Here is a 60,948-nt window from a genome sequence, read left to right on the forward strand (position 1 = left end):
TATCGGTGATGTTGAGGTTAATGTTCATGTTTTGGTTCGTCTCGGATCAGACTTCTTCCGGCCTCTACTTTCTTTTTGCAAAACTTACCCAAAAACTTAAACCAAAACTTAAAACATATATAAGCCCACGAAGCCAATAAGGAGCTTGTGGTGGTCGCGATCTTGCAGCCTACAGAGGGTGCCACCAACGCAAATGGAAATGGCTGCCCAACCTCAAGCGGAGTGAACAATGGCTATTTAATTTATTTTTAAAAAGAAAAGTTGCACGGTAATAATAACTTTAATTTGGAAACATTTTTACCTATCTATAATTCATACATTTGGTTGTGAATTTTCAACGTAATAATGGCTTATATCCCCATGTATTAATATTTTTTTGTGAGCTTATTCATCTTGTCAATGGCATATTTTAATTGCATAAGTATCTTTTAATTCAAATGATTTTTATAATTTATTATTAAAGCCTGCGAGAGCCCGAAATTGCCCTGCATGCATTTACAAAGCTCATTTGATTAGATCATCCATGTTCTATACCCAGAGAAAGACACTTCTAGATTAGCAAGCGAAGTTTGGAAAGGATACACTTCTTAATATCTCATGAACTTATGTCCTGGCCAAGTACATAGCAGCATTTTACAGATTTAAAACGAATAGCGGCGTTCGAAGAATCATTGGTCATAGCATGAACCGGGACCCTTCGGCGGACTCCGTGCGTATTGGTTTGTGACAGGAGCAGCTTGAACCCCCCGCCCATTCAGGAGGCATCTGAAGTAATGTAGTCGTGGTAATGCCGTTGTATTTACATCTCCGGCGGATGTGGCATCTCTCCTGCTCCACAATCGCTCTGCAAAATAGACAAACGAATAAATACAGATCAATGCAAAAAGATTATGATTACACCAGCAATAACAATTTTCTAATCTGTCATCAAGAAGGAATGCACAGCTTTAAGTACACCTGGGCTCATTGCGTTTTTACAATTTTGTACTAGCCTCAAGTGGTGTGTCTATAACAAGCAGTACGAAGCACTCAAGCCCTCCTAACGATGGCAAGAAAAGAAAGCTTAGACAAGAAAAAACTACCGTTATGGGGCTACTATGATCTCTTAGGAGGGCTTGCACATACATGATCCATCAATGGAAAAGGAGGAAAATGGCATGAACTGGCAAATTGAGTTTTGTGGAGATCAAAGGCAATGAGGACTTCCATGCCCTAGAAGAGCCATTTCACATGGTGTTTTCATGTCCCATCTCTTTTTCTATCACTTCCCATAGTATTGGAAGAAGCCCGCAGCATGAAACAAAAAATCATGGCTCCGTTCATGTCATGGAAAACGAACTATTTAGAAATCATTTTCATAAAAATGATTCATTGTATTGCTTATAAAAATGAATGAATGGGAAACTATTTTCATCGGTCACGAAAATATTTAAACATGAATTGTTACTGTCAACAAAAACATTTTCCATTGACTGTATAGGGGATCTTTTTAGGCAAATGTCTTCAAAATCATTTATTTTCCGCGAAACAAACAAAGTCTGAAAAGGCTTCAATGTAAATGGTGATAAACCAACCACCCCCGAATTGCTCCCCTTTTTGTACAACAAAAAATTTCATTTAGTAGAAAAACCGCTTCACCGATTAGTAGACAATAATAATAAGTTTTATGAGCGAAGGGATGAAGATATAACTTCACATTCACTAAAGGGATTTCCCTGCTATTTAAATAAAAAAAAAAAACAAATGAAACTCTAAATGGACAAAGAAGGATGAGTGCCGAGAAGAAAAAGACTCAATGCTTCAGCATAGAATGATGCTTAGAGACTGGCTTACCTGCAGCAGCAGCAGCTCTAGGCCATATCGTTTGCTGGACATTAGAAGTGTCGGCTGTCTCTCCCCACATGCAAACTTCACCGCCAATCACAAGTTTTTGTTTGGAAGCATCGCTTATTCCTTCGAGGGGCTCTGCAGTGTAGACTTTTTCCCATGGCACATCCAAATAATGTAGATACCAAACACCTTGATTGCTGAAAATGCATTTAAAGCCCTTTGCGACAGCCTTTGGACATACACCAGCTCCCAGCCTACAGTGACAAAAGTTAATTAGCTTGAAATCAACATGAATTAAATACTGATAAAAAAAACTTACCAGTTATGTACTATCGTCTTCGGATTAAGACTTTGGGGAAATGCATTGAATGTTTCCTCCCTGAAGCAGTATCAAATTAATGTCATATTCTCCACATATAAATGTTACAAAATATAATGCAGAATAAAAAATTAGGATGACCAGCACATGCACTGTCATGAATACTGATTGTGACAAACATAATCTCTATTAGCACACCGTTTCATTTTCTACCCGCCTAGGAGTCCTTCATACGTGCTCTTTCTCATAATTATTTTCCAAAAACCTTCTCTCCTCTGAAACCAAGTGCCAGAAGCCTGATAATAACCACTTACTATCTTGAAAAATCGAGAAGGTAGATGTCAGTCAACCGGATCTCCAGGCCATAACCCGTCTATAACTGTAATCTAGTTCCCACATCATTTTAGCAGCGAATCCACCAAAATCTTTCAAAATGATAGGCCCAAATTTAAGCACATGTTATGAAAGTCCTATTTGATAAGCAAAGACAATGATATTAATGACATAACCTCTAGTTACAAAAGTCTGAAAAGACCACTCTTCCACGCAGCACTATAAAGAACACTACAGTACAAGTGCCCATATGCTGACATTACCCGAAGTTCCTGATCATAAAGTTCTTTCTTTTTAACTCTACAGCACGACAAAGTGAATATGCTAAACATCAGAAGTGATATTCCTTAACATTAAACAACATATCATCTCAACAAGAGGACAATTCCATTAAAATCTGTCTCTAAATGATGCAACAATGTTGAGATCCGCCTCTTCAACAAATGTTCTGTCATATTGGTGCAGAGACTCGATGTAAACTAGGAAAATTGGCCAAGAGAAGGAGAATAACAATGTGAGAACCAAACTGCTACCAGCGGGTGGTAGGACATGTACATACCAGTTGACAGGGGTCAAATTTTTTGAAATGGCAATTTCTTGAGCTCTGATTACAAAATACTTGTACGCGTCTTTACCAGTCATGTTGTGACTTTGGAGCCTGCATTTAAAATGACCCTCATGTTCAGCATCTGAAATGGGTTGTTGGAAGCAAGAATTGGTAGACTGCATTAAGAGGAGGGGAGAGAGGGGGCATCAGGTGGGAGGCATACAGGGAAAGGTATCGCCACAGAGAAACAAGCTAGTGCTAAATCCACACAATTTCAAGGAATGGTTTGATCCAATACCAAAAAAGATTAAACAGTGAAAATTGCTTCCAGACTTCAGCAGTTATCTGAAGAGATCTAATTGAAAATGTCACATAGTTGCTGCCCCACTATTCCTCTCTCTTCTTGAGGATCCTAATAATGGAAAGACTTGTTGACTCTATCCAAATCTTTTAAAATCTAATTTCTAAAGCACATTCGGAACTTTGACATGGTTTTCTAGGTAAGCTAGAAGATATTTTAGTCAAGGTACTAACCCAGTCTACATCAATGAAAACAAAGTACAACATTTCAACGGGAATGCGTTGCATGCTCATTCACACCGATGATAAACAGAAAGGCTTTCCTGTAATCATAACTTAATAAAATGAATAAATCTGCTGCAATAGCTTTGGCAAAAGATCTAAGACCATAGTAACGTTGACGAGTTGGTTGAAAAGACGGCATAGTTTATGATAACATTCAAAATAATTGCAAGTTCCCAGGACAAACTTCTGGAAAGTAGGATAAATATCAAGTAAAGTGGTTGATTCATTTACCACTGCTTCACATGTGTAGTGGATGTCCAACAATCTGCAAACGAAATACAGACAACAATAATGACTTAAATGGATTGTGATCATAAAACTTAAAACCAGAGAAACAGGAAAACCTACTGTCTCAAATTCCAGAATGCTGTCATTTCACAAGTAGATATACTCACCCACTAGATATCATTTGACATTACAACTGCTTATTGCTGCAACTGATCTCACTATAAAATTAGGTGGCATTTTGCGATAATGTTATTAGACTCTTCATATTTGGTAATACCATGGCCATCATATATATACAAGTCCGATAACGTCTATATGATCCTTTAACAGTATACAGAGGATGACCAGTTGGTATTATTACTATGTTTTACAAATGCTTGGTCCTTGCAGAAGTAGAAAGCTCAGTTCTCTGACATCTGGGCTCAATGTTCTTGTATGTGCAGCTAATCAGCAAAGGATCCACATAGTTCGAACATTGCGGGGATTAAAAAGGGTCTCTAAGCTCCTGATTCATGAATTTTCTGAAATTTATCGTTCCAAGAAATAGGAGAAGATTTTGATGGTTAAAAAAGGGATATTCTAGTCTGAAATTCAGATTTTCAGTTTTATGGGTCTAAGCAGATACTAAGTAGCTGACAGTATCCCTTACCAAAAAAAAAAAAGTAGCTGACAGTATCCTTTTTAAAGCCTGAAATTTTCATAATTTTTTTTCTCTAGTGCTAAAGCCTATGACATAGGATGGAAATGAGGCTACTTCCCTCATTTTACCCAGAATAAGAGCCCCTGTTACATTCCTTAGTCAACTTTTGCAAAGTACTTCTAAAGTCGTGAAATAGAAAAGGTCTACCGATCATTTAGGTTTTAAAGAACAAATGACTGCCAAAGGAAAAGAGAGATGCTAAAGTCACCTGCACTAACCTGTGTTAACCTCATCACCACCCAAGTGAAATAGCTCAAAGGGAAAGATTTTTCTCATATCTGCAACGATAGGATTTGTTAGATCTAAGAGGTGCCTAGGATACTATAATTATCAAGAGATTACCAAATCAATAGGAAAAATGCACTCTTACTTCATGCGTTCTAGCTCTCGGAGTAAAGCATGAACTTCCGTAATTTAACATTTGAAATATTAAGAAGAAGCCAATGGCTAATTAAGGGTGTGTAGGAAAGCTCCTAAAAAAATTTTTTTAAAAATTTTAGTATCAGGAACACTTTTGGGCAGAAACGAAACAAAAAATACTTGTTTCTTTGTTCGGAACACTTTTATCAAAGCTTTTGAAAATATTTTATAATAAAAGAGGACACTTTTTGAACCCTATGTTCTGACTACTCCTTCACACTCTCAAAGATGAATTTTTATAAATTTTTAAATTTTTAGTTACAACGCGTTTTGTTCCCAAAAGTGCGGGACAAAAATAGAAAAAGGGTTTTGTTCAAAATATGGAAACGTTACTAGCACCCTAAGTCATCAGGTATCAAAGACTCGTCAAACAAGCCCTCTTCCCACCCCAAATGAATGAGAGGAATCTAGTATGCCAGGCATTTCTTAAATGACAAAAAATCCTTTCCTACTCAAGTAGGCGCCTTGCCCATGCAGAGATTTTTTAAGGGAAAAGCTTTACACTGCAAAAGTTCCACATGTTATTACTCGAGTCAACATGGCTTTCTTCCTTCAGGAACTCATGAAACATAAACGTCGATGTTACAGTAGATGTATAGATAATTCATACATCAAAAGCAGCAACAAGAAGGCAAAATGGAAGATTTAGCACTGTAGATAAGGATACTAAATGCCTAACCTGATAAGAGGCCAGAAATTAAGTCAAAGGTAGAATTTTTTGAAACATCAAGTGGCTCTTTACAGGATGAAGAAGGCCATAATTCAGGATACCCTTTTCCCCTGCATTAAAGAAGATCAGAAATTTATGGTAGCTTACTTAAGATACACAACCTAAAAACGTCCACATAATCTCATCACAGGCTGCAAAATATCCAAAAAAGAAGTGTCTCACCATGATTCTGCATGACCAGGGACATCTACTTCAGCCATCACATGGATTCCTAAAATCAGTTAAGAAAGATGATCAGCAAACACCACAATTGTACTAGCAGTGATAGTAACTTAGTCATAATTATATAATACACTCATATAGTGCAGCAGTTCTAAGGTACCAGATTTATGCAAGTTCTTTGTAGCGACACAAGCAAACAAGTTCAAAAAACTTATATCAAATTTATGAAACCACAATTGCAATGAAATACGTGAGAATACATTCATCAAGCGCAGCAAAGAAACGAATGAGAGAACATACCTCTACTTTTGGCAAAGCTTCATATGGTGAAAGCCAGCATGACAACAAAAAGACAAAGTTAGTACATTGCCAGGTGCCAGATCCATGAAGTCAATATATGTGATGACATAAACCATCAACATAAATTTAGCGGCAGCATGGAGGGGAAAACATGTTATTTGTTGTATAAGTTAGGCAGTCTATAATTGCATATGCACTTCATGTCAGATTACCTCTAGCAATGAAGTTCCTCTACATAGGATCTGACTAGTAAAAAGCATTGCTATAGTTTCCCTATATACAAAGAATTCTCCATCCGTAAGAGTCTCTAAACCATTCTCTCAGTCAATCTCTGGCGTGCTATATCTTGGGAACAAAAAATGGGACTCGATCAGAAAGTTAACATACTGAAAGAGAAAGAAACAGTTATCAAAGAGAATCGACTTATTCAAGAGATGATTTCACGTATTCATGCTAATATCTCATATTGACCAATGTAAACCCAACTGATATATCCAAAACATTATCAAGAACCGCCTACAGTAGTATATAATCCAATCGCATGAAGGAGAAGAATTTGCCCATCATGGGACAAGCAATTGATATCTTACTTCACTATTTCATACGCATCCTCAACTGTATATCGCTCCCATTTTGTATATGCCCCTTGCCACAACTTAGGATAGGTAGGCACTTCTAGAGGAAATGACTGACTGTCCACCATGTGCCAATGCAGGACATTCTAATGATTGTAATTCCCATGGGAGGATCGCATTTGTGGGAATTAAACGATCAAAATATAGAATAGTGATCAGTAGAGTGTGTCAGGAAAAGTGCACTGAGAATAGCAGCAAGAAGGAATTGCAAGTTATCGTATCTTACAAGTTTAGCAAATGACATGGAATCCAGTATGTGCTTAATTACGTCGACAGGGTAGTAGTGCCTCGATGTATCTGTTAAAGAAGATGCATGGCACCAATAAAAATAACATAATGTCAATAGATGTTTGCCGTTCAACATTTTAATCAATAAAATCATTGCTCTTACCAAGTAGTAGTCCACGATATGCAAACCTCGGTTCATCATGGATATACCATGGAGCCTGGCGTACAAGCACTGATTTTGTGCTATAATCAAAAGTACATAATTGGCTGAATGTCTGAAACAATGTAAAAGATCGCTTGAGAAAGAGTCATATCTCCAACAAACTGCAGCGGGAGGATCAACTTAACACAGAGATCACACCTTGGAAATATAACCGACATACTACTGAATGATAAATAACAAATAAGATAATGTTCTTTAAACACCTCTAACTCAGAATTGGGTGATCATGGATGAGAACTGTGAGTTTGCAGCATAGGTTGTTATACCCAAGCTTACATTTGGCTTGATGAGTACATTCTGTTTTCAGTAAACCATCTACTTCTGCCAAACACGAGACTTCCATAATTTACAAATGAAGTAGCATGAGGAAGCTGCCCATCACAAAGTTAATGCTCCTAACTGTTTGACAATTATAAAATGACTGTTAATATAGTTTTCTCAGTAGTACAACCGCTATCCCAATGAACATATCTAGCTCGAGAAGGGAAAGGGGGGAAAGAAAAGGAAACGTTCCGGCAGCATCTTACCACCCTTAGCTTTCCAAAGTCAACGATAATAGCAACACGATACCACTTTTGAAATTTTTCAATACATGAAGAGAGTTTAAAGACATTTGTACATACCTCCAACCCTCGTAATGCACCATAAACAGTATTTGCCTGCAGCAAACAGAAACACGCTTATTTCGACATGATTGTTCATGCATTCGTGCAAATACATGTCTGTGTGCTCAAGGCCATGTCATCATGTTATGGTTGTTAAAGTTATACCATACTCTACTATTGGCACCTGATTTTTTTAATCAACCTCTTTCCGGTTTATTTTTGGAAAATCCATAGAAATTCATAAAAAATTGAAAAATTGAAAAATCAACTTTGGTAGCCTTGGCCAAGCTCAAGGAACCATTTTTGATCAAAAAATAATTTTTCATATTTTTCACATTTTTTGATATTTTTTCAAAAAATAGGAAAATTCCAAAAAAAAAAAAATACCAGTCGAGGTCACAAAAATACAGAAAAATAGTCAGTATTTTTATTTTAATTCCCTTTTCATTTTGACCTCTTAAAATTTGAAAATTTCAATTCAGATTTGTGTGTTCCTTCACAAATGCACCCTGCAAATTAGACATAAAAATACCATTTGGGGTCATTTTATTTTTCTTTCGTCACTATTGAGGGTTGTGACATGATTCTCTTGTATTCCATTTCACATTCTGATCCAATTGCACTTTAATTTGCTCAATTTCGGCACTAGGGACTTAATTGCATAAAAAATCCTTTCACTTTAGTCCCTAAAATGCCAAATTCGAAATTACATCTTTCTAAAAAATACCCACGGAACCCCAAGACTTCTATCCTATATTTTTTGACCTTCTGAATCTAATGACGGGCTCAATTGATGATAATTCTTTCATTAAGGACTCCAATTTTACAAAAATCACTTTCGGATCCTACCCAACATTTGGGATTTTCACTCAATTCCTAGAGTATTTTTCACAAAAAACCACATTTCCAGAAGGAATCCAGGATGGGAAAGTGATTTTTGACACCAATTTCGCGAAAAAATGATGTCTGCAAGGTCAATTATGATACTTTTCTGGCGAACCGGGTTTTCCGGGTCGGGCGGATCCGACCCGGTAACCCGGAACTGTTCATCATCTTCCCCAAAATCCCACGTGCGCAAGATAGAGAGAGCAGGTCAGTTTCTCAAACGGCTTTTCCTCAACAAAAAGGGAGGAAGCTTCCAGAAGAAAGAATCAGTTAGGGGAGGTGAACAAAAAGGAAAAAGTACTCGCAAAGTGGAGGGGAAAAAAACAGAAGGAGAGATTGGGGCGGAATAGAGAGAGAGAGAGAGGAGTAATCGCAAAGGGGAAGGATGGCCATTGTTGAACCTCGACGACGAACTTCAGAGCGGGATACTCCATTCCCCAAACGATTGCAAGCTGGGGAGATCATCGGGTGAAGTTTTCTGCGACCTCGAAAGATAGCCGAACCTCTCGAAGTTGAAACTTCATTCACGAAAAAAGGTAAAAGTCGCACTCGAGCTTCGTAGAACTTCATTAATGGCGGATTCGTAGCTTCGATGTATTTTCTTTGATTTCTTTAGTTTATAATCGTTCTCGACCATACACTGAACTCGCCTATGCGTTTGCTTTGCATTGATTTGGCTTAAAACTCCCGAGTCCATCCCTCAACTCTTCCGGACTGGATGCGACCTAAATCGCTCGTTTCAAACAAAATCAAAACCATTGGCTCTCCAGGTAAGTGAACCCGACCTCCATGGATGATGTTTGGTTATTTAGTTTGGGCCTCAATTGTGAATATCAGGAGATCGGGTCAGGTGAATGTCTGCTACTGCTCGTGTTCATATAAGTCAGTTGCAGACCATCTTTTTCTTCTGAATCTTTAATATGTTGGTTCTGAGGTTGAGTTGATTCAGTTTGCTGTCAAACCGAAGCATTTTTGTGTAGTTTAGAATCTGTCTCGGTGTTTTCGGCGACATTCCGGCGTTTTCGTCGGACGTCACTCGGTGGCCGATCCTGTACAGGGTCGACTTTAGGTTAGTTCAAGTGGATTCTTAGATTGAATCTGGTATATATAAACAAGAAATCGACAGGAAGTCGTTTGGTGCGAAGATATTGTATTTCCGAATCGGTTTTGACGCCGAAATGCGACTTCCGGCGAGGCGCCCGTGACGGCGCCGGTCATCTTCCACGGCGAAGCGTTGACCGGTCAACGCGAGTTGACCGAGTCAACGCTTACGTGTCGCCGACGTGGCGTACACGTGACGCACACGTCGGCAAATAGTTATAACAAATAACAAAAATAAAAAAAAATTTAATCCGACAGTCCAAGGTCTGCCACGTGTCGAGATCCTGGCTTTTTCGAAAATAAAATGATTTTCGAAATTATTCATTTTTTGAAAAATAAAAAAATCCGATTTTTGTGATCGCGCGGCCCAGGTTTGGCCGCGTGTCACTATTCCGATCGTTGGATCAATTTTTGAATTTCGGATAATAAATATTAATAAAAAAATCATTTTCCGAATAAAAAATAATACTTTTGATCTGACGGTCGTGGACTAGCCACGTGTCTTTATCCTGACCGTAGACTCATTCTTAGATTAGAGAGTTGTGATTTCGCCACGTGGCGAATCCTGAGCCATAAATTTTGACTTCCGATCGGAGGGTCCAGAGAGCGCCACGTGGCACAATCTGAGACGCACATTTCATTTTAGGTGGGAATTTTCAAAAATTCGAGCGCAAATGTTCGGGCGACGTCGTTTTGGAGAGAGGTCGGTCCGGGCGCGGATTCGGACCGGGTTGACTGGTCTGTGGACCGGGTTGACCGGTTCGTTGACTGCGTTGACCCGGTCCAAAAAAAATAAATAAAATAATAAAAAATAAAAAATTCGAAAAATCATAAAAAAAAAAATTCAAAAAAAATTAGGAAAAATTGTAGAAAATTCCTAAAAATTCCAAAAATTCCCAAAAATTGAGGAATGACCACAATCAACTGGCCAATCCTATTTTTGAGATTTCTTTTCCCAATCTTTCCAAAAATGACAATTTTACCTTTAAGGGGATAATTTGTCTCCAAAAATTCTCAAAAATTTCAAAAAATGTCGAAAATTAGGAAGTGGGTCAGTTTAAATAGCCAATCCTATTTTTCAACATTTCTCACCCTAAATCTTTTCCGAAATGACTATTTTGCCCTTTTTGGCAAATCGTCCCCAGATTTTCTTAAAATTACGATTTTGCCCCTCATGGGTGAATCATTTCCAAATCACTCCCGACCCTCTCTTATACTTTGAATACCCTTTCTCTAAGCCAATAGGGCTATATTATGAATGTCATGCCAATTTGATGTGATTTATTCGCATATTATGGATTCCTTGATTTGCGCATTTACTTTAATTAATTGTGATTGCTAAGATAGTCATTCTCATCCGCATGAATTCCTAGATTTAGGATTCGTACCCCACTCATCTGCATGAAATCCGAGGTTAGAAAATTCAGTCAACTTAGGTACCGAAAGGGCGTCAACTACGATAGTTGGCGTAACTAAGTCCATGATCCCACTTTTCTGGTTCTCGCAGAATCGAATAGAAGCTCCCAACTATTCGATAATGTTTCCAATCGTACCTTCCACGAAACGATTGGTGGCGACTCCAAGGCATGCACACGTAGCACATGCCACTAGACCACACCGAAGGTCGACTACGATATCATCCGTTGCGATTTGGGTAATGGGCCTTGGGAGAGGCCCGCGTCCGAAGGTCCACAGGCAACTGGGCCGGAAGGGCGACCCATTACCCCTCGATCTCCCGCCGACAAGATCGGGTCGCGACATCTACAAGCTAGAGTTGTTTGATCCGAGCTTTCATCCAATATGATTCTCTTGGGATGGAATTGGACTCGTGAAGATGTTTTGGCTGAAATATTTGTTTCTTATCAATTCATCAAACTCCACAATCCAATCGCAAAAGTCGGTCACTTTACCTCAATTGTCGCCTCTCCGTTGATCGACTTCCCATCACTCTCCGTCACAAGCAAAGTATAGCTCTCATCCACCCCAAGTTGAAGCTGCAAAAGAAAGACGCACGCTAACCAACAACTCAAAAATTTCACATGGCGCGCGCGCCAATTTCCGCCAACTCATTCAAGTAAGTGGAAAAATTGTAAATGTATCCACATCGCAAACCGCACGAACCTCTTCATTCCCCGAGCGAACCACGATCCTCAGCCTCCCGATGTCGTACCCCGACGCCCTCTTCCTGAGCGTGTTGAAGATGGAGAAGACGCCGCTGTGCTGGAAGATGATGCTCTTGTACCGGTCGAACGCGTCCTTCACGATCCTGGAGCCCCCGCCCTCGCCGCCGACGACGAGCGCGAGGGCGGGATCGACGGAGAGGGTGTCCCCGCCGGTGGTGAACTCCGCTGGGAGCGGCCAGAGGTACGTGAGCTCGCCGCCACCTCCCGACGCGAGGCTCAGCCGGAGGAGGAGGAGGAGGAGAGCGAGGACGACGAGGCAGAGGACCTGCCTGGGAGGCGAATCGGGCGGGGGCATGGCTACGGTTGGCGGATGGATCGAAGGAGGAGGAGGAGGAGGTTTGGAGAGTTGGAGATGGAGTTGGAGTTGGAGATCACATGTTGGGCGTTAAAAGGGAGTGTTGAAAATGAGGAGATAATGTTTGGAATCTCTCTGCCCGTCCACCAACGTCTCCCTCTTCCATTTTTTATTTTTTTTATTTTTATACCCTTTTATTTATTTTTTTTTTTTTTGTAGCTTAGTCTGTTGGTTTCTGGCGATTTTTCCATGTTACTTTAGGAGGAAAGAACGGAATCTCAACGTGGTGGTGATCACGGGAACGGCGAGTAATCAGTTGCCGATTCAGGAAAATGGACTCGCCTCCCACGAGTGCAATCCACTATTTTCCTCTCCACTCCGTTGACCATCCTTTGTGAGATAAAATCATGCGGTCCAGCTTGCACCGTTACGATTTGCTTGTTATGGTGCCGTTACGCTAGGCGAGTCCATTCTTTCTTTCTAAAATATCATGGAAAAATCGCCACAAACTTAGAGACAAAACTCAAAAAACCGAAAAAAAAAAATACATATTGAGTTTCCATTCCACATCGGGCAAGGGTGCCCAGATCTGAACGGCGCCGGCCCTCGTGTGGGGCCGGTGACCCTCACTAGGATCGGGAGAGGCTCGTCCAGATTGGGGTGCCCTCGCTCGAGCCTAGCGAGGGTCCCCGGCCCTTGCTTGGGGCCCGTGGTCGGCAAGTAGTAGAAACCTAGGCACTGCCTTTTTCTTTTTTTTTTTTTTCAGTTTTGTTTCTTTTTATAATTGCTAACTTTTTCTCTTTCGGTTTTTAAATATATCTTAGAAGAGTTCTGAATAAATAATAATAATTAATGTCGCATAGGAGAGAGAAATTAATTTAAAAATTACCACGTCAACATTTTCTATTAATCAAACCGATCATGTTAACGAAATGGCTTGATTTTACCAACTTAACAAGTTTTAGGACTCGATGAGGATGGAGTTGTGGGCGAGAGAGTTGGCAGGCGAGAGCCTGTGTTGAAGAGCTCGAGTTGTCAGAATGTGAGGTTGTCAAGGGACCATGTTGTAGAGGGGAGAGAGAGAGAGAGAGGGTTCTTTAGGGGGGGTGGTGCAGGGACGGCAGGGTTGGTGTTGGCGGGGATGAAGGTGGTGGAGACGGGGAGCATCGAGGGGTTGATGGCGGAAAGGATGGAGACCTGTTAAGAATCGCGCACCAATACCAGAAAATAATCCAAGCAAACAATCCACATGTGTTGGCGGAGACGGGGAGCATCGAGGGTTGATGGCGAAGAAAATGGAGACCTGTTAGGAATCGCGCACCAATACCAGAAAATAACCCAAGCGGAACAATCCACAAGACAGATTCTAATAATAAAAAACACATCAAAAAATTTGTTATCGAAGTTCACCTAAATTTGGGCTACATCTCCCCGCAGAGACACCCTGCGAATCCATTGGTCTTCGAGAAAGCAGGGATACAATTGATGAACTTATCACAAGATCGAGGCATAAATAAATTGAGAACATTCCGAATGCCGATTCTCCTCTTCTTCTTTTTTCTCTCTAAATCTGTTGTGACCCTACGCTAAATATTACTGCATATATGCGCTAAATATTATGCTGCTACTCTACGTTAAATATTAAAGTGAACTAAAGTGAAAAGACAAAAAAAAAAAGAATCTTAATAAAATATTAGGCTTCACCCGCCAACAAAAACTCAGTTGCGAGTCAGCTGGAAGGCGCTCGAGGATGTTGCTGGCTCGCCGGAGGAGGAAGAAGAAATTAAAGCGAGAGAAGAGAGAGGAGCAGGAGCGGAATGAGAGATGGGATCACGGCCAGTCGTGCATACGTGACACTGCGTTGCCCATCCTGTTGACCAACCTTTGCAAAATAAAATCCACTCCTTTGCCCATCATGTTGACCATCCTGTTGACCGTAGAGAATTTTTGTTAGATTGCACGAGTGGGAAGCGGTGTTATTCCCACAGGAAGGGACAGAGATTTAGAAATGGAATTATATTTAGGAAGAAAACAAACTTGTCGTCTCCAGGACGGCATTCGAACTCGCAGTAATGTAGTCACGGTAGGCCCGTTAAATGGATGGGGTGGATCGGGTAAAAAAAAATGATCCGACCCGAATTTTTTTTTTTTTGTGTAATAGAATTTTAGCGATTTGATCCGACCCGACCCAACTTATATTACTAAAAACACATTCATATCAACACCAAAAAAATTAACTTACATTGATCTCTTCATAAGAACATCTTTCTTGGATATATTATTGGATTAACACAATAAAAAAATGCCAAACTAGTACGCTTATGATAAATTTACCTCAAACTAATTTTTTTATCATCAAAAACCTCAAACCGATACTCCCGTAACAAATTTACTCTACATTATTTTTCGTTAAATTAGGTTAATATCCCAAAAATTTTTAAACCGGTACAAGTGTGATAAACAAATTATAAAATTTACAAACCGATGCTCCCATCAAGCGCCACGTATCACCTAGCTCGATAATTTGACGGTAAAATTTAACGAAAAAATAGAGGGTAAATTTATCATAGGTATACTAGTTATAATTAAAAATAAAAAAAGGAAAATCAAACCTAAGGAGGCCGGCGGCGACGATTGACCAAGGCCGCCGGGATTTGGGCAACCGACAACGACGGTTGCTAGGCCGCACGACCCCAGGCAATCGTCGCTAGGGTCACACGACCCCCGCAATAAGGCTCGAGGTCACGTGACCTAGGCGGTCCTCTCTTGGGCCGGGCGATCCCAAGCGGCCATCATTAAGGTCGCACGGGCCATGCGACAACGCACTGGGGTTGGGCAACCCTCGGCTAGGGTCGTTTGGGTCGTACGACCCCCGACGGCTCTCGCCTGGGCTCGCACGGCCTAGGCAACGGTTGCCGAGGGGTCGCGCGGCCCGATCTCCGCCCTTTGGCGAGCCTCGGCTCATCGATCACCTAGGATTTCATGGATCGCCGATCACCTAAGATTTCATTTCTTTCTTTTTAAGTAAAAAATAAGGGACAAATTTGGAATTTAAATGAAAAAGTGAGCACATTATTGGAAGAAAAAACCCTAGCTCAGCAATTTTCAAGGCCAACGCTTATCCCAAAGCCCCTTGAGAATGGTTGTCAAATGCTTTGCATTTTTCTCAAGGAGCTTTGGGAAAGCTAAACCAAACCCATCCCATATTTAGGAAGAAAACAGACTTGCTAAACGATATCGGCAAATGACTTGGATCGAAGCTAACACTGCGAGGTAAAAAAATTGCCTGGCAGTGGCTTCTCTCTCTCTCTCTCATTTCGCTAGCCTCAGGCGACCATAAATTTGGGGTCAACTATGGCCAGGCTATTCACAGTGGTCGCAAAACCTCCGTGGTGGCACAAGTTGCCTATGTGCTTCATGGAATTATACAATGTACAAGATTTAAGTTTAGGTTTAGGTTTACGGCTAAATTTTGCAACAAAAAAAAAAAGGAAGCATTTCCCTCATTCTAAGATAACGTGTTGATCAAGTGGTCTTGTTATGGAAGACATTTTTTAAGAAAAAATTACCAAAAAACTCCTAAATATATTGCAATTATGCTAATCTAGTTATAATTTTTTTTTTTTTTTGCCAATTGAATCCTAAACCTTTTGCATTTGTTCGAATTTAGTCATTTTGGCCAAAAATTGGTAGCATGGACGCCAACCATCTTACATGGCATTGCCAACGCCGATGTGGATTTGTTTAAAAAAATTTAATTTTTTTGAATTTTTCCGTCTTTTTTCTTTACTGTTTTTTTAATGGTCGGCATGAGGCCCACGGTTATCGGCCGAGGCTCGGCAACCTCCAACGGCCATTGGGAGAGGGCTTGGAGCCCTCGCCGGAGGACAGCAGCCTCCTGCCGGCCATTAACAAAACAAAAATAGAAAAGAGAAAAAAGAAGATATAAAAAATTAAAATATTTCACATTCAAAGCCGGTAGTGCCACATGGAACGGTTAGTCTATTGGCCGGCATTTATGTCATCAATTTTCGCCGGAAAGACTAAATTGGTATAAATGCAAAAGGTCTATGACTCAATTGGTAAAAAAAACAATTTATGAGTGAATTAGCATAAATTCAAAAATTTTAGGACTCAATTGAAAAAAAAATTATGACTAAATTAGCACAACTGTAATAAGTTTAGAAATTTTTTGGTAATTTTCTCCACTTTTTAGTAATAGTACCCAAATTGGGCTTCAAAATTGGTATGCTAATTATTTTGAGAAACTGTAAGTGGGCCTGTAATTTTTATTTTTTTTTGGTCATAAGCGGGCCTTTATTTAAGCGGGACATATAAAACACTTAAATTATAAGGCCTTTGCTAGCATAATAGTTATTAATTATTCTTTATCTATTTTTTGTGGCTCAATCTCTCAGTAGATAAAAAACTGTCCCTAAGCATATTTCTAACTATAATACGCTACATCACTTACTATATTAATTACGTAAATGAACCTTAACGTAATATTTTTAGTATTCCTTTTACTAGGAACAGATAAAACAATATGATACACTTAAACAATACTCCTTTGTTGATGCCTGGAAGTACTTTCCTTAGTAAAACACAATGCAATAAATTTTCAAAATGGAAATTACCATACACGTCGAACATTGCTTCGAAAAGGACGTAATTATGCAGGCTTAAGTGCACCACAAGTGCCATAAATTGTGTACGGCGCTTACTTTAGTGTAAATTCCAAATCGATCACTTTAGTGCTAAGTTTTTAACTCGTACTTAAGTGCCAACTTTTAAAAACATCTTTAGTGCCGGGGTGGCTTCGAAAATTGACCGTGCTATTTTTTATTAATATTTGAGTGTCGGTGAATTTGACATTAAAATGATCGTTTGTTTTTAAATATTGGCACTTAAATGATCGTTTAAAAAAAAAAATTGGCACTTAAGTGATCGTTTTAAAGTTTTGGCATTGATATGATCGAAGTTACAAAAACTTAACACTAAAGTGATCCATTTGAAGTTTTGGATAAAATGGGGCAACATGGCTTGGGGTGTAAGTCTAATTATGCATGCACGACTTTATTGGTCACTTTTCTGATCTGTTCTCTACGAGCACTGACGAGAGGAGATGCTACTGGGAGGAAGAGTTATTGTAGCCGCCGCTATGCAAGGCGGACCGAGTGCCTGCTCCAGATATCCAGGTGAACTGTTGAATACGACATGAACATGTTCATGCTAAACAATACCTTCATAAAGCCGTTCCACGCTACTCTCTTCCTCAGCCACCGCCGGAGGAACAAGGCACAAGAGGAAGGGCAACCCTTGGTACTGGTTTAAGAGGAGCCCCCCCGTGGTCATGGGAACGGCGAACCCCAGCACCCTTGTCCATGGAACAGGGACGCTACTGGGTAAACAGGTTTGGGCCGGGACAAGTTGAACTTTCTGGCCTGAGAGCTTCCAGCTATCGTTGCGCTTCTGGTTCCATGCTCATTCGATGTGCGTATGGTTCCATCATCGATTGGCAGTGAGACGCCTACTACGACGTAGATGGAATCGTCCATCACTGGGCAGCGTGTTGGGCTAGCGCCATCGTGTGAAGCGGAGGCGGTGAAGCCGTTCGGGATGTGGCTGTTACATGATGGATGATGCAAGCGATGGAATATGGGAAGCGAGGTTGAGGAAGAATGAGATGAGCCATGAACGAGTCGCCGAAGTCCGATGAGCGGACATTTCTCGTTCGGGCAAATACTACTTCCCTCCCCTCGTATTCCCGTTCCTTTTTATACTGTCTGAAAATGCATGACGTGGAATACTGAAAAATATGAAAAGACGACCGATGCAGGAATATAATATATACGCACGGCAAAGTACCGTCGCCTCCGACCCAAAAAAAAGTACCGTCGCCAAGTCAAGGCGCGATGTTAGTCCCCAACATTTTAGTCGCAGATGTTTTTTGGCACCCGGTCGCCTGGTGACGGGATGTTAGTCCATAATATTTTAGTCCGTTAGTTGCGTCACCAACTTAAGGCGCGATGTTAGTCCGCAATATTTTAGTCGCAGATGTTGTTAGGCACTGCTCCATTGCCTAGCGACAAGATGTTCCATAATATTTTAGTCTGTTAGTTCCATTGCCAACTTGAGGCGCGATGTTAGTCCATAATAATTTGGAAATGGACCCCCGCGATGTTAGGAGTGACATGATCGATCCGGGTCATCCAAATAAAAAATGGACGGCCTGGATTGATCCACATCACTTTTTTTTTTAAATTTTGAAATTTCCCACCAATTTTTTTTTCCCCCTTTTAAAATGTGATGTGGATGAATCCGGGCCATTCATTTTGAAATGGATTGCCCGGATCCCTCAATCTCATCCCTACCTTTGTGGTAGGGGATCCGGATCCTAATAATTTAGTCGCGGATGTACTTTGGCACCCCATCGCCTGGTGACGGGATGTTAGTCCATAATATTTTAGTCCGTTAGTTTTGTCGCCAACTTAAGGCGCGATGTTTGTCCGCAATATTGTAGTCGTGGATGTTATTTGGCACTGCTCTATCGCCTAGCGACAAGATGTTCCATAATATTTTAGTCCGCTAGTTCCATCGCCAACTTAAGGCGCGATGTTAGTCCATAATAATTTAGTCGCGGATGTACTTTGGCACCGTGACTAATCTAATTGCGGAGGCAAAGTGCCTTGACTAGGCGATGTTAGTCCATATTATTTTAGTCGATGATAGTGCAAAATACTGCTATTGTTATGCAGGGATTGCTGTTCAATTTTGGTTATTTGAGAACAGAAAACATATTTAGTGACTTATGTTGGTGGAAATTTGTTTGTTTGGAGTTGGACGGTTGGTGAATTGTGATTTGATTTTAGCTGTTGGGGACGGGAGCATGAACCGAGAAGTGGAAGGAAGATAACTGATCCGATGTTGGATGCCTCGTGCTCAATCAATAGATTAAGATCTCGATTATTTTAACCCAAGATCAAAGATCGAACCCGTTTCACAATTTCTAAATGGCTCGGGCCGGGCTTTCACCATATTCACGTCCCTTCCCACCGAGCTCTGGTCTGTAGAGCCATCCATTCATCAAATGCAATAAATATAAGGAGGAAAAAAAAATCTTAAAAGTGACGGGTCGAGTATGGGTCGAATATGAGTCGAGAAATTTCCATTTCGAATAAATGAATCAATTCAGGCCGGAGCATTTATAACTCAACTCAAATCCAACCCAATCGACCTCGCTTAATGAGCCTAGCAATGAGGAGTTCCATGCCCTAGAAAAGCCATTTCGCTTGCCAAAAAAGTTGTTCTTTAATGTTCCATTTATGTTTGAATCACTTAAAAACACTAATTGCATACAATAGGTATTTGTTTGTTTGTTTGTTTTTTTTAAATAACATTTTATTCACATTCTTGAAATACAAGAGAGAAACATTGCGGTTCAAAAAGCACAACTTCAAACCAAGATAAATCCTGGACAACTTCAAGAGAAAATACTCTATATATCACAAGAGAAATCATCGAAATAAGATTATGGGTCATACGCTTAAATGGTACACCTATGAATTCTTCACACTAAAATTACCGGTCGATCATTGAATCTGTCTTCAATAATGAGCGCACGTCGAGATCTCCATCTCTCCACGACTTTGCTTTTCGACATGTGTGCCTATATTTGGAACCTCCAATACCATCATCGAAGAAAATAAAATGGTTGAACGAGCATATATCTAACACTTGTGAAAGCAAAACCTTCACGAAGCTCTTTTAATCTCCTTTAAAACTAGATGTGTACACCAACAAAATTCGAGAAAAGCGAAATTCCAAAAATATTCACGCAAAAAATCTCAAATCTAGATTAGATCGGGATAGAAATTTCCTCAAAGCAGGAGAGAGGAGCTTTCAAATTTAGACTAAATCGGAAGAGAAAAGCTCCCAAATATGAGGAAAATAAGAAAAGAAAATAAAGAATCAAAACAACTTAAGAAGACGGGGAGGGAGAGAGCTAGCTCAAAACTTTCCCTTCATAAAGATTGAAGAAAGAAAAACTACGTGAATGTAAGAAAGAGAAGAGAACTACTTCCTGTCTAGAAAATTCAAGCAGGTAGACATTCGTTAACTGGATCTCCGGGTCATGAAATACCCCGTCCATGCCTGCCAAAATTCGAATAGTTGGCCCAAACATGAAATTATTCACAAACGAAGGATTGAATTTATGTTGCGCGTCCTATTCGCGAACATGTTCCATTCCTTTTATAGAGCTGACTTGTTTCGTCAACGTTAGAAAGTGCCATGGACCAATTTCGTTCGGCGCACCCCAATTGATATCTTCTCCCAAGAACTTTGTTCCCGCTTTTTTGTAATTTGTGTCACCATGGTCCGTTTTGCCATTTGCTTTTAATCGGTGCGTTGTTCTTTTAAATTCATTGCCGAATTCGTATTTTAGATTCTTCTACTATTGAACTTGCAGTGTTGTTGCCAAAATGGTTAACATGATTATCATTTTTGGGCTTTTCCCAATATTTTTCGAAGAGTTGACATTAAAAAGCCCATGCCCAAGCTAGATCTATCATTTGGGCCGAGCCCATAATTCAATTGATTAACGTCTCCCTTCGCGAGCTACACGTGGCGTCCGCAGATCACGTTGGACTGTTGGGTTGGAGTACGAAGATATGATCAATCTAAGTTTTCAATACTTTGGTGAACCCGCAAAAAAGCTTCCAAACATTATAATAGGAAAAGCTGGATTACCTTTTGTTTTTGTTAAACTGAATTTAAACAAAAAAAAAAACTCTTTTATCCGAATTTATGACTCATATTATTTAGGGGTGTCGATAGTTCAATTTAACCATTAGGATGTGAGCTTGAACCAAATTAAATATCGCCATGAACTGAATATGAACCGAACCAAAAATCCAATTTGGTTCGATTTTCGATTTTCTTTCTTTCTTTCTTTTATTTTCTTTTCATTTTTCTTTTTTTGGTTCAAAGCTAGCAAAATCGCCGGCAATTGGCCGAGGGCTGGCATGAGAGTTGCCGGCCCCGACCGAGGGCCGCAAAGCCCTTGCTAGTCGTGGGTGAGGGGTTGCGGCCATCGCCTCACCAGATCCGGCGTTGTCAAGCCAGCCCATGGGATTCGCGGCCCTCGCCCAAGGTCGGGTCTTTGCCCCAAAAAAAAAAAGAAAGAAAAGAAAAAAAATATATAAAATATAAAAAATGATTATTTTGAAGATTTTTATTGCAATTTAGTTAGTCGAACTAAATCAAATCGAAATAATTGAATTGGAAAACAAGAATGGTCATTTTTCAATTACCCAAATAAAAATCAAACCGAACCAAAATGCATAAAATTTTCAATTCGGCTCGGTTCGATTAGCAATTCAGTTCGATTTTGACACCCATGGTATTCTCTATACATTCCAAATGATTTGTTTGGTGTATTTGTATAAAATGCAGCTCGAGTCACCGAAAATGAAAAAGTAAAACTAATGAGGAATCCGTATACGTCTTCTTGATAATCACGCTCGCAGGCCTCAAGAAAAACAGACAGCATTAGCGGCACTTCTTCAGCAACAAAAAGCAAAAAAACGGATTTTTCACGTAAAAAAAAAAGGAAATAAAAGAAGGCCGAAATTATTTCAATTTATATAACCGTTTAAACTTTTAAAACGATTGACCACAATTTTACATAATTTTACATAAGTATCATGACGGAAGATCTTAAGTACATATATAAGTTTAACTTTTTCGAATAGTTGACGAGGGATTCACGAAATCTTATCGGAACGTTTGCGAATTTCGTGATGATTAAAAAACCAAGCATAAAAACCGGAAAACAATAGTATCTTTGGGGGCCTTTTGTCTCCGGGGCGGCTTTTTTCTTCCCTTTTTCGTTTTCCCCTTCCGTTGCTAATTTGAATATTGGAAGGTTTTAATTTATCAGGGAAATGAAGAATAAGATAAATAGAAATCTTTCGTTGATTCTTGTTAAAAGGATGTTGGCATCAAAGCAGGTCGTTAAAAGAGATTAGATAAGGTTGAATTGACATGTGCATTAATGTTTTGAATCGACGCTTTGAAAGCAAAAGGCAAGAAAAGTCGCAGAAGTAAGGGTGCCCATGATAAGACTTTTGAAAATAGATTTCTGCTCTAGATGTGTTTCCGGAGTAGAAATATGTTTAGTAAAAATTTTTACTTCTGAAAAACATTTCTATTTCTGAAGTTGTTTTTCCCTCAATTTGAAAAGTTAAAAAAAAGTAGCTTTTCAACTCAAAAAGTATTTTTCTGACAAAAAAAAAAAAACTCAAGAAGTACTTCTAAAAAAGAAAAAACCTCACAAAATACTTCTCATATTACCTTCTTTTTATTACACCATTATCCTCTCTTTGATTAGGTTTGCCTCCGCCGACTTCTACCGTCGCCCACCGCCGACCAACGACACCCATCGCCGCCCGACAACTGCCGACCATCGCCGTTGCAAACCATCATTGGCCACAGCCCATTGCCACCCGCAACCACCGCCAATCACCGACCATCGCTTGCCGCTTCCCATTGCCGCCCGCCGTCCTTGACCACCACTTACCACCGGCTGTGACCGCCGCCCATCGCCGGTCGTAATCACCGACCATTGCTTACCTCTCCCCACCGCTCGTCGCCGGCCGTGATCGTCGACCACCACCGTCGCCGCTAAGTGGTCGGAGTAAAAAAAATTAATTTCTTTATTTTTAAAAGTCAATAATATTTTTTTAATAATAAAATTTATTTTTAAATAAATTTTAAAATTTTAAAAATGAAGCAAAAATTTTTCGACCGCCAATAGTAATTCTTCATAGGAGATTTTTTGTTAATAATGTTTTAGAAGTAGAAATTTTCAATCGTTACCAAATGACTTTTTATAATCAGAAATCAACTTCTGGATCAAAAGTAAGAAAATCAACTTCTGTTTCTAAGTAAAAGCAGAAAAATCAACTTCTAATAAGAAGTTTATTTCTAAAATAGAAGTGTTATCATGCATGCCCTAACAATTTCGAGAATCGCATCAGAAGTTGCTGTTTCGCATCTTCTTTCAAAGCATCAATCGTGGCTGCCCGCAAAGGTCGTGGGAAAAAAAAATCAAAAAAATTATTACAAAACTATTAAAAAAATTATATACGTTAACGCTAGTCATGCCACATAAAACATTCGGCCTCCATGTTAGCAAATTTTTTATCTAAACTGGCCTGATGGAAGTTACCAATGCGAAAAAAATTTAGGATGAAATTGGTTCAATTGAAAAATTTAAAACTCAATTAGTATCAAAACAAAAAATTTATGTTTTTTTTTTGTACTTTTCTGCCATTAGTCATGATGACATGTAACTTGTCCGACCGAAGATCTATTCCCGGATTATCATCGCGGGATAAATGCGTCTTATTCGCGTGAAAAGTAGCGGTCTTTTGTTCCGTATTTTTATGTGTGGTGGGTGACAGGGTGTCATCGGTTTCCGAGTGGGGTTACATGGTGTCAATCCATAATTTTGTCATCCGCACGAAAGATTTGACCTTGCTGAAAGCTTCTGTGACTAACGTAATTGGAAAATTACCAACCATCTAATTGAAAAGAACAACCACGGCGGCCATAGAGCTTGGGCTCAACCCTTTTTAGAGCTCGGCAAGATAGCCATGGCTGTGCCGTCGAGCTCGCCCCCAGATTGAGGTTGGGGTCGTCGACCTTCGATTTGAGGTGTGCGACGGGCGCAAACAAGGGGGCCAATCTTGAGGAGAAGAGAAAAGAGTTGGGACGAGGTAAACAATGGGGGCGAAGGGTGTAGTGCGAGGATGAGCCATCGGAGATGATGACTCGAGAGAGCACATGCAAGGTGGTTTTTTTTTTTGGTCAAAACATGCAAGGTGGTTGAGTGGGGGAGAGAGAGGAAAATGAGGAAAGGGGAAGGGATTTTAGAGTTAGGATTTTCTTTTGAATAAGGCTGGTTCGGTCGATACCTAGATTGAATCGATCTGATGCTCGCCCCTACTCACATCAATGTGTTTGCCTAATTTACGGAAAAGAAGAATAAAAGGAAATATCGAGTCCGGCCAAATTATGATCGGCTTCCGCGTGTCAAAATCCTAAGGATCAAATTGTGTCTATTCCTAATCTTTTATGTTCATTCATTTTGTTAAGCATCGATCATTTTTAGAAAATGTTTTTCAAGTAATTTATTTTTATTGTATATTAAACAAACTCTCAATGACTGTTTTATTTTTCCCATTTTAGCCCTATCAACTAAATATATTTCCGGATTCCCATTTTGAAAATTACAGCGGTTGAAAACACGTTGAACGCATTTTGTCCAAATGCAAAGTACCGAAAGGTAAATCTTTGTCAAACTCGCCAGGGGCGAACGATAAAAATGAACACGTCCCCGCCGTACACGTGACAGATGAGATCCAAACACGTAACGCTAGCAAATGTCATTGTCCCCTTCCGATGATCGTGCAGCTGCCGAAAGAACGACTTACACCGACCAATCCTTGGATTCCACGTCACGCATCAGAGGTGACGAAAAGTTGGCGCGTGCGCGATACGCGCCCCGTTTTCGGTAATTCGTCGTCGGATCTTCCCGATTGCCGCCTCATGGTTCAAATAAGCGGACTGAGAAGACTAAGAGAGAGAGAGAGAGACAGAGTGACCCCAAGGTCCACAACTACCACCACCGCCACCTCCCGTGAATTCCCCATAAAGGCCCTGTCATCTCCCCCCTACGCGCTGTGTGCTCTCTTCTTCATTCCTTTCGCGAGGATCGGGGTGTTCGCGCAGTCTGTTTCGCCTTACCTGGGAAATGGCGGAGCCGGTGGCGGCGGAGCAGGACGAGGAGCAGTTGCTGTTGCCGGAGGCCAGCAACGGAGACCGGTCGTGGCGGCTGAACTTCGACGGGTTCAAATTCTCGCCGGAGCGCACGCAGAAGAAGCAACCTCGCGGGCTCCACGATTGCTGTCTGGGTGTTCTAGGTTCTCCCTCTGCCCGGGCCTTTTCTCCCTTTCTTTTCTCGACAAGTTTCCGGCTACACGGATACACGTCTGCGTTCCCTGTAGTTGCTTCGTTGTTTTCTTGCTTTGTTGTTCGCGTAAGTAGAAATGTTCTGATTTACTGGCGATTTTTACTTCTTCGCGACTCCTTTCCTCTTCCCCCCTCCCTCCCTCCCCCTCTCTTTTCTTGGTTACAGTTTTGAGCATGAGAGAGACGGTGCTGTCCAATCTCCCTGTGCCTTACTCTTTTGTTTAAAAAAGTTTTTATGCATCGAACTTGGGTGGACATCATAGCAGGGCAGTTGCTTGACTGCCTTCCTTGATATATCTGGCGACGCTATAAGCACATGGGATTACATCGTTGGCATGGAGTTGGCAATTAGTTGTTTAACTCTTCAGAAAAGATAGTTGCTAAGAAACTCATCTGAAGTTGATTGAAGGCCTAGCAGTATGAATGTTGGAGATGGATAAAACTTGGGAGCCATGGAAGGCCTGCAAAAATTGTTCGCTGGAATTAAAGGTTGTGATTGTGTCGTGAGCCTGAAATTGAGACTCAGCTTATTAGAAAGCATTAGTTATTCAATAAGCGATAAGGGTTGACGGTCGGTGATTTTTAACGACAAGGGACTGGTGCTTACTGGGATATGGATATCGAGTTCGTTCTACATGTTTTTGAGCTCAAGAAATCTAAACTCCCTCCCTCTTTTGCTGTTTAAATGCACAAGACATTGGATTTTTGAGATTCATTTGCTTTTTATGACTTAGGTCCTGAGGATAATGTCGCTGAGTACTATCAGCAACAAGTGGAAATGCTTGAGGGCTTCAACGAAATGGATGCTTTAACCGAACGTGGTTTTATTCCTGGAATGTCAAAGGTGATTCTTGAATTTTTATGCTCTGTACTGTCTACTAAATTAATTTGGTACATACAGACCAAAAATTAATAAAGTTGGGACCTCAATCTGATATAATAAACGTTTAATTGCCTGGCTGACAATTCCATTTGGAATGACTGGTGTTTTCTTTGCAGGAAGAACAGGAGAAGTTGGCTAGAAATGAAACATTTGCCATAAGGATATCAAATATTGCAAACATGGCTCTTTTTGCAGCGAAAGTATATGCTTCCATTAGAAGTGGATCGTTAGCCATCATAGCCTCGACATTGGACTCCCTTCTCGATCTGTTGTCAGGCTTCATCCTGTGGTTTACTGCATTCTCTATGCAAACGCCAAATCCCTATCAGTATCCTATAGGAAAGAAACGGATGCAACCATTGGTATGTCCACCATAAGTTATTGCTCATAAGAGTTGTGTTACCTAATTTTCTCACATCAGCACCGAGTGCTTCTTGCAATGTTCTGGGTTTTTAAGAAGTTTCTCCTTTTCTTTTCTCATATACAGGTTCATAGAACTAAAAGGCCAATATGCTTTCATCCTGAATTCGTTAATATTTCATAGCCCCCCATTTGTTTGAGATTGCTGTCATAGTTTAGTAAGTCCTTGGTTGATGACGTGGAATTCTTGGTTTAGTATTCCACTTGTTCGACCATCTTTAAGCAAGCTGTTTTGTTTTAAGGGTGAAAATTCTTCTCGTTGCCTTCTTGAGCCTTTCTTTATGATGTCTACACTTTCGTATGTCCAGCTATACCTGATTTTTTTTTTTTTTGGTTCCCTTTTCAATTTTATGATTTGGCCACTTGGATGATTGATTTGGCCTTGGATGATATACATAATGCTCGTTCTTTACAGTAATAAATGGCTGCCTCCTTGATTACATGACAAAGAAGAGTAATTTGGGAAGAAAAATTAGTTATTACTCTTTGTATTTTGAATAGATGTTTTCATCTTACTTTTCCTTGAAAATCTTTCAATGACCATTCAAAATATCAAAATTCAGTCCCAAATCAATTGAATGAGAGGCAAAATTGATTTCCTAACACCGATTTAAGGATTCGCCATAAATTCTGTGTGTTTTTCCTTAATTATTGTTCTTGTGTCTCTCCAGACCTTCCTTCTTACTCCGACCTCTTGGCCTCTTTCCACTGATATGATCATCTGATTTTTCCCACTTATGTTGTGAACATGATGAAATGTGAGCGGGTAATCTATTTAGTTCATAGGGATAATTGGTAGAATACTTGAAAATACAGCTCTTATGATTGCATCTGTTATTTTGTTTTTTGATTCTTGGCTTTAACATTTAAACGGCATGCAGGGAATCCTTGTTTTTGCCTCTGTGATGGCCACTCTTGGACTGCAGATCATCTTGGAGTCCGTGCAGCAATTGGTATCTGATGTATGTATTTCATTTACTTTAAGGCATGTAGTTGGGACCTATTTCTTCAAACAATGATGTACATTTTAACCATTTGAGTGCCTGTTGTTCCCAGGAGGCTGAATTTAATTTAGCAAGAGAGGAAGAACAATGGCTCGTGGGTATCATGCTCTCTGTGACTCTGGTCAAATTCCTCCTAGTCCTTTATTGCCGGTCATTCACAAATGAGATCGTCAAAGCATATGCCCAGGATCACTTTTTTGATGTCATAACCAATGTCATTGGTCTCATTGCTGCACTCTTGGCTAATTATGTTGCTGGTTGGATGGATCCTGCCGGAGCTATTATTGTAAGTGAATCTGCCCACTCCCTCTCTCATGTTCTTTGCTTCTCTTTTTGTACTCATGAAAGTTTGCTTGTCTTGTAGCTTGCGCTCTATACCATCCGGACATGGTCAATGACAGTCTTGGAAAACGTGAACTCCCTTGTAGGGAGATCTGCAGCTCCTGAATACCTTCAGAAACTTACGTACCTCTGTTGGAATCATCACAAGGCGATAGGACACATCGACACTGTCCGGGCTTACACCTTTGGATCCCACTACTTTGTCGAGGTGGACATCGTCCTGCCGGCTGATATGCCTCTGCAAGAGGCACATGACATCGGTGAGTCCTTGCAGGAGAAGCTAGAGCAACTGCCAGAAATCGAGCGCGCCTTTGTTCATCTTGACTACGAGTATTCTCACAAGCCAGAGCATGCTCAAAGGCATTCTTAGCGGTACTGCTTATATTATGTTTCCGAGCCCACTACACAAGCGACTGTGTATTATATAGTTGTACGGAAATTTAAATGTGATATGTGGCTACAGCTTTTGTAGCTTCAAAGTGTGGAAATGCTTCAAATCGTGCCTGCTGCATTTCCCAAATGACTGAATGCAGGGTTTCCCCTTATGAGTGTATAATGGGGGATATACAGGAAAAGGTATGTAGCTCTTACATATTGCTACGTATTTTGGATTGAAACAATTAGAATTTGGTTTAGTGAATTCTATATTGTATTATCCATTTTGGGATCCTTCAATGGAGATGATCCATTGATTCGAAATGTAAAGGAAAAAATCTATCTCACTTTATGTTATTCTGAAACTTGAAACCAATGATTCGTTGTTGGAGCAGATGGCGACGTTATATCGTCCGACATGTGTAGTTTTGATTTTTCAATGTATTTGCCTTTCTTAATGGAAATATATGCAGTCATTAGAAATTCTTGTTTAGGCAGTTCATGCCATTTATACTAAGTATTTGGATCTATGATATCGATTCTTTTGCATGTTTTGGTAGTAGCATATTATCCCGTGGAGTTAAAGGGTCCAAATTGGGAAGAAAGATGCGTTTTTACGAATTTTGTTCCACTTAATTCCTATTTCATTGCTACATATTTCTTTCGGGCTAAGTAATGGGGGCATAGGGTTGAGTAGGGTCGATTTTAACCATGTCAAAATCTGGTGGTTTTCCAGAATGGTCATTAACTTGTCCGTGCAAGTCAGTTTTAAGCTTCGGCTCATCTGCGTTACTTAAAAGGGGGACAGAAATTGGTGCGTGTTCAAGTTTCAGGTTCTTCCAAATGTTCGAAAATCAGTCCTTAATTGGGTAATTATGCGGGGATTTATGAATACTGGGGATCGATTTTGGAATGCCTGATATTAGCGTGATCCGTAGTTGGGCTGTTCAAGACACTAAGGCGTCACTTTCCATGATGATTCGGACACCGCAAACGGGTAAACACGTGACTGGGCTTGTACTGATTAGAGTTGAAAAAATTTGGCGTGTCGCTCTCGAGTCGCGAGCAAGAGACGTGGGTTGACTGGTCGATCGCGTGACGGAATCGATCGTGATCCGGGGCGGACGGGATCACCTCCCCATCCATTGGCGGGAGAAGGAGGCAATTTGAAGGAACCGCCAAGACGCGTGGGCCGGGCGGGCTGTGTCGTCGTCCAATCCACGGTCCCATGTCGTTTTCGGCTCCTCTGTAAAACGAAACGGCCATGCGTTTTCTTTAATTTTTTTTTTTTTTGTGGATTTGAAAGACCACGTGCATTTTTGAAACATCAACAATTTTCTCAATTTATTTATAAAAACAAAGGAAAAAAATCGCAAATGTCCAGGTTCATCCAATCGCAACAGAACTCATCCCTAATCATTTAAATCCGATCCAAAGAAAAAAATGGAAAAAAGAGAGGAAAAATTCACCACGCAGTCCCGCGCTCTAATCATATAATGGCGTCTTGAAGCGGGGCAACACAGACTGAACCAACCAACCAACTAACCCCCCCATAAAGTCACCACGCATTCCATTTCCGGCTGGTGACCGGAATTTTCCCGGGAAAAATTCCAAATTTTCCCACGGGAAAGAGAGAGAAATAGGAGCCGGGCGAGCGAGAAACCGGTAAGAGAAAAAGGCTGTACGGAGCAGGCCCCCCCTTCGGCTGTGGGCCTTGTTGGTGGTTGCGCCTCCCACATAGAAATGCGCCATCGGCGGTCCTCATGGAGATAACGTACGCCTCCACGAGCTCTCGCGACGTCACCACCGCCGAGCGCCCCGTCAGCCCGTCCTCTTCCTCCGCCATGCCTCACTCCCGCCCTGTCAAGGTCATCCCCCTGCAGCACCCGACCGCGCCGTCGTCGTCGTCGTCGGCGGCGGCGGCGGGCAACTCGCTGTGGTTGCGGTGGAGGTCGAAGGTGAAGCGGATGACGTGCGCTCAGTGGATCGAGGTTTTCCTGCCCTGCGTCCGGTGGATCAGGACGTACAAGTGGCGCGAATACTTCCAGATCGATCTTATGGCCGGGATTACGGTCGGCGTCATGCTCGTGCCTCAGGTGATTTCGTTAATGCCTCTCGTCGGGCGACGGGTGCAACGATCTGATTTTCCCGCCTTCTTCCGTTTTTCTTGGTTTGAGCTTGTGAGATTGCGATTACTTCTCGCGAAATTGGATTTTCAATGTGCTGTTTAAGTTCTTTCTTTTTCAGTGTTTTTGAGAGTTGAAAGTGTGAAATCATCAGAGTTCAGTGGTGATGCTATCGAATTTCGAGTTGATTTCGTGTCTTTGCAATTTCGGATTTTGAACATTTCTCGTTGAATTCAACTACTTCTGGGCAACGGAGAGGGTTTTTTGTTTGCATCCCGCTCGAAGCTTGGCTTCGAAGAAGTTCTTTGCAATGTCATTTTGCAGACTTTGTTAAACTCTTGCGTTTTTTTTTTTTAACGAATCGTTTTCTGGTTCTTTTCATTCCGTCTTTGCGCTTCTTGTTCATAATGCATCTTCTTCAATTCTTGCCTAACAGAGGAAGGCACTGTTCTCCGTGTCGTCCTTTTTCATGTGCATGCGATTGTTAACTACGCTCCGTACCATCTCCAAGTTGACTTTTCCTTGTTGAATAAAGTAGTCGGCTGACGATGATTGGGTAGATTTTCATCTTCCCCTCATTGTGATCCTCTTGTCAATTGCCTTAAACAGTAGCTTCGATCTGATTAGTAAAGCTTTGAGTCAGTCACTCGGCGGAGCGATTTGGAGCTTTAGTGAATTGCCAAATCTCGTATTAATTTTCAAAGCCTTGCCCAATTCTCGCGGCCAATCTGGCAGGAGTGATCGGGCATTTCGTGTTTACATGTGTCACCTTTCGTTCACCGACCAATACTTTTTTATATGTTGACCTATTTAGTACTTTCTGCCACTGTTCTTGTTCATTTTTACCTTCTCCGTAAACGTGGCAGCATCGATCACGTGAGAACCTTTAAAATGAATAATGGCCTTCCTCTTTTGGGTTTGGTCGTAATTTCATAAAAATCTGACTGCTCTGTTCTGCCGTTGAGTTTCTTAAGAAAGGAACCTTTTCCCCTTTTCTTCAGAAGATTGATCCCACTTTGACTGTACCTGATGACTTAATGTTGTGTATTGGACGAATATAATTAGTATATGGAATTGACCGTTTGTTGTGACTGGCCAGGCAATGTCTTACGCAAAACTAGCTGGGTTGGAACCAATCTATGGCCTCTGTAAGTTCATTGCGTTAACACTTCTTTTCTTCTTATGGAAGCTTCTGAACTTCTGTCCTAAAATTGACTGCAGCGATGCTGTGGGGAGTTACATTCACTATCGTAACTGGCAATATAGAATCACACTGCCCTTTACATCAAGCACTTTTCTGCATGATACTAATAATGTATTAAATGTCCGAAATTTAAAGTCTCCTGCTACTGAACAATCGTGTTGTACTGTTGGTGTTATTTTTTTGACGGAGATTTCCTTTTGTATCATTGACTTCTTTGAAAAAATTAAAATGTTCCTAAATTGTTAAATCAATCCATACTCAATGATACCAAAGACATAATGATGGAACTCTTCTTTTCCCTTTTATTTTCAAAATACCTAGTTAAAGATTCTAGAATAGTCACTTGTATCTAACGTTCTTTATTGTGTTTTGTGAGACAGACTCTGGTTTTGTGCCTGTATTTGTCTATGCCATATTCGGATCGTCTCGTCAACTTGCAGTAGGGCCAGTAGCATTGGTGTCTCTCCTTGTCTCTAATGTACTGGGTGCAATTGTTGATTCTTCTGATGAGCTATACACAGAACTTGCAATACTGCTGGCTTTTATGGTAGGGGTATTAGAATGCATCATGGGGCTCTTGAGGTACTTACTGCTACTTGTTCTCTTAAATTTAGTCACGTGTGTGAAAGAGGTAATGATGACTGTCAATATGAATCTGCGACTTATCTATCCCAGCAATTCACGCCTTTGGTTTGTGAGGATCTTGAGATATCATTCTGCCGTCACTAACTGTAACAAATGTCGTATGATATGAATTCGGTAGTGCTTTGTTGGTGAGCTATTTATTTATCCCTGTGAATCTTATATTATGAGATTCTTTCGATGACCAATGTTGTGTTGATGGGTATTATTATCACTTGAAGAAAGATCCACAATAAGATTTTACCTTGGCAAGTCACATATTGCTAGAAAATACCAAATCAATTATTACCTTTAAACAGCAGATTCAGCATTTGTTTTTGCTTTTAAGTTGAAAAGGAATTATTGATATTCTGTATGGGGTTCAAGAAAAAATTTCTGTTACAGCGTGAATATGTTATCCCTGGGCATTTGTCCTTTTAAGTTGTTTCTTTCTGCAAATGAAAACTTGCAGCAGGCGTAGTCTCCCTGCTTTATTCACGATATTAATGATCTCATGGGGAAAGGAATTTGAATCGTATTTGTACCTTGATTGTTGATCTCCGTTTAGAAGTTCTCTCTCCCAAGAACATCTTTGTTGACTAATATGATGCATGGTCCTCTTTATTGCGTGGCTTCCTCGGTTCGTTTCTAATTCAATTAAGCGTTTCACTTTTATTTTTTACAGACTTGGATGGTTGATTCGTTTCATCAGCCACTCTGTAATATCTGGCTTCACAACCGCTTCTGCCATTGTCATTGGATTATCTCAAGCAAAATACTTCTTGGGATATGACATTGTTCGAAGTAGCAAGATCGTGCCCCTGATCAAAAGCATAATAGCTGGAGCAGATGGGGTAGGCCCTGCATGCCCAGGGGGTACATCTATCATCTGTTCACATACTAATATAATTCTTTCTGTCTATGTAAATGACACAACTTGAAGCTCATATTCTGACACCTGATACAAGTAACTAAAACTATGGGCATTGTATGGCTGACCACTGTCGTCATTATGCATCAGAGTGGTTACCTGGCCCATCTGCGGATGTTGATTTTGTTTTTCTCTTGGATAATGGTACATTTTTCTTGTGGACGGGTTTTGCTATTTTCATCATTTCGTCCTTAATTTGAAGTCAGGAGTTCCTCTACCATGCATTTTTTGTTTGTTTCCTCTTTATTACATTCTGCCTCATATCTGGACTTATTAAGTTCCTTTTTAACCACAGGTCATCTTTTCCTTTTGTAGTTTTCTTGGCCACCATTTGTTATGGGATGTGTTATTCTTGCGATTCTTCTGGTTATGAAGCACCTGGTATAAGCTCATTCACTCTCATGTGGTGTAGAACTGATTTTATGCATATGCGCTTGACTACTACTTTATGGTTAGGGAAAATCGAGGAAGTACCTGCGATTTCTGCGAGCAGCGGGGCCCCTTACGGCAGTGGTCTTGGGCACAGCTTTTGTGAAAATTTTTAATCCATCTTCGATTTCTTTGGTAAGAGCAAGATAGATATGACATTTTAGTTGCTATGGTATTGTGCTGATTATTTCTTGCGATATATAACTGAAGGATCAAACTGCATAATCTTGAGATGGTTGGCATCTCAAAAGTCTAGTCGACCTACAAAAATCTGGGTCATTGTAACTTGAAATTTCTGTGTTCAATATAGGATAAGGTTAATTGTGCTACACACACATATATATTCTCTCATTTTCATTTTTTTTTTGTCCCTTCATATAAGTAGCTTTCGGTAGATTATTTGTTTTTCCCATTTCTCTACTGGTGAATTTGAGAGTTTGTGTTTGACCAAAAAAAAAGAGTTTGAGAGTTTGTGTGGGGCAGTTTCTCAAGGAGCGCCCTCATGGTCATTGGACTAGCTACTAGCTAAAATGTGTGCTAAAATTATGGATCAGAAGAGCGGGGACATCTTGGGCAATAACACCGAGGAATTTCAACCTAAAATTTCAAAAGAACTGGCTGTCTAGTAAAATGAACACACTTTAGTGTCTCATATTTCCTGTGATTGAGAGTTGTGAAGTGAAATGTCGTTATAATGACAATGGTTGAAACATACCATTCCTTACCTGGGATTTCTCTGCAAAAATTTTCTTTTTAAGGAAGTATAACTGAGTCAAGGGGAAATGACAACGAGCTCATGAAGGATGCTTTCTATTGTTTAAGGTAGGTGAGATACCAGAGGGCCTCCCAAGCTTTTCTGTTCCGAAGGACTTTGGGTATATAACATCTTTAATTCCAACTGCACTTCTCATCACTGGTGTGGCTATATTGGTGAGGTTATTTATCTGCTAAAGTTGTTTGTAGTCTGATGCCAAGCAGTACTACAGCTGAATAAATTTTCTTTTTTCCCTGTTGGCATTTCAGGAATCTGTGGGAATTGCCAAAGCATTGGCAGCAAAGAATGGATACGAGTTGGACTCCAATCAAGAGGTGCGCTCTTCAATCATTGAACTGTGGACATTAGAGACTTGGATAGGAGATAAAGGGGTGGACCCAACCGGTGGCCACTAGAATTTGCATACTTGTCGGTGCAGAGAATAATGTGTTAATTACTAGTAATGTTGAGGAGTAGGAATTAGTTTACCGCATTTTCATCTCATTCTTGCCACAAGCTTTATATATGTTTGAGATTGGGAACACTGGTTTTACTTTGTGAAAGAGTCGTAAAACAGTGATGGCTCTAGGATTGCTTCACTGTGTCGGTTTATAGATACGATGTTCATAAAATACAGATCTTGCAGTCTCTTTTCAGGACGCATTGCCACTTTCGTGTCATCTGATGTTTTTGTAAGTAGGTCTTGGAGATGGATTTGGTAGGCCTTATAACTTGATTCGTCATCCTTGACATTCTACCACTTAAGTCCATGAACAACTCAAGCTGAAGCTTATTATATGGTGCCACGATTCTTTTTCATGCCATTTTAGTAGGATGTAGAGAAGATACTGAAGATGATATCCATGGCTGAATCTCTATATGTAATAATTTTGAAACTTTCTTGGAAGGTCAAGTCATGTCCTTCTTTGTCTTGGCAAAATATACAAGCATTTTGGGCCCTTTATTGCTTCCTTTATTGCTTCCCAATGTTCTCAGCTTCCTTTCAAAGAAGAAGAATGATTCAGAAGAATTTGCGTTCTGGAATATCACCGAGAGTACTTTGTGCCAATATGAGTATAGCATGTACATAAGCTTGAGGTTTTTCGTTTCATGACCACTCCTCATGGATCATGTCTTCACTTTTGAACAGCTTTTTGGTCTTGGTGTGTCCAATATACTTGGTTCCTTTTTTTCAGCATACCCTACTACAGGTGAGAATTGGAGTTCTTAAGAGCAGTTTAGATGACTAATTTTATGCTCATGTTAAAACAATGTTTGAAAGTTTGCTAATCTATTTGAGGATTTTGATAAGCATTTTATGTTAATTTGCTGATGAAATCACGTATACTATGTTGCTCTCAGGCTCCTTTTCCCGATCAGCTGTAAACCATGAAAGTGGTGCAAAGACAGGTGTATCTGGAATTGTTACAGGAATCATAATGGGCTGTGCCCTTTTATTCTTAACTCCCTTGTTTGAATATATACCTCAGGTATGAATCTGTGTCAGCAATCATTGTTCTTATAGATCTGCGTGTATGTCAGGGATGTTAATCTTTGATGGGATTACTGTCTCTTTCTCCTAGTTTAGGAGCACACATGTGCTGATTAAACGGTGCTTTATTTTGTAACCAATGACTCAAGTGAAGATCTGAGAATGTTTATCGTGTACTCTATTATTATCTAAGTTCTATGGTCTCCTCTTAGTTTGAAGTACTAACTATTGGCTCAATTTGTTATCTGCAGTGTACACTGGCTGCCATTGTAATATCTGCTGTTATGGGCCTGGTAAGTAATCCTGTTTACTGATCGTGTTAAATTAGATATGAAAAACCCAGAAGTAAGGAACTATTAGAAGACTTCTGTTCCATCATTTTAGCGTAGCTGATTAAATTCTAGTTAGCTCATTTTTCTGATTTTGAGTAACTAACTTTTTCAACCTGCTGTCATTTTGGAACTGCTGCCAGATGATAGTTCTTTATGCAAGAGCATGTCTATCTGTAAAATAACTAGGGCTTGTCCTGAATGAATTAACAGAGAACACATGATCTGCTGAAGCATGTTTACTCCCCCCCTCCCTCCTTGCCTCTTTTTTTTTTTTTTGGTTAAATCATTGATGACTATCTATTTCCGGACAGAACATGACTACTTTCTTGCCTGAGTGCGCAAATATTTCTGATGATGGCTTAAGATGATGAGAGGATATAAGTTATCCTATTAAATTCAGAAATAGGATGGTGGAGTAAAAGTAATTGCCTAAAGATACTGAAAGACGTATTAGGCAAGCACTGTTTTTCTTTGGGAGAGTTGTTCGCCAAAAGTTAGGTAAACATACCAATAGTAGTGCATAGTCAGATCAACTTGAAGTGCATTTTTTCCAATGTGAAAACATCATGTCAAAGGTGTTGAGGCTGAGCTTTAAGTTGTTGGTTAGTGAAACATATTGTTATGTTTTGTAATGAAAAAATATTAAGTGTTGTGTATAGTATAGTCCTATGTGAGGCTTCAACCTTGCAGTTTACGTATTTAGCTTGAAGATATCTAATATTAACTCTTTTGTTTTATCATTTGCTGCCTTCTAGTCTCACTAATGCCATCAACCTTATTCTATTGTTTGTGTTGTACTAAAGAAGGTCCAGTCTTGTTTGTCTTTCATCTGCATTTCTGTCATCTGGTTTACTTGTTATCTGAGTGATAAGTCTCCACATTATCCATATACAAAGTTCTAATAGGCCTCAGAGGCCTGGATCTTCCTCCAGCTAAACTCTCAGTTATTAATCAATATATGCTAATTTTTATGTGATAATGAACTATATAATAGATTTCACACAAGTAAACTAGTCCTGTATTTGCACTTGCCATGAATTTTCAAGTGTTAGCAAATTATGATTTTCCGTAACAATCTTCCATCTTATGACAGAAATTGTTGTCAAGATTGGTTTCATGTTCATTCTAAATAGATGATTGATATCCGTGTTATTTACTTTCTTAGTGCAGAATTTTGAGAGCAGATCTTTTACAGAGAAACTACACTAGCCATAATCTTAAATTACGGAAAAGGAGCGTGAACTGCTATTAGTTTATTTACTAATGAAATGGAAATTCAAGCTATTGCTTTTTTGTGATACTATTTCAGGTGGATTATGAGGAAGCTATATTTCTTTGGCGTGTGGATAAGAAAGATTTTCTTCTTTGGACAATTACTAGCACAACAACATTGTTCCTTGGTATTGAAATAGGCGTCCTTGTTGGGGTAAGTACCTGGAGCAGTGGCATTTGAGCTACTGAATGTAGATATTCATGCAGGCATAGTGGTAGACATTATGAGCATAAAAAAGATTAATCAGATTTTGTCAGATGATGCTAAATCTTTTAGATTAAAGAGCATGAGCTACTTTGATGTACTTAGACTGTAGGATAGAAATTGCTTTGATAAGGTCGCTATTGATTCGTAATAATCCCAACATGAAGCAACATTATTATCATAGGAACCCTTGGAGCAGCTTGTAACGTATAATCCAATTTCACATGTTTTTGATGCTATAGGTTGGTGCTTCTCTTGCTTTTGTCATTCACGAATCAGCAAATCCACATATCGGTAAGTTGATTTTCTTATAAGCTGCTCAATGTTTTCAGTCTTCACTGCTGCTTATCTGGTTAACAATGCCATTGCCGTACGTCCTTGTATTTTTTTTTTGTCATTATTCTCTTTTAAGTGTGAAAGATGCTTAATTTGCTTTTCCAAATGTCTACTCTCTCTCTTTCTCTCTCATATTGTTGCGTGTCAATGTATTCCTCAGCCTCATGATAACTCTTCCTTGAGACTTCACAGCTTGTTATCTGTTTTGCAGCTGTCTTGGGGCGCCTCCCTGGCACCACTGTCTATAGAAATGTAGAACAGTACCCAGAAGCGTATACCTACAACGGAATTGTTATTGTTCGGATTGATGCTCCAATATATTTTGCCAATATTAGTCACATAAAAGATCGGTAATTGTACGGCTTTGCCCTCCCTAGCTGGTTCATTTTCATTCTGAAGCTGTTAGTCATTCACGTATGTCTACGAAATGAAGCACTAAGTATCCTAAAATTTCTTTTCAGGCTACGGGAATATGAAATTGAGGTTGATAAATCCACAAGAAGGGGCCCAGAAGTTGATAGAGTTTACTTTGTGATTCTAGAGATGGCACGTAAGTTGTCAATTAAGCGAACCGTGGGGTTATCTGTACAGAAAACAATATAGAAATGATTCTTCATTAGAGTCTTCATCATGTTGAAAATTGATACGGAAGTGAAACTACATAAGAGAGTTATTTGAGCTGGCTTTGCATTGTATCTCTCCTGTCTCTTAAAAACTTATTTGAGCTGGCTTAGGAAAATCGATTCCAGGTGCCGATGTAATTTCTCATGCAAATATTTGCTGTTGATAGGCTTTACAGGCCTCACAATAGGTGGGGTAGCTGTAGCCTTCTTTGGACAAAAACATAGCCTTATTTAGGAAAAAGTTGTTATGAAGTAGTAGTTCCATGAACCATGAACTGAGTATTCTATATCTATGTCAATTTAACAGAATATAGTTGAGTTGATGTTTAGCAAATAATTTGATTGCTTTATAATTGTTGGCTAAATTTTAATGCTGTATCTGTTTTGTTCTTTATAAACTCTGCTCCAAATCCTCAGGCCAAACACGGTTTAGTGTTGCAACAGGCCTCGTAATTTGATTTATTTGTAGGTGGATACAGAAGAATTTGGCCAAACAAGCCTCACCTTGAAACAATGCAAGACTAAATATAGGATCTCTATCATTCTCGGCTTAAAAGTTCATGGAAACAGATTTATAATCTCATTTATTGTTTACTCATGCTGATATAGTCCTTGGCTTCACCGCACTGAGGTTCTTGTGCTGCCACATCTTAGAATCACATCTTCATTTCTTGTTGCAGCTGTCACATATGTTGATTCCAGTGCTGTTCAAGCTTTAAAGGACTTGTACCAAGAGTACAACTCACGGGACATTCAGGTTTGTTTATCTCTACCGAGAACTATTTGTTCATTTTCTTGTCAGTCTCACTGGAAATTCCTTTGCCCATCTCCACGAGTATCTGAGACATTCATTGCTGTGGCAGATAGCTATTTCCAACCCAAACCGGGACATCCTCCTTACCTTATCAAAGTCCGGAGTAGTTGACATGATTGGTAAGGAATGGTTTTTTGTTCGAGTCCATGATGCCGTCCAAGTCTGCCTCCAACGTGTCCAAAGCATCAAAGAAATGCCCACAACGCCGGATCCTCCACCTGAGGAGAGACCCAGTCTCTTGCAGAGATTACTCAGGCAAACCGGAGAGGATCTTTCGATCCCCGAGTTGGAGTCCGGAAATCAGAGGCCTCCAGCTTCTACAGATACCAATCCTCAATTGGAACCTCTCTTGCCCCGGAAGCCTTGAATGTTTCTTAACCACCGCGATGGATGAGCTGGCTAGAAATCATTGGTATGTGGCCGTGCTCAGTTGTATGATCTATTAATCCATTTTTTCCCACTGTAACGAAGGGATTTTTTGTTTCTCTTTTCTGTGAGTAAAAGTAGATAATCTTGTACAAGAGGATTAGCATATGTCAGTGAAGTATATTCACCAATAATTAAGTCTTAAATAGGTGCATTCTATGACCTTATCAATGTGATTCCGTTTCCCTCCCTTTCCGATTGATTTCTTTGCCACTATCGTTCCTCTACTTGTCGCTTATTAATACCTTTTTCTGAGAGGAAGTGTCTGACCACGAGATACCAGGACAACTATCTTTGTATACTTTCTTACAACGAGTCACGGGGCGCTCCCCAAAGCTCGACATAGAGATTACTGAGCAGATCAATTGCGTGATGGGTTTTTGGCATATCTACTGTTGCTTCTAGCTTTGTCTCAGTCGGTGGTACTGTGTCGTGAAGTAGGAAAAACTTGTTTTAGCCTGTAGAGTGAGTGCTTAAAGCCTTGAATGAAATAAATTGTTCAATTATCTAAAAAGTACAAATTTTGAAGCATTGAAATTAGGCGATAGACAGAGTAATCACGAGCGACAATTTGGGTCAGGACCCATATTCACAAATTCGTGCTTTAGGAGGCCCGCACAAAAAATGAAAAAATTACAAACAAAAAAAATTCTATTATATGGATGTTAATTTTATCTTAAACCTTTCAATTTGGCTAATTTAGTCATATGCTTTGTGACGATTGGTGTAGCTCTTCCGGCCAATTTTGGCCCATAATCGTTGATGTGTACACCGGCTGTCCTATATAATATGATCGGCGAAGGCCGGTGCTGACATAGACAATCTTTGAATTTTTTTCCTTTTTCTTAGTTTCTTACTTCTTCCATCGATCCATAGCCTCGATGGTGGCCTACGAGGGTCGCAGGCGAGGGCCTGCTCCCTCGTATGCCATAGTGACGGTCGCGACACCCTCACCCAGTGCCGGCAAGGGTCGGCTGGTGGCACTCATCAACCCGCAATTAAAAAAAAAAAACAAACTCAGAAAATTTATTAAAAAATTCCAAAAAAAGGCAACGTTAGCATTTTCCCACCAAAATTAACCGAAATGACTACATTGGCAAATTGTCAAAAGGTTTAGGATTAAATTGGTTAAATAAAAAAGTTTAGGACTAAATTGATATTCGGATAATAGGTTTAAGAATTTTTGGTAATCATCCCTCCTAAAAACCCATGGTCATTCAAGCCTCCACATTCTCTTCTAATCTAGAGTAGGCGGCCTGTCAAAAGGGTGGTCGGGTAAAAAATGGTTCAGACTTGAATTGACGTATTTAATCCATTTTGAAAAAATGGCAGCTCCATGGACCAACTCATCGAGTTTGTGAGGGAGCTCTGGGGTCAAGTTATGAACGGGGATGTGGAAAGGTGGTGAAAGCTTGGCTGGGACCATCCATAAATCACGAAATAGGTTTGGGTCTTGGCTTTGTGACAGTATAAACTTATTGTCAGCCGCGAAATAATCTCAATTGACAAAAGCAAACCAATACATAGGAAGAAGAGTTCTATTTAAGAAAATCAATCTTCAGTCTATGAAGTGCAAACAAATTAAGATCAATGTAGAATTAAACCTCAATCACAAGCAATTGCTAAGCAATAGAAACACCATCAACAACAACTTACGGGCCTAATAGCTTGTACGGTGTAACCGTAACAGCTAGTTCAAAACATCCAAACTAAAATTGTATCTACCACTTAGTTCACGCACATTGAACCCCTAATTTTTCTATGTTTAGCAAAAAATTGCAGATGTGTTCTACTAGATCAATTCAGAGTTAGCTGAAGAGGGGGTAGAAAAGGACGAAAACGGAGGGTGGTGCTGCTGGCAGAGGGAGAGGCATCTCGACGGCGGCCGGCGGCTACGGTCGGAGGGGAAGGGGGTGGCCACGGGGGAAGTGATGCCACTATGGAAGTGGAGGGCGAAGTAGCAGAAGTAGAAGAGGAGGAGGAGCAGACGAATTAAGGAGAGAAACACTTCAAAGGTGGGTTGGGCCGTGTAAACTAGTGAGTGCCATTTGGGCCCGTGGGCCCGGAACCGGCCCGTTGACCGGCGTTCCAACCGAACGTTCGATCGCAAAAAAAAAAAAAAAAAAAAAAAGATGGTGGGCCGGGCGGAGGAGAGCGTTGGGTTGCCCCCTCCCCCGGCCCGCTTTGGGCCGTTGCTAACGTGCAACGGCCAATTTGGCCGTTGCTTTTATTTTAAAAAAAAAAAAAAAAAAAAAATGATTCTTGCCTATAAATACATATGCTTCCTTTCTTTTTGTCTTGAACAATCTCTCGAATTCTCTCTGAAATCCTCTCAAATCGCTCAAATTCTCCCAATTCTCTCAATCCCGATCAATTCTCTCAAAAAATGGTAATGGGCAAGATGGCTATGGGAGATTCCGACTATCCCTTTCGTGAATACGATCTCGTGAGTATGCAAGTTGGGAAGACGGCGGCGATAATATCAACTATGTCCCGATTTCGAACGTCGAGCACATCCCAACACAAGAAAGTCTTCATCCTCCCCGTGTGAAGAAAGCGTCAACAAGTAAGACGGAAGGGCCGAGATAATACATCGGACTTGTGGCTACACTTCGACAAGGTACGTGATGAAGTCGAAGGTAAGTATAATGTAAAATGTAAATATTGTTCGCAAACTTATAAATTCACGAAAGGAGACGGTTACGGAACATTCCGTCGGCATTTGAAAAAACATCCAACGCAAGCGGGGATCGACAATACGCAACAACAAATTTCCGGGTACGCCACTTCTAAGCCTCATCCTTTATTTCGTTTCATTGAAGCACTTTATAAACAAACATTAGGTGAATATGTTGCCCTTGATCATGCTCCGTTTAATACGGTGAAAATTTTAATATGAAATATTTGATAAATATGCGTTGGTTCGAGGCCAACTATTCCAAAAATACTCTTAAACGCGAAGTTTTTCATCTTTATAAAAAGGAAAAAATCTTTAGCAAAATTTTTTGGAATTCAATGGACGTGTGCATATAGGTAGCGATATTTGGAGTGATCCTTGGCAAATTCATTGTTATATGGGTGTCACGTGTCATTGGATAGATGACAATTGGATGATTCAAAAAGACTTATTGCATTCCGGTTTTTGATGAAAGCCATTCGGCTCATAATATTTATAGAATAATTAGGCAAGTTTTAGAAGAATATAATTTAATAAATAAAGTATTTTCAATTGGTTTTGATAATGCCGTCGCAAATACGCTTCTATTCCCGAATTAGAAAATATTTGCAAACCCACTTTTGGACAATTTTTCACATTAGATGTGCTTGTCATGTTTTAAATTTATGTGTACAAAATGGTTTCGAACTCTTGACACTTCTCTGCCCCAATAAAAGTGCAATTAAATTTTTATGGAGTCGTCCCCAATGTATGAAATCATGGGGAAAATTTTGTAAACAAAATGGGAGAAGGCCAGAAGATTTCCAAAGATATTCCGACTCGTTGGAATTCTACGTACGAGTTGCTGCAAACTTTTGAATATAAAGATTTATTATGTATGTTTATTTCACAAAATATTCCGAAATTACTTTACTTCTCAACATTGGGACGTTTGCAAGAAAATTTTAGATATTTTGAAAATTTTAATGATGCTACTAAGACTTTTTGGTATTTATTATCCTACAACGCATTTATTTTTAATAGAGTGTGTTAATATTAGTAGTGTTTTTAGTGAATATGAAAAGATACCGAATTAGGTCAAACTATTTTAGTAATGCGAGAAAATGGTTGCATTATTTTTGCAAATTCCTCTTGTCTATTTAGTTGGTATTGTTTTTGATCACGTATTAAATTAGACGGTTTACAAGATTATTTGAATGTGTATTATCATGATTGTTTACATTTGGATGATTCAATAGATATTTTAAATATATTAGGACATGTTAAAGAATCTATAGTAGCATTATATGGAGAATTTTGTAGTAGATATGGTTTAAGTGATTCGGATCTTTCAATTTTTTCCTCACGTAGCGAAGTGGTAGTTCACTTAGTGAGGGTATAATATGCTTAAGAGTAGGCAAAAAAACAAAAAGGGGCAAGGTAATATTTCTGAATTAGAAAATATTTAACCACTCAATTTAAGTTTCGTGATGCGGAACATAGTACGTTTGAAATCAAGTGGTGGAAGAGTCACCAAATCAGTATCCGGTTCTGCCCTCATCGCTGTCAAATATTAGCAACCCTTCTTCAACGGTTGGGTTGAACAAGATTTACGGAGGATTAATTTTGGACTCTCGCCGTTCAAGATTAGCCCGGACTGTGGAGCTCAAGCTTGTGTGGCGATTGGACGGGCGAAATATCGACACCAGAGTTAGATCGTGAACACGAATTTTTAGCGATGATGTTGGAGATACCACCGCCACGGGTACCCAACGGGTAGCGCGATTGCGATGAGGTAAGTTGGGGTTCTCAAGGTAAAAAGAACTACATGGGCTTTGATTCTTCTATCCCCAAGAAGATATGTAGGTCGCTTAATGATAATTCATTAAGTTCAGCCCATTCCTTCTTTTTTTTTTCCATATTTTATTACAATGTACAATTTAATTGTATTTTATAATTTATAATTTATTATATTTATTTTATTATTTATTATTTTAAAAATTATTATTAAAAATGAATCGAAATGAACCGCGGTTCGAACCGAACCGGCCCGGAACCGCCGGTTCCGGTTGAACGCCGCCATTTTCCGGCCGGTTCTGACCAAGCGTTCCACCAATCTAGTGTAAACTATGAACTAATTTAGCACTCATATCCTATGTTTTTTTTTTTTTTTTGCACTTTAAACCCAAATATAACCCATTTACTAGATATAACTAATACATATAACAACTTAACCCATTATATACGGGCCAAGAAATGGGTTTAAGATCCATTTTAACAAATCTAATCTCGTGTGAAGACATGAAAAACACAGGGATAGTCTTCAACTTGAGGTCCTTAGAAGAATCAACTAACAAGCTCCGAATCGTGGGAACTGAAGCAGGCAGGTGTCTACGAGATGGTGAGTATTTTTGCCATTGTTTTTTAATCACCCTAATGTCACAGTCTGATTTCTGCTATATCCACTTGGATTGAGAAGTGGGGCTTTGAAGCATCGGGTGAAGAGTGAGAGATGCGAAATGGTTGATACAACTAGTTCGTGATACACGATCCGAACCTTCGATGTTCCTGCTCCGACACCGACCCAAGGCCAAGCTGCTAAATCTACTAATCTGAAAAAAAAGATAAACAAAGCAAGGGTGAGCTCACTAGCCCAGCAAGGAATACATCCAGCTCTGTCTTCCTAGACCTTTGGGCCTTAGTCTCAAGTTAACCTGCTAAACAACGCATAACGACTAATGCCTATCGAAGGTTCAATGCGATCTCTCATTTCATGAATAAGACCACATACATGTACACATGTCAGAATGTATACAATGCAAGAATAGCGCTTGCGGATTCCAACACAATCGGCGACCGTCAGCTGGAAGTCGACTTGGACATATGATAGCATACTTCCAAAATACCGTGATCACAAGGCCCTGGTATTTCAATATCTCCCGGACAAAGCTCAGGATTATCTCCCACACACAGCTCAGGAGTGTTTCGACATTTTATCCTCGCGCACAGCTTAGGGACATCTCAACTTCACGGTGCATTCTCCACCCACAGCTCAGGGTATTACATTCCCTCTCAAGGAACGAATTGCTCAACATATGTGTGCCAGGATGTGTGGAATGTCATGAATGCAAGGCTTAACATATAAATCAACCCTTTTTAATATATGAAAACCAAAGGTTTCATGATTAAAAGTTAACAAATACTTCATTTAGCATATCCTTAAGACAGTCTTGCTTTCAATAGGGCCATCCAGCATTCGGTTAAGGCTCCTTACAAACAAATAAAGGCCCTGAAATCAGACTTAGGTATTAGGATAGCAAGCAAACAAACCGACCAATCACATTGCTCCATCTTAACTCAAATACCTAACGACTAGCATACGCTTGTTAAGCTCTTCGTTTATTCATTTTGTCAACACCTAAGCCCGTGGTACCAGTTAAACAAGACCGACTACCATGCTGTTCAGTCCGTAAATTTAACCAGTTCAGTCCTTAACGATCTCAATTGTATCACCAGACCGATCCTCAAGGTTCCCCAACAAACCTAGGTCCAAACCGAAGCTAATCCCATTCGGCTCTCTTTAATCTTTGGCGTGATTTCAGCTACTCACCTATAAATCTCCAGAATCCAATTATACATCCCACTAATCCTACTATCAGAAACAACAACAGCCGGCTCATTTATCATAATATGCAAAGCAATGAACGAATCTACATTATTAGACCGAACCATTTCACAAAGGGTATGCCTCGCAGCTCAAGCTCCACGATTTCCCCGTCCATTCCCCCTAATCCGACTCGTTGAAATACCCCTCTAACTAAACAAATCAGCATATAAACTGAACTGGACCAGCTATTCTATTTTACCAGGATATCCTAGCAAAACTACACAACAGACTTGGACAAATTCCTTGCCTGATGTTCGTGGTGAGAGCTTGGCGGCCGCTTGATGGCTCCTTTGATCGTCTTCTTCAGCCTCTAATCCGAACAGATAGCTTTTTGTTCTCCCCCTCCAACCAAGCGTAAAACAAATCCAATCGAGGCCAATTTGAGTAACTTTGCATGTCCTTGGATGATGGAAGGGAGGGCAATGACACTTGGTCATCGTGAGATGCCATTTGGCAAACTGAAAATGCCATTTGGCACAAACTTTAGCTACTAGTCTTTCCTAGTTACACTTGTCTCACATTCAAGCACCTCTTGACACCTCATATTTGAGGTCTTCTCCGTAAAGCTCTAGGGTCGAATAATGGGTTAAGGCCCTCCTCTTGCTTAAATTTGTTCATCGTGGGCTTAGTGATAGGGTTTATGTTGTCAATTCATCCAGAGTTTAGATCAGCTATGGCTACAGATCCGTCACAACCGTACCTCATCTTCAACTAACATTTCAAGACTGTAACCAACTCTTCTAGTTGCCCAATGGGCTGACCAGAATAGTTATGTTGCCCCCGCGTCCACCTCCTCAATGTGTGACATTGAGGCTCTCGCATGTCCCCAATGCCCTCGACGGTCCTTGACTTGATTAGCATAGGTTACCTATCTTACTCTGTAATCCTTCAAGCGCATGTCGGCCGTGTGAACTTCCTTGCCTTAAGTCAGCTTTTAAACCCATTTCGACCTTCTTGGACCGTTTAGAATCTAAGAAAAGTGGGATATCACATGATGTCAGGGTTTTATTCTAGAAATCCAGGGATAGGATGACTATCATCTGAAATGATCTCTAAGTGTGTGGTAGATTGGTCGAAAGTTAATATCATTCTCTTAACGATGATTATGACTGGCCAAAATCAGTTGTTGTTCTGAAATGATTTGTATGCTCGCTCGAGATACTGGAAGCTCGAATTGAATTGGGTATGGCACGATATGAAGATTCGGTTCATCATAGTGTCTTTGAAAAGAATATATCGAGGGAAGACTGACTCGGTATTCTGATTCACCACGTGCTGCACAGGCTCGTGCGCAGCCAGGAAGCTTTTGACCTGTGACACTAGCTTGTCGGGATTTCTTCTGTTCGATGCTTTGAATGGTTGATTTCTTCATGTCGCTTGTAGCTTCCTCCAGAGTTAAGCTCGAGTCAAGCTTGGGCTCGCTGATGCTAAACTCGATTGACTAGCAGGCCTAATCGAACTTCCACTTTTTCACAAAAAAAATGTTATATAAAGTACAAAATGACAAAGAACTCCATAAAATTAGGTGTCGTACCCACGTATATGTTGGGAATCACGTGACATCGACAAAATAAATCATAAACGCAGCAAAAATAAAAACCCATACATGTATCTCAGAGGCGTTGTTAATGCGTTTTAATAAAAATCCAATTAAACGAGAGAGGTTAATGGATTACCTCTTGTAGCATGCTTGAAATGAGTTGGTTGAGATGTTCTTCAGTTTGAGCCTCACAAGTGTCGGACTTTTTGTTCGGACACATCATTAATCGTTCGTCGAACGGAAAAACGAACTCACGGATAATCATCACACTCACTTATGCAAGCAATCTCGTGAAGATAATTGTCCGCACTCTTAATCTTTTGGTCACAAGAGCAGGAACGAAGAAAACAATTTTCTGCTCTCTGACTCACCAAAGCACACACTTGAGACAAAATAACATTTTTGTCTCTCCTCCACTCTCAAAATTAGCACACACTAAAACTCTATCTCACAGTTATGTGCGACCGCACATATGCATGATCAACCTCCAGGTCTAAGGATTATTTACACAATACCAAAGTATGAACAATTAGACATTAACCACGCTTAAAGTTTCCAGTGAACTTGTTTGGTACAAGCACAGGTGTTTTAACTCGGGCATCACAATACCCAATAGCTTGTGACTCATCATTCCCTCAAGTATCCAATACATAATGGCGAATGTAAGAACACACCGGTCTTAAAAGATTCATTAATATCCGCTCAATAATCCATCAACTAGGAACATTTTAAAGATTTAGTCTAATTGTGAACCCGTCACACATATTCTCAACATCTCAAGAATAGGTCCAGTCATCGCAATTGATATTATGAAATTGATTTATATGTATAATTAATTGGACAAATGAGTAAATAAGTCTTTGCCATTAATTAAATAAAAAATTAAAAATACAACCGAAATCCCTAATATGTTACTGTTACATAGTTGATTTAAGGCATACATCTAACAATATATACCAATGCAGTGAAAATAGTCGAGGTTATTAAGCTCAACTTGAGTTATGTAGTATTTGGAATTGCTATTCACATTACACTCGAGCCTAACTTTTGATTCTCTACCGAGCTTGAGTTGAGTCGGACTCGAACTTGACACTGTATCGACTTGGGTCGACTAGATTACATCCCTAGTTGACACTTTGGTGGACGGCTCTCGCCCAATCTCTAATTTTCTGCTTTAGGTACGCCCCCAGCCACCAGCCCCCCCAATTGAAACAAATGAGTGGGGGGAAAATCCTGGAATGGCTATTTAGCACAGGGTTGCCCCCGTCCACGGTGATGGGTGGCGACGGTTTTGCTCCTCCTTTGTCCGTCAGTTTTTTTTTTTTGTCCGTCCTATCTTTAACTTTTGCTCTACCTCTTTATAGAGAGTGGCAGTCGAACTCCACACCTATGATACTAGCGTCCTCACTTTCAAATTTCTTTACCAATAGGGCCACATGTCGACTAGCCTTTTGTCCATCATTTAGCACGCGGTACGATATGCATCCCTCCTATAGACGTTCCTCGCATCACGTAATTATAGAACGAACTGCTATTCTTCGAACATTTTGTTCTGCACTGTAACATGGTCAACGGACTCTGGTCAACATTCCTAGTTTTTGCTCTTTCTCAGTATTTCCTGTGCCTTTTTTTTTTGTGTGTGTGGCTAAGTCCAGCAATTCCAACACCCTTCTTGTCCTAGAGTCATTGAATTGAATATACTACTTCTTTATCTCCATTTCGCAGTTTTCCTTCTCTTTTCCCAGTGAATAATGGATGGACAACTCTCGGACTCAAGACTACACCATCATTTTATCGCTTGAAGGCCTAGAGATTTTTTGGTTTTCATCGTAGGTCAGCGGAAAATTGCAGGGACTAGTCTTGTATTGTTGTATGTTGATCCAAAGACAGGCTTTGGGATGCTGCGAAATGTGGGATTCAAGTTGAGTAATAATGGAAGAGAAAACGAACAAAAAACCAAAGGGGGTCGCCATTTTCTTTGCATGAACTTAAAAAATTTTGATAGCTCCACAGTTCTTTCCTTTTTTCTCATTAACAATTCCGTGGTCGATTCAGGGATAAGTGCGTTCTCATGCTTTCGGCTTGGGCACATTTGATTGCGAGTTCGTAGATTGTCTTGGGAAATTATTTCACTAGGGAGGCACGACCGTGACGATGCTGGTTAGCCGACATGCGAGCTCTTCTAAATAGCCACCTATGTATGGTCGCGTCCCTGATTTGTAAAAGAAAATAGGAAGTTGCTAGCCCGACAGGTCGATAGTACCGTCGGTGACAATCTCCCAATCAATGAGTGTTTTATGCAAAACACGCGGTAATAATATGTGAATCTACGTTTGAGATTGTATCGTCCTTGACAATCTTGTTAGAGAATCATTTCCCGAGGAAATAATTTCTTTATTTCTGATATTTCTAATGCCATTATTGGGTAGGCAACTTCAGGTTCAGCCATTTTGCATGGTGCAAAAAAAAGGAGACAAAAGAAGAATAAGCAGAATAAGTATAGCAAACCAATGTTCTTTGGATATGGTTTTGGAAATTATTGCAGCTACACCCACTTAATCATGTGAGAGATACACAGCATATGGTCAAAAGTTGGAAAAAGAACAGAAAAGCAAAAGAGAAAACAAGTGAAAAAGAAGGAAAAGAAAGTTGAGGTAGAGAGAAGAGATCACTTTGTGGTGATGAGGAGGTGAAGTGATTCATCAGGGCTTCCAGCTACAGGGAACAGGATAAGCAGATTCTCCAGCTATGAAACTGGGATCGTATGTTCCTTTTTCCACGGGTTTTATCCTCTATCATGAGAATGTGTGATTTCAAGAAACCCAGATAGGATTGCGAAGAAGATAAGATTTCTAGCCTCTTCTATTCTCTTTGTTTTTTGTTTGATCACCGGTGTGTACGGCCTTCATTGCAATATCTGTACAATCATTCACATCTGAAAGAGTCCATCAAGAAGCAGGGATCGAGATGATTTTTCTTTCCTTTGGAGAAAGCTAGGATAGGAAATCATATGACAAATTCGAAGCTAGGATTTCCGCTTTTGAATATTTTTCGTCCATATATTTTCGATGAGCATTGACAGAGAAAGCAAAAAAATTGCATTTGGTTTTCTTTTCTTTGGTCATTATCATATTGTATTTAGGGGAGATTTTGCCATATAAGTTCACCTCTTCGAAATGTTTTTGTGAAAAGTACGTCATCCAAATCTTGGTTAAGAGATTCGAGAGGAGTTTATTGCTCTTGAACACTTGATCACTCCTAAGAGGTTAGGTTGAGCTCCTAATATACATCATTTTTTTTCTCACGAAATTTAAGATCGTGTATGGCATGGCACTTGTTAGAACGATATGGTATACTTATATTGTTGGCCCGTCTCCCGATCGTTCAAGCATTTTAGAATAGTATACATATTATACATGTATATGATTATAATGAATATATTATTGCTTCATTGCCTAATAGTTTAAACTTTTGAAAAAAATCGATTCATCTAAGAACAACAATCAACGGCGATTTGCTAGTTGCTCAATTTAAGAGTTGTTCGTTGTACTCTATGCCCTCTGAAAATTAAAGTCAAGTCACTTTAATCTCTCGTTCCTCTAAAGCTAAGATTTCATGAACTTTTTGTTCAATTGCCTCTTTACTTAATGCTCTACATTTGCCACTCACAGCAGCATGATTAATTTGGAATTGATACCAAGTGACATGTTTCGAGTGTCTGTCATGAAATTATCTTATCGGACTAGACAAAATTTGCGATAAAAATTTGCAATAACTCAAACTACATATGTCGTTTCGAATTTGATATTATTGTACGAATAGACTAATCAGTCACCATCCCTTCTTCTCCATCTTGAGCAGTTGATCCCCCCCAATTCATAATCTTTAACTCAGCATTTCCCTTCTCTACCTCTCTTAGAACCTTTCTTCTTCTTCCTCTTCCTCCTCCTCCTACTCCTTGATTTGCTTAGAGGAGTGAAAAAGACACCACGAGAAAAGAAATAGCGGGTAGTCTCTTGTTGTCGTTTGTTCTGTTAAAGTAGTACCAACTAGGGTTTTCACACGACCATAAATGTTCGTATGCACGTCGTCTTCTGGTCGATGTCTACCGAGAAATGTTCATGTTTTTCTCTCAGCATGTACGTGGTTATCGTGTCCGATACCAAGTGCGCACACAAATACCCGACCCCGTCCACGTCATGGCGATTCGTATTTGAGTGAACGTGATTCTGCTAAGAACCAAAGCGGGGAAGATTTGACTTCTTTTGAGCAGACCATACGCCCCTCACTCGCACAGCAATCACGCCAATTGGGACGTGACACATCACCAGCCTCGATGTCAAATCATATCAGCTAGGTGTTGACGTGGCAGAACTGGCTGGAAACCAGTTCGAGGTCTGTGAAACCTCGAATTCGACATGGGACTCCTGGTTTCTAGCTCTCGGATCCGGATAGGGTTTATTGAATCGACTTGAGTGGGGATGTTTTGCTGCTATGTCGATGTATTTAGAGGTTACACAAACTACAGGATTGACCCGGTGGTCGGGGCGTTCTCATAGTTTTGGCTCAAGAACCAAGGATTGTGGATTCGACTCCTGCCCAGGATAACTCAGAATTAAGCGGGCGGCCATGGTAATGGGTTATCGTGCGGGTACATGTGCTCATTTGATTTTGATTAGGTCAAAGTATCCGTACTTTCCAACAACCAAAAAAGATAGAACCCATTCATGTTTCTGTTTCCTTTTCTCGCTACTGTGACTACTCACGAGAACTTCTTTGGGAGTTATCAATTTATGCCTATGTTGTCCGTTTTGGAAGCAATTCTCATGAATAGTTGACAGCAGACATTGCCATTCGCTTTAGGTTGCTGTTCAATGTAATCCCGACAGATTACACTACGCATTCCGAGGTCAGCCAAAAAAGAGGGGGTGGGGGGGTTACATCATCGGACCTAATCGAACTGAACTTATTAACTTAAAAAGTTAATTTACCTTTGATCGTCGAGTAAACAATGGAGCGGACAGCTAACTGTTCGTCTGTCTTTCTTCTATCCTCTTCCGTATGTGGTGATCTCTCGCGCGTTGGTGAGCGTCAACTCAAGAACGCGATAGCTAGACTCGTCACGAGAAAAAATCTCCAAGGGAAACAAACAAACTTCTACTCCCTGCGGTCTATTATTATGTCACAACACCTGCACAAGGGAAGGGGAAAAGAACAGTGCTCGCTCGATACGTGGAATTCTCGCTGGCTGAGCTATATAGTTCACGGATTCGCAAGAACGAAAGACGACAGAACGTGTCGAGATTCTCGAACAGGGATGGCTGCTCATCGTGCCCTTCTCCTCCTTTTGGCCCAAAGAAGTTTGGTTTCCTCGTGGGTGGATGGTTTATTTTGGAGATTTTAAATTTTTTAAGACATGAAGTAAAGCCAGTGGTCCTTTTGGATTATGTCTCGTAAACTCTTTTAGTTGATGTCTGTTCATGCAACAACTTTGCAACTGTTATTTTCTTTGCTAAGTAACCTTACTACTGTTATAAACTATGCTTTGTGAATTGTGACGTAACTGAAATTTACGATGGTATCATTGTTTATTTAAGAGGCTCTTCTCAGAATGATAATTTCTCTCTCTCTCTCTCTCTCTGGTACGGTATCAACGGTCATCATTGACGATTGATAATTTTTGGTCGAGGTCAATCTACTTATGATCGGCCTGACTTCAGGTTGATGCGACCTAAACCCTAATTGACCATAGATCAAGGTTTTTAGATCCGGATATAAGGTCGGACATTTTCTGATCAGGATTCGGACGCCAACACGAGAGGAGGTTGAGAGGAAGGGGGAACGGTAATGGAGACAACTCTGAGGAGATAGAAAATGTGGTCACAGCATGCGCCGGTAGCGTTGGAGGTAAGTACTGACAACGCTTTACCTCCAACGCTAGCAGTGTTTGTAACACATGCACATGCACACATAAAGGACGAAAATTTGTGGTTTGATAGCATGTTTTCGCATGTATTGGGTGAAACGCGTTTGCTTCAAAATGTGTTGAAGAGGGGCAGAGATAGAGCATTAGTGGAACCGACACCGACATGTGACACGACACACAAATATCATTTCTCAAAAATAGATAATTCTAACACATTGGGACACGTAATGTATTAAATGTATATTTTTATATATACATAATAAATTATTATGTATATATAAAAATATCGACGATGAGCTTCTTATTCTTATTACGTTAGGGATTTACGATTATTATTTTTTTTTGAATTGCTAGAGTATGTTAATTTTGGGGGAAGCTGGGTATATGAGTTAATTATATATATTTTTGACAAATCTATATTCTAATTAATTGAAAATGATTAAAATTGATCCCATACGTCTCGCGTGTCGGGATGCTTGACTTGCGTGTCATTGGCGTGTCCAAAGCACCGACTACATGCCCGGATAGTGTCGGACATGACATGAAGGCCCACCAAAGAGTGTCGGTACTTCCTAGGATGGAGCTACGAGAGCAAGTGGTCTCATATGGGCTATATTTTCCATCATTCTTTGCCCGAAGAAATTTCCACCAATCATACCTCTAATTGGTGAATTACAAATTATGCTACCGTCCGGACACAAATTCCACTAAAATTAAAAGCAGGTGAAATTCGTAGTTATAATCTGCCAATATCTCATGCATAATGGAAGGAAATTGTCACGTCAATGGTAGAATAATATTCCTGTAATTTCCTTCATTTGTACAAGTATTTTGTGGTTATTAAAAGGGGATATGATTGGTGACATTATCAAGAAAAAGGCGGCAGAGCCAACGATCCTGAACTCGCTGTTGTCATCGTAAGGGGGTGGACCCTTCCCCCACGAAAGAGAGCAAAAGCAAGACAAGAGAAGACATTGATTGAGCTGACTGCATGCGAAAGCTTTTAGCGGAAAGGACGCTTCTCACTTCACAAATGAATAGCACGATTTTAGAGAGGGTTTGATTTGATCTTAGGGCAAAATGTCGGTTTCAATTTTTTGGAGCAATGGACCAATCATCGCACGACACTCCTAGATTGGCATGGGCAATTCTTGTAGACTTGTACGCTTGCGAATCCCAAATTAAGCAGAGACCAGAGTGAATAGCAAGCCACTCATAACCCAATGTTATTTCCTGATTTCACCAAACTTTAAAAACCCAATTGAAATACAGAAATATCACTGCCAATTTTACGTGTATTTTATCCCCATGGCTAGATTCTATCACGTGACTAGTTTTGTTTTAGGGTGCATTTAATTCAGCATTTTAAAAGCTCCTCGAGGTCGGAAAATTTGGGATTTTTGGCAACCAAGGGTTTTGGGATGAAGTTGGCATTGAGAAGGTTGAAAGTTTAATACTAATAGGGACCGACATTGAGTTTTTAGCATTTTCATAATGCTAAGGCCCCATTTAATGAAAATATATCGGTTATCTATTTTGTCCTTAAAAACTGTTGAGGTATGGTTTATATTCTCCTACGATAGGAAAGCACGTGAATCCCTCTATGTCCACAAGTTCCAAGTTATCAACACTCTAGTGTCCCAAGACCGAAGAGGAATCTGAAGAGATGGCAACAATTCCATATGTAAATGCAATTGGGCGCTTGATGTATGTCATGGTATGTACTTGTCCGGATATTGCTCAAGCAATGGGAGTAAAGAACATATATATGTCCAATTCATGTAAAGAGCATTGGATAACCGCAAAGAGGGTGCTTCGTTATCTTCGTGGCACGTCCGACTTTGAGTTATGTTATGAAGGCATGAAAAGCTCAAAGGGATAGCAAGCGTTAGAATTGAAGTGTTTTGTTGATGTTGATAGGGGAGGTGATATTGATAGCGGGAGGTCGACTAGCAGTTATGTTATTTCCTTATTTGGTGGAGCTGTGGTTTGGATGAGCAAGAGACAGAGCATAGTTGCTTTATCTACTATTGATGTAGAATACATGGCTCTTACTCATACTGTTAAGGAAGTGATTTGGATGTGCGGATTGTATAAAGAGCTTGGTTTTACACAATGAGAAGTGAATATTGGGTGTGATAGCCAGAGTGCTATATTCTTGACTAAGAATCCTTCATTTCATGCAAGAACAAAGCACATCGACATACAATATCACTTCATCCGAGAGAAAGTAGAACAGAAAGTTGTAGTCTTGGAAAAGCTGACACAAAGGTGAATAGTACAGATTTTTTTACTAAAGCAGTGAGTGCAGAAAAGTTTGAATGGTGTACAACTGTGTTGGGTCTAAAGAAGCTTGTGAAGTATTCACCAAGTGGGAGAATGTTGGGGTATGGTACATAATCCCCTGCGACAAGAAAGCATGTGGGTCCCGCTCTGGCGGGGGTCTTAAGGGGGCACCGCCCTCTAAACACCAGAGGGCTTTTACGATTTAAGCCCCGTAATTTTTCATTAGTAGTTTGAGCTTATGGTTATGAATAGTTCTCGTTATGTATACTCTTTTTTTATTGTAATTGAGTGATATAACGAGAGGTGCGAGGTGTTGATATAGTGAAATCCCTCGTTGGACATAGCCCTAGTTTAAGGGTGAACCGGGATAAAATCTTATGTCTCAATTTTCTCTTTCTCACTCGTTTGCTGCAATTGTGCGCCAATCCTAACAAAAAAATTTCTAAAAATTCAATGTTACTACTTTTAAAAAGTGAAACCCTAGATCTATTGTTCATCTTCTTGAGTGAGGGTGGTCACACGCCGCCTGTGAGATCGCACAACCCTTGGTCGATGGTCGCTAGTCCCAAATCTTGCTCGCTAATGGCCTGAGCTTTTCGCTAGAGGGTTTGATTTTTTTAATAAAAAAAGAAAAATTACAGCATAAAGTCCTTTGCAATTTTTTATTTTTTGCCAAACACTACTTTACTAAAAGTTGCTTTACGATGAATTTTTTGCCAAACGCAACTTATATTTCTCCAAAGGCCTTTAGACTAAGGGCTTTTGCATTTTCCACAGACTCATTTCTAAAGCCGAACCAAAGGCAGCCCTAATCCTTGTCACACCAATTTATTTTTCTAAAATCCAACTCATTCCCATCCCCCTCTCCTTCTGTTAGCACAACCCCATGGACGGCCACGTCCCTACCACACCGACGATGACGACGACCGCGAGTATCACCACCAAGCCACCGCCAACCGATGATGACGACGTGTATATCTCACTCTCCATTCTCTGGTCCCCCCCCCCCCTCTCTCCCTCTCTCTCTCAAGGTGAGCTCAGCGGGGTCAACTTCGCCGCCCACGGCTGCGTCGAGCCCCTCCCTCGTCGGCGTCAACAAGTTTCTCATCGATGGCAACAATTCTAGATCTTGATGCCTCCAGATCTGTAGTGGACGGGTTGGGCCTCCAGATCCGCAGGTTAGCCGCAACCTCAATGGCCCTGATGCTATGGAGGACAACGTTTATGCTGGTGACGAGCCGGTGGCCGTGCCTGAGTAGCTCATTTGACTACGATGGACTGAGTGGTACAGGGATTGGAGAGAGAGAGAGAGAGAGAGAGAGAGAGAGAGAGAGAGAGAGAGGTCGTGCTTGATGAGATTCTGTGAAATTGTGTTCTTCTGTTCACAATGGCACAAATACTAAAAAAAGACGACTAATTAAAGTTGATGTAGATTACATGAAACGTGTACTATCCTATTAGCTAGTAGATGAAAAGTATAGTGTTCCAAGTATAAAAGAAATACTAGTATGTATCTACTATCTAATCCAGCATGTTGATGACAACAATTGATCTGACATCTATTTTTCTCGAAGAACTACATTGATAACATCATCTAGCTAGGTGTATCCGAATATAATTCTATTTGTCATAGGAGAGTGCACAGACACAAATTTTGGAGCTTACTATCAATTGAAGCTTCAACATACATCAACAATCATATATTCATTTCGAAATAAAACAATAAACCAGTACTTGTCTTCCGCATGATTATATAGACAAAGGTTTTGACCGAGTGATCGAAGAACCTGCGACGTAAAACGCTGAAATTGCTAAAAACCGAGTATGCAATATCTGTTCCAAAAAGTTTAAACTATCATAGATGTCGCGTCTTATGCGATATCTTAATATTCCCTCTCACTAGAAGGCAGTAGCTAGGAGGAAGATTTTAAACGTGCGAATCGACATGACAACTTTCAATCCCTATCACATCACACGTGAAATAAGAGAACACGAAAATTCAAAAGCAGAACTTTTAGGATAACAATCATCGAGGTGAATCACCCAGTTGTCAGTCCCATTCAAAATTTGTAATTTTATATCTTGGTAAAAATAAGTAGAAATATCTAACCACGCAAGTGGAATGATCTACATACAAACTAACACAAGTGGTGCGAATGGCTAACGGTAAAATTTGTCCTAAATTTCGTCTTTTGTGGTGAGAGTTGGAATTGGTAAACAAAAATTAGCGGAGGGATGCTACCTAGGGTTTTCTTTTGTCTTGTACCGAGGATTTCTCCAAGAAAAGAAGAGGGGGGAAGGGGGCCCACACATCACGTGGATCGAGGGGGCTCTTCTGTAGCTAATTGGTGACAAATCAAACCGCCCCAAAAAAAAAAAAAAAAGAGAGCCCTATAAAGACAAAACGATTGGTCATTTGCAAAATCTCTTCTAATCCCCTCTCCACCAATTATCATTTATCTCCCACGTGGGACTCTTGTCCCCACCATTTTCTTTTTAATTATTTTTTTCCTTAATTTCCAATTTTTTCTAATATTTATTTTTTCTCGGGTCCCATTGGCATCTTCCCCCTCTTTATATATAAGCCATATCTTTATCATATTGCACCAGGTCTCGTCACTTGGGTCTCCTCAACGTTCCTTTTGATCGTGGCTTTTTCACTTCCTCTTTGATCTCAGCCCTCGAGTTAAGCGAGTTTGAAAGATTAGCTAACCGTACTTCCATGGCGGATTCGTCGTCTGCTTCGTATATTCGCATGGTAAGTCCGCGAGTAAGTTCCGGCAAAGAGAGGACGGAAAGATCTGCTGATTAACTCTCTTCTCTTTGATCTTGATCTTTATGCCTTTGCCTCAATCTCCATGTGCTTCTGATATTCGTGTTGTGTCTCTGTAGAACATGCTGTTTTGTTCATTGGCTCTCTCTCTCTTTTGATCTTGTTCTGTCCTGTCAATCCCTTCTTCCTTTCCTTTCTAGTTTTGCTGGATCTTCGTGCATGAGATCATCGATCGCTTCGTTTTTTTTTTTTTTTTGCCTATCTTTATGTGCTCTGTTTGCTTTTTGACGCCGAGTTGCATATGCGAATGATAGGTGCATCACCTGATAGAGAAGTGTTTGATCTTTCGGATGAGTAAAGAAGAGTGCATGGAAGCCCTCTCCAAGCATGCAGATATCACACCTGTCATAACCTCCACCGGTCAGCTTCGTACTTCTCCTTCTTCTTCTTGTGTTATATCAGAAATCATCTTGATCTTTTCTTCTTCTGCCTCTCTAGACGCATATATATATTGGCGTAGCTATTTACGTGCGTGCAGGTAATTGAATCCTAATTCATCATCAGTGAGCTTGCCGATAAGAACATCGGCAATTTGGAACAACACTAGTTGAAAAGAATCCAACAAAGTAAACCCTATTGAAAGGATTCATCAGAACAGAATCCTTGTCATGAAATCTACCGCTTATATACTTCGAACCCATATTTGTTGAGTATCTGGATCTTGTTCAAAGAAACGTCTTGTATCTTCAGCTCCTAGGGTTTCTTGGGAAATAATCTTCACTAACCTCCATAGCTAAGAGCACGGCCATCATGGTCTCTATCGCATGAACAAGTTCTTGCTCAACTCCAAAACATTCTTGCATAATATACAAACACCAAGTTCTTGAGTTATACGTCAATAGTCAGACATGTTGAGCAGAAGGAAGCTTCCTAAACACATGATTTTGCTAATCCCGAAAGCAAGCATAAGGGAAAATCTCGATTTTTCAAAGTTTTAACTCTTCTTGTAAGGAAATAATCGATTATTTGTAGCTTGAACTTTCTATCGCACAGCTTGCCTAATAAGTATTCCTAGATCTAATGCGATGGATTCGAGTGTCACATGAAATGCAAATGGATGCAGTGTGGAATGAACTGGAGAAAGAGAACAAGGAGTTCTTCGAGGAATATGCACAGTCTCGAGGCAAAGACGACCGAATGTCGGAGGAAGAGACGAGCCGGATGATTCAGAAGATCATCTCCTCCTCTGATTCTGCCTCCAAAGATTCACAACATGATGCCGACGTCGCCGACGACCATTCAAACCCAGACGTTTAACATATTCTCTCTTATAATAGTAGCTACCCCGAAAGCGATTTCGCCTTGGTATATATGTCTTTAGTTGTCTCAATATGCCAAAACCACACACACCCCAACGCTCTCTCTCTCTCTCTGTCTCTCTCTCTCAGCGGTAGTCCATACAATGTGAAGATGATCGCCATATATCATCTGCATATACGGAAGAGCACTGAAGCTGCAATTGTCCCTAGCTAATATGATGCATCTGCTTCAATGATTGAACTGGTGCTGCAAAACTTGGTGTGTAAATAGATTTAAGTGAATGAAAGTGTAAGTCATTTGTATATATGCAGTTGTTAATGGGATCGTATAAGCAGCCAATTATGAAATTTTATATTAGTTATTAAAACTTTCATAAATGGTTTGATGAGTGTGCTATTGACTTTTTGACAGATCGTATAAATATATACATAATGAGAATATTTTTACTTATTTTCATGTATTAGGGGTGAGCACCTGGAACAGAACCACTTCCTATTGGTCCGATTTTAGGTTTCAGAGTATGCAAGGTAGGTTTCATATTTTAAAAATCGAAAAACTTGTTTCGATGGGAAGGTTCCAGGCTCCAGGAACAAGTTTTTGTTTTTTTTTCTTGGTTTATGTCTTCTCACGATCCCGCGGTATTATATCGTACGATGATGGGTGTGTAATCTAAAACTAATCCGAGCTTTTATTTCCAACGATATTTATAATGGAGACTTTTACTTTGTTAATGTTTTATAATGTCTAAATATGAGTGGTGATGAGCGGATTGTAACAGTAAATGATAGTTATTAACTGTGATAATTCACTTCAATCGTTTAATTACGAATACATGTAGAACTTG

The 60,948-nt window shown here is 40.1% G+C and overlaps 4 protein-coding genes across 7 annotated transcripts; 3 read left to right on the forward strand and 1 right to left on the reverse strand.

Annotated features, from left to right (window-relative positions):
* Positions 1-474: 474 nt before the first annotated feature.
* LOC125315197 (beta-hexosaminidase 1-like) lies at positions 475-12,436 on the reverse strand. The gene is made up of 15 exons (XM_048279586.1): positions 11,953-12,436; positions 11,742-11,825; positions 7,864-7,899; positions 7,181-7,292; positions 7,016-7,086; positions 6,745-6,875; positions 6,155-6,171; positions 5,855-5,903; positions 5,642-5,742; positions 4,761-4,820; positions 3,846-3,879; positions 3,042-3,140; positions 2,150-2,209; positions 1,834-2,084; positions 475-844 (listed from the first exon to the last, which is right to left on the reverse strand). Exons 1-15 carry the CDS (start codon positions 12,307-12,309, stop codon positions 669-671), a joined length of 1,638 nt encoding a protein of 545 aa, XP_048135543.1. The 5' UTR covers positions 12,310-12,436; the 3' UTR covers positions 475-668.
* Positions 12,437-24,972: 12,536 nt separating this feature from the next.
* Positions 24,973-28,762, forward strand: LOC115753784 (metal tolerance protein 11). 2 transcript variants are annotated; one of them, XR_007198515.1, is made up of 8 exons: positions 24,973-25,298; positions 26,082-26,191; positions 26,347-26,592; positions 27,532-27,612; positions 27,707-27,940; positions 28,019-28,410; positions 28,509-28,572; positions 28,661-28,762. XR_007198515.1 is itself a non-coding variant. In XM_030692597.2 (7 exons), the coding sequence occupies exons 1-6, from the start codon at positions 25,130-25,132 to the stop codon at positions 28,364-28,366; spliced, it is 1,188 nt and encodes a 395-aa protein (XP_030548457.1). In that variant the 5' UTR covers positions 24,973-25,129; the 3' UTR covers positions 28,367-28,411; positions 28,510-28,762. The 2 variants fall into 2 exon arrangements, 1 of the variants encoding a protein (XP_030548457.1); XM_030692597.2 differs by having other exon boundaries at positions 28,019-28,411; positions 28,510-28,762.
* A 1,145-nt stretch (positions 28,763-29,907) lies between these two features.
* On the forward strand, positions 29,908-40,136 carry LOC115752490 (sulfate transporter 4.1, chloroplastic-like). 3 transcript variants are annotated; one of them, XM_030690697.2, is made up of 17 exons: positions 29,912-30,467; positions 31,597-31,645; positions 32,082-32,283; positions 33,008-33,176; positions 33,569-33,634; positions 33,710-33,817; positions 34,505-34,612; positions 34,706-34,771; positions 35,587-35,647; positions 35,799-35,926; positions 36,180-36,221; positions 37,570-37,686; positions 37,980-38,031; positions 38,285-38,423; positions 38,535-38,623; positions 39,377-39,453; positions 39,560-40,136. In XM_030690697.2, exons 1-17 carry the CDS (start codon positions 30,135-30,137, stop codon positions 39,875-39,877), a joined length of 2,124 nt encoding a protein of 707 aa, XP_030546557.2. In that variant the 5' UTR covers positions 29,912-30,134; the 3' UTR covers positions 39,878-40,136. The 3 variants fall into 3 exon arrangements, 2 of the variants coding, with proteins under 2 accessions (XP_030546566.2, XP_030546557.2); XR_004016752.2 differs by lacking the exon at positions 39,560-40,136 and having other exon boundaries at positions 29,908-30,467; positions 38,285-38,429; positions 39,377-39,420; XM_030690706.2 differs by lacking the exons at positions 39,377-39,453; positions 39,560-40,136 and adding an exon at positions 39,166-39,369 and having other exon boundaries at positions 29,908-30,467.
* Positions 40,137-58,623: 18,487 nt separating this feature from the next.
* Positions 58,624-60,191, forward strand: LOC115752131. Its single transcript, XM_030690183.2, has 3 exons — positions 58,624-58,769; positions 59,099-59,204; positions 59,908-60,191. The coding sequence occupies exons 1-3, from the start codon at positions 58,734-58,736 to the stop codon at positions 60,099-60,101; spliced, it is 336 nt and encodes a 111-aa protein (XP_030546043.1). The 5' UTR covers positions 58,624-58,733; the 3' UTR covers positions 60,102-60,191.
* Positions 60,192-60,948: the final 757 nt, after the last annotated feature.

The sequence above is a fragment of the Rhodamnia argentea genome, chromosome 5 (assembly GCF_020921035.1).
Source record: "Rhodamnia argentea isolate NSW1041297 chromosome 5, ASM2092103v1, whole genome shotgun sequence".
Lineage (NCBI taxonomy): Eukaryota > Viridiplantae > Streptophyta > Magnoliopsida > Myrtales > Myrtaceae > Rhodamnia > Rhodamnia argentea.

Coding starts and splice junctions, on each gene's coding strand:
- LOC125315197 (XM_048279586.1), bottom strand. CDS start 12,309: ATGCCCCCGCCCGATTCGCCTCCCAGGCAGGTCCTCTGCCTCGTCGTC. Junction 7,900..11,741: donor ACGGAGAGGCGACAATTGAG/GTAAAGTGACCG, acceptor TGTTTGCTGCAG/GCAAATACTGTTTATGGTGC. Junction 6,876..7,015: donor CCATGTCATTTGCTAAACTT/GTAAGATACGAT, acceptor TACAATCATTAG/AATGTCCTGCATTGGCACAT.
- LOC115753784 (XM_030692597.2), top strand. CDS start 25,130: ATGGCGGAGCCGGTGGCGGCGGAGCAGGACGAGGAGCAGTTGCTGTTG. Junction 26,593..27,531: donor AGAAACGGATGCAACCATTG/GTATGTCCACCA, acceptor AACGGCATGCAG/GGAATCCTTGTTTTTGCCTC. Junction 27,941..28,018: donor ATCCTGCCGGAGCTATTATT/GTAAGTGAATCT, acceptor CTTGTCTTGTAG/CTTGCGCTCTATACCATCCG.
- LOC115752490 (XM_030690697.2), top strand. CDS start 30,135: ATGGAGATAACGTACGCCTCCACGAGCTCTCGCGACGTCACCACCGCC. Junction 33,818..34,504: donor ATCCATCTTCGATTTCTTTG/GTAAGAGCAAGA, acceptor CTATTGTTTAAG/GTAGGTGAGATACCAGAGGG. Junction 37,687..37,979: donor AAATAGGCGTCCTTGTTGGG/GTAAGTACCTGG, acceptor TTGATGCTATAG/GTTGGTGCTTCTCTTGCTTT.
- LOC115752131 (XM_030690183.2), top strand. CDS start 58,734: ATGGCGGATTCGTCGTCTGCTTCGTATATTCGCATG. Junction 58,770..59,098: donor CTGCTTCGTATATTCGCATG/GTAAGTCCGCGA, acceptor TGCGAATGATAG/GTGCATCACCTGATAGAGAA. Junction 59,205..59,907: donor ACCTGTCATAACCTCCACCG/GTCAGCTTCGTA, acceptor AAATGGATGCAG/TGTGGAATGAACTGGAGAAA.